General features: G+C 38.6%; 1 annotated feature.

Moving 5' to 3' along the window:
• Positions 1-72089: part of a centromere (Linear centromere model derived predominantly from reads generated in PMID: 17803354. This region does not represent an actual centromere sequence, as long-range ordering of repeats and unmapped WGS contigs is not provided by the model. For details of model production, see http://arxiv.org/abs/1307.0035.) that runs on past both edges of the window.

A 72089-nucleotide genomic window follows, 5' to 3' on the forward strand; every position in this document is an offset into this window, starting at 1 on the left:
TGGAGTAGTTTGGAAACACTCTGTTTGTAATGTCTGCAAGTGGATATTTGGACCTCTTTGAGGCCTTCGTTGGAAACGGGATTTCTTCAAGTAATGTTCGACAGAAGAATTCTCAGTAACTTATTTGTGGTGTGTGTATTCAACTCACAGAGTTGAACCTTCCTTTAGACAGAGCAGATTTGAAACACCCTATTTGTGCAGTTTCCAGTTGGAGATTTCAATCGCTTTGAGACCAAATGTAGAAAAGGAAACATCTTCGTATAAAAACTAGACAGAATCATTCTCCGAAACTACTTTGTGATGTGTGCGTTCAACTCAAGGAGTTTAAGCTTTCTTTTCATAGAGTAGTTTGGAAACACTCTGTCTGTAAAGTCTGCAAGCAGATATTTGGACCTCTTTGGGGCCTTCGTTGGAAACGGGATTTCTTCATAGAACGCTAGAAAGAAGAATACTGAGTAAGTTCTTTGTGTTGCCTCTATTCAACTCACAGAGGTGAACTGTCCTTTAGACAGAGCAGATGTGAAACCCTCTTTTTGTGATATTTGCAGGTGGAGATTTCAAGCGCTTTTAGGCCAAATGTAGAAAAGGAAATATCTTCGTATAAAAACTAGACAGAATCATTCTCAGAAACTACTTTGTGATGTGTGCGTTCAATTCACAGAGTATAACCTTTCTTTTGATGGAGGAGTTTGGAGACACTGTCTTTGTAAAGTCTGCAAGTGGATATTTGGACCTCTTTGAGGCCTTCGTTGGAAACGGGATTTCCTCATATAATGTTACCCAGAAGAATTCTCAGTAACTTATTTGTGGTGTGTGTATTCAACTCACAGAGTTGAACCTTCCTTCAGAAAGAGCAGATTTGAAACACTCTTTTTGTGGAGTTTCCATGTGGAGATTTCAATCGCTTTGAGACCAAAGGTAGAAAAGGAAACATCTTCAGTATAGAAACTAGACAGAATCATTCACAGAAACTACTTTGTGATGTGTGTGTTCAACTCAAGGAGTTTAACCTTTCTTTTGATGGAGCAGTTTGGAAACACTCTGTCTGTAAAGTCTGCAAGCAGATATTTGGACCTCTTTGAGGCCTTCGTTGGAAACGGGATTTCTTCATATAATGTTAGATAGGAGAAGTCTCAGTAACTTCTTTGTGCTGTGTGTATTCAACTCATAGAGTTGAACTTTCCTTTAGAAGAGCAGATGTTAAACACCCTTTTTGTGGAATTTGCAGCTGGAGATTTCAAGCGCTTTGAGGCCTACGGTAGAAAAGGAAACATCTTCTTATAAAATCTAGACAGAATCATTCACAGAAACTTCTTTTTGATGTGTGTGTTCAGCTCACAGAGTTTAACCTTTCTTTTGATGGAGCAGTTTGGAAACACTCTGTTTGTAATGTCTGCAAGTGGATATTTGGACCTCTTTGAAGCCTTCGTTGGAAACGGGATTTCTTCCTGTAATGTTCGACAGAAGAATTCTCAGTAACTTATTTGTGGTGTGTGTATTCAACTCACAGAGTTGAACCTTCCTTTAGACAGAGCAGATTTGAAACAGCCTATTTGTGCAGTTTCCAGTTGGAGATTTCAAGAGCTTTGAGACCAAATGTAGAAAAGGAAACATCTTCGTATAAAAACTAGACAGAATCATTCTCAGTAAACTACTTTGTGATGTGTGCGTTCAACTCAAGGAGTTTAAGCTTTCTTTTCATAGAGTAGTTTGGAAACACTCTGTCTGTAAAGTCTGCAAGCAGATATTTGAACCTCTTTGAGGCCTTCGTTGGAAACGGGATTTCTTCATAGAACGCTAGAAAGAAGAATACTGAGTAAGTTCTTTGTGTTGCCTCTATTCAACTCACAGAGGTGAACTGTCCTTTAGACAGAGCAGATGTGAAACCCTCTTTTTGTGATATTTGCAGGTGGAGATTTCAAGCACTTTTAGGCCAAATGTAGAAAAGGAAATATCTTCGTATAAAAACTAGACAGAATCATTCTCAGAAACTACTTTGTGATGTGTGCGTTCAATTCACAGAGTATAACCTTTCTTTTGATGGAGGAGTTTGGAGACACTGTCTTTGTAAAGTCTGCAAGTGGATATTTGGACCTCTTTGAGGCCTTCGTTGGAAACGGGATTTCCTCATATAATGTTACCCAGAAGAATTCTCAGTAACTTATTTGTGGTGTGTTTATTCAACTCACAGAGGTGAACCTTCCTTCAGAAAGAGCAGATTTGAAACACTCTTTTTGTGGAGTTTCCATGTGGAGATTTCAATCGCTTTGAGACCAAAGGTAGAAAAGGAAACATCTTCGTATAAAAACTAGACAGAATCATTCACAGAAACTACTTTGTGATGTGTGTGTTCAACTCAAGGAGTTTAACCTTTCTTTTGATGGAGCAGTTTGGAAACACTCTGTCTGTAAAGTCTGCAAGTAGATATTTGGACCTCTTTGAGGCCTTCGTTGGAAACGGGATTTCTTCATATAATGTTTGATAGGAGAAGTCTCAGTAACTTCTTTGTGCTGTGTGTATTCAACTCATAGAGTTGAACTTTCCTTTAGAAGAGCAGATGTTAAACACCCTTTTTGTGGAATTTGCAGCTGGAGATTTCAAGCGCTTTGAGGCCTACGGTAGAAAAGGAAACATCTTCTTATAAAATCTAGACAGAATCATTCACAGAAACTTCTTTTTGATGTGTGTGTTCAGCTCACAGAGTTTAACCTTTCTTTTGATGGAGCAGTTTGGAAACACTCTGTTTGTAACGTCTGCAAGTGGATATTTGGACCTCTTTGAGGCCTTCGTTGGAAACGGGATTTCTTCAAGTAATGTTCGACAGAAGAATTCTCAGTAACTTATTTGTGGTGTGTGTATTCAACTCACAGAGTTGAACCTTCCTTTAGACAGAGCAGATTTGAAACACCCTATTTGTGCAGTTTCCAGTTGGAGATTTCAATCGCTTTGAGACCAAATGTAGAAAAGGAAACATCTTTGTATAAAAACTAGACAGAATCATTCTCAGAAACTACTTTGTGATGTGTGCGTTCAACTCAAGGAGTTTAAGCTTTCTTTTCCTAGAGTAGTTTGGAAACACTCTGTCTGTAAAGTCTGCAAGCAGATATTTGGACCTCTTTGAGGCCTTCGTTGGAAACGGGATTTCTTCATAGAACGCTAGAAAGAAGAATAGTGAGTAAGTTCTTGGTGTTGCCTCTATTCAACTCACAGAGGTGAACTGTCCTTTAGACAGAGCAGATGTGAAACCCTCTTTTTGTGATATTTGCAGGTGGAGATTTCAAGCGCTTTTAGGCCAAATGTAGAAAAGGAAATATCTTCGTATAAAAACTAGACAGAATCATTCTCAGAAACTACTTTGTGATGTGTGCGTTCAATTCACAGAGTATAACCTTTCTTTTGATGGAGGAGTTTGGAGACACTGTCTTTGTAAAGTCTGCAAGTGGATATTTGCACCTCTTTGAGGCCTTCGTTGGAAACGGGATTTCCTCATATAATGTTACACAGAAGAATTCTCAGTAACTTATTTGTGGTGTGTGTATTCAACTCACAGAGTTGAACCTTCCTTCAGAAAGAGCAGATTTGAAACACTCTTTTTGTGGAGTTTCCATGTGGAGATTTCAATCGCTTTGAGACCAAAGGTAGAAAAGGAAACATCTTTGTAGAAAAACTAGACAGAATCATTCACAGAAACTACTTTGTGATGTGTGTGTTCAACTCAAGGAGGTTAACCTTTCTTTTGATGGAGCAGTTTGGAAACACTCTGTCTGTAAAGTCTGCAAGCAGATATTTGGACCTCTTTGAGGCCTTCGTTGGAAACGGGATTTCTTCATATAATGTTTGATAGGAGAAGTCTCAGTAACTTCTTTGTGCTGTGTGTATTCAACTCATAGAGTTGAACTTTCCTTTAGAAGAGCAGATGTTAAACACCCTTTTTGTGGAATTTGCAGCTGGAGATTTCAAGCGCTTTGAGGCCTACGGTAGAAAAGGAAACATCTTCTTATAAAATCTAGACAGAATCATTCACAGAAACTTCTTTTCGATGTGTGTGTTCAGCTCACAGAGTTTAACCTTTCTTTTGATGGAGCAGTTTGGAAACACTCTGTTTGTAATGTCTGCAAGTGGATATTTGGACCTCTTTGAGGCCTTCGTTGGAAACGGGATTTCTTCCTGTAATGTTCGACAGAAGAATTCTCAGTAACTTATTTGTGGTGTGTGTATTCAACTCACAGAGTTGAACCTTCCTTTAGACAGAGCAGATTTGAAACACCCTATTTGTGCAGTTTCCAGTTGGAGATTTCAATCGCTTTGAGACCAAATGTAGAAAAGGAAACATCTTCGTATAAAAACTAGACAGAATCATTCTCAGAAACTACTTTGTGATGTGTGCGTTCAACTCAAGGAGTTTAAGCTTTCTTTTCATAGAGTAGTTTGGAAACACTCTGTCTGTAAAGTCTGCAAGCAGATATTTGGACCTCATTGGGGCCTTCGTTGGAAACGGGATTTCTTCATAGAACGCTAGAAAGAAGAATACTGACTAAGTTCTTTGTGTTGCCTCTATTCAACTCACAGAGGTGAACTGTCCTTTAGACAGAGCAGATGTGAAACCCTCTTTTTGTGATATTTGCAGGTGGAGATTTCAAGCGCTTTTAGGCCAAATGTAGAAAAGGAAATATCTTCGTATAAAAACTAGACAGAATCATTCTCAGAAACTACTTTGTGATGTGTGCGTTCAATTCACAGAGTATAACCTTTCTTTTGATGGAGGAGTTTGGAGACACTGTCTTTGTAAAGTCTGCAAGTGGATATTTGGACCTCTTTGAGGCCTTCGTTGGAAACGGGATTTCCTCATATAATGTTACACAGAAGAATTCTCAGTAACTTATTTGTGGTGTGTGTATTCAACTCACAGAGTTGAACCTTCCTTCACAAAGAGCAGATTTGAAACACTCTTTTTGTGGAGTTTCCATGTGGAGATTTCAATCGCTTTGAGACCAAAGGTAGAAAAGGAAACATCTTCGTATAAAAACTAGACAGAATCATTCACAGAAACTACTTTGTGATGTGTGTGTTCAACTCAAGGAGGTTAACCTTTCTTTTGATGGAGCAGTTTGGAAACACTCTGTCTGTAAAGTCTGCAAGCAGATATTTGGACCTCTTTGAGGCCTTCGTTGGAAACGGGATTTCTTCATATAATGTTTGATAGGAGAAGTCTCAGTAACTTCTTTGTGCTGTGTGTATTCAACTCATAGAGTTGAACTTTCCTTTAGAAGAGCAGATGTTAAACACCCTTTTTGTGGAATTTGCAGCTGGAGATTTCAAGCGCTTTGAGGCCTACGGTAGAAAAGGAAACATCTTCTTATAAAATCTAGACAGAATCATTCACAGAAACTTCTTTTTGATGTGTGTGTTCAGCTCACAGAGTTTAACCTTTCTTTTGATGGAGCAGTTGGGAAACACACTGTTTGTAATGTCCGCAAGTGGATATTTGGACCTCTTTGAGGCCTTCGTTGGAAACGGGATTTCTTCCTGTAATGTTCGACAGAAGAATTCTCAGTAACTTATTTGTGGTGTGTGTATTCAACTCACAGAGCTGAACCTTCCTTTAGACAGAGCAGATTTGAAACAGCCTCTTTGTGCAGTTTCCAGTTGGAGATTTCAATCGCTTTGAGACCAAATGTAGAAAAGGAAACATCTTCGTATAAAAACTAGACAGAATCATTCTCAGAAACTACTTTGTGATGTGTGCGTTCAACTCACGGAGTTTAAGCTTTCTTTTCATAGAGTAGTTTGGAAACACTCTGTCTGTAAAGTCTGCAAGCAGATATTTGGACCTCTTTGAGGCCTTCGTTGGAAACGGGATTTCTTCATATAACGCTAGAAAGAAGAATACTGAGTAAGTTCTTTGTGTTGCCTCTATTCAACTCACAGAGGTGAACTGTCCTTTAGACAGAGCAGATGTGAAACCCTCTTTTTGTGATATTTGCAGGTGGAGATTTCAAGCGCTTTTAGGCCAAATGTAGAAAAGGAAATATCTTCGTATAAAAACTAGACAGAATCATTCTCAGAAACTACTTTGTGATGTGTGCGTTCAATTCACAGAGTATAACCTTTCTTTTGATGGAGGAGTTTGGAGACACTGTCTTTGTAAAGTCTGCAAGTGGATATTTGGACCTCTTTGAGGCCTTCGTTGGAAACGGGATTTCCTCATATAATGTTACACAGAAGAATTCTCAGTAACTTATTTGTGGTGTGTGTATTCAACTCACAGAGTTGAACCTTCCTTCAGAAAGAGCAGATTTTAAACACTCTTTTTGTGGAGTTTCCATGTGGAGATTTCAATCGCATTGAGACCAAAGGTAGAAAAGGAAACATCTTCGTATAAAAACTAGAAAGAATCATTCACAGAAACTACTTTGTGATGTGTGTGTTCAACTCAAGGAGTTTAACCTTTCTTTTGATGGAGCAGTTTGGAAACACTCTGTCTGTAAAGTCTGCAAGCAGATATTTGGACCTCTTTGAGGCCTTCGTTGGAAACGGGATTTCTTCATATAATGTTTGATAGGAGAAGTCTCAGTAACTTCTTTGTGCTGTGTGTATTCAACTCATAGAGTTGAACTTTCCTTTAGAAGAGCAGATGTTAAACACCCTTTTTGTGGAATTTGCAGCTGGAGATTTCAAGCGCTTTGAGGCCTACGGTAGAAAAGGAAACATCTTCTTATAAAATCTAGACAGAATCATTCACAGAAACTTCTTTTTGATGTGTGTGTTCAGCTCACAGAGTTTAACCTTTCTTTTGATGGAGCAGTTGGGAAACACACTGTTTGTAATGTCCGCAAGTGGATATTTGGACCTCTTTGAGGCCTTCGTTGGAAACGGGAATTCTTCCTGTAATGTTCGACAGAAGAATTCTCAGTAACTTATTTGTGGTGTGTGTATTCAACTCACAGAGCTGAACCTTCCTTTAGACAGAGCAGATTTGAAACAGCCTATTTGTGCAGTTTCCAGTTGGAGATTTCAATCGCTTTGAGACCAAATGTAGAAAAGGAAACATCTTCGTATAAAAACTAGACAGAATCATTCTCAGAAACTACTTTGTGATGTGTGCGTTCAACTCAAGGAGTTTAAGCTTTCTTTTCATAGAGTAGTTTGGAAACACTCTGTCTGTAAAGTCTGCAAGCAGATATTTGACCTCTTTGAGGCCTTCGTTGGAAACGGGATTTCTTCATAGAACGCTAGAAAGAAGAATACTGAGTAAGTTCTTTGTGTTGCCTCTATTCAACTCACAGAGGTGAACTGTCCTTTAGACAGAGCAGATGTGAAACCCTCTTTTTGTGATATTTGCAGGTGGAGATTTCAAGCGCTTTTAGGCCAAATGTAGAAAAGGAAATATCTTCGTATAAAAACTAGACAGAATCATTCTCAGAAACTACTTTGTGATGTGTGCGTTCAATTCACAGAGTATAACCTTTCTTTTGATGGAGGAGTTTGGAGACACTGTCTTTGTAAAGTCTGCAAGTGGATATTTGGACCTCTTTGAGGCCTTCGTTGGAAACGGGATTTCCTCATATAATGTTACACAGAAGAATTCTCAGTAACTTATTTGTGGTGTGTGTATTCAACTCACAGAGTTGAACCTTCCTTCAGAAAGAGCAGATTTGAAACACTCTTTTTGTGGAGTTTCCATGTGGAGATTTCAATCGCTTTGAGACCAAAGGTAGAAAAGGAAACATCTTCGTATAAAAACTGGACAGAATCATTCACAGAAACTACTTTGTGATGTGTGTGTTCAACTCAAGGAGTTTAACCTTTCTTTTGATGGAGCAGTTTGGAAACACTCTGTCTGTAAAGTCTGCAAGCAGATATTTGGACCTCTTTGAGGCCTTCGTTGGAAACGGGATTTCTTCATATAATGTTTGATAGGAGAAGTCTCAGTAACTTCTTTGTGCTGTGTGTATTCAACTCATAGAGTTGAACTTTCCTTTAGAAGAGCAGATGTTAAACACCCTTTTTGTGGAATTTGCAGCTGGAGATTTCCAGCGCTTTGAGGCCTACGGTAGAAAAGGAAACATCTTATAAAATCTAGACAGAATCATTCACAGAAACTTCTTTTTGATGTGTGTGTTCAGCTCACAGAGTTTAACCTTTCTTTTGATGGAGCAGTTTGGAAACACTCTGTTTGTAATGCCTGCAAGTGGATATTTGGACCTCTTTGAGGCCTTCGTTGGAAACGGGAATTCTTCATGTAATGTTCGACAGAAGAATTCTCAGTAACTTATTTGTGGTGTGTGTATTCAACTCACAGAGTTGAACCTTCCTTTAGACAGAGCAGATTTGAAACACCCTATTTGTGCAGTTTCCAGTTGGAGATTTCAATCGCTCTGAGGCCAATCATAGAAACGGAAATAACCTTGTATAAAAACAAGACAGAATCATTCTCAGAAACTACTTTGTGATGTGTGCGTTCAACTCAAGGAGTTTAAGCTTTCTTTTCATAGAGTAGTTTGGAAACACTCTGTCTGTAAAGTCTGCAAGCAGATATTTGGACCTCTTTGAGGCCTTCGTTGGAAACGGGATTTCTTCATATAACGCTAGAAAGAAGAATACTGAGTAAGTTCTTTGTGTTGCCTCTATTCAACTCACAGAGATGAACTGTCCTTTAGACAGAGCAGATGTGAAACCCTCTTTTTGAGATATTTGCAGGTGGAGATTTCAAGCGCTTTTAGGCCAAATGTAGAAAAGGAAATATCTTCGTATAAAAACTAGACAGAATCATTCTCAGAAACTACTTTGTGATGTGTGCGTTCAATTCACAGAGTATAACCTTTCTTTTGATGGAGGAGTTTGGAGACACTGTCTTTGTAAAGTCTGCAAGTGGATATTTGGACCTCTTTGAGGCCTTCGTTGGAAACGGGATTTCCTCATATAATGTTACACAGAAGAATTCTCAGTAACTTATTTGTGGTGTGTGTATTCAACTCACAGAGTTGAACCTTCCTTCAGAAAGAGCAGATTTGAAACACTCTTTTTGTGGAGTTTCCATGTGGAGATTTCAATCGCATTGAGACCAAAGGTAGAAAAGGAAACATCTTCGTATAAAAACTAGACAGAATCATTCACAGAAACTACTTTGTGATGTGTGTGTTCAACTCAAGGAGTTTAACCTTTCTTTTGATGGAGCAGTTTGGAAAAACTCTGTCTGTAAAGTCTGCAAGCAGATATTTGGACCTCTTTGAGGCCTTCGTTGGAAACGGGATTTCTTCATAGAATGCTAGAAAGAAGAATACTGAGTAAGTTCTTTGTGTTGCCTCTATTCAACTCACAGAGGTGAACTGTCCTTTAGACAGAGCAGATGTGAAACCCTCTTTTTGTGATATTTGCACGTGGAGATTTCAAGCGCTTTTAGGCCAAATGTAGAAAAGGAAATATCTTCGTATAAAAACTAGACAGAATCATTCTCAGAAACTACTTTGTGATGTGTGCGTTCAATTCACAGAGTATAACCTTTCTTTTGATGGAGGAGTTTGGAGACACTGTCTTTGTAAAGTCTGCAAGTGGATATTTGGACCTCTTTGAGGCCTTCGTTGGAAACGGGATTTCCTCATATAATGTTACCCAGAAGAATTCTCAGTAACTTATTTGTGGTGTGTGTATTCAACTCACAGAGTTGAACCTTCCTTCAGAAAGAGCAGATTTGAAACACTCTTTTTGTGGAGTTTCCATGTGGAGATTTCAATCGCTTTGAGACCAAAGGTAGAAAAGGAAACATCTTCGTATAAAAACTAGACAGAATCATTCACAGAAACTACTTTGTGATGTGTGTGTTCAACTCAAGGAGTTTAACCTTTCTTTTGATGGAGGAGTTTGGAGACACTGTCTTTGTAAAGTCTGCAAGCAGATATTTGGACCTCTTTGAGGCCTTCGTTGGAAACGGGATTTCTTCATATAATGTTTGATAGGAGAAGTCTCAGTAACTTCTTTGTGCTGTGTGTATTCAACTCATTGAGTTGAACTTTCCTTTAGAAGAGCAGATGTTAAACACCCTTTTTGTGGAATTTGCAGCTGGAGATTTCAAGCGCTTTGAGGCCTACGGTAGAAAAGGAAACATCTTCTTATAAAATCTAGACAGAATCATTCACAGAAACTTCTTTTTGATGTGTGTGTTCAGCTCACAGAGTTTAACCTTTCTTTTGATGGAGCAGTTTGGAAACACTCTGTTTGTAATGTCTGCAAGTGGATATTTGGACCTCTTTGAGGCCTTCGTTGGAAAAGGGATTTCTTCAAGTAATGTTCGACAGAAGAATTCTCAGTAACTTATTTGTGGTGTGTGTATTCAACTCACAGAGTTGAACCTTCCTTTAGACAGAGCAGATTTGAAACACCCTATTTGTGCAGTTTCCAGTTGGAGATTTCAATCGCTTTGAGACCAAATGTAGAAAAGGAAACATCTTCGTATAAAAACTAGACAGAATCATTCTCAGAAACTACTTTGTGATGTGTGCGTTCAACTCAAGGAGTTTAAGCTTTCTTTTCATAGAGTAGTTTGGAAACACTCTGTCTGTAAAGTCTGCAAGCAGATATTTGGACCTCATTGGGGCCTTCGTTGGAAACGGGATTTCTTCATAGAACGCTAGAAAGAAGAATACTCAGTAAGTTCTTTGTGTTGCCTCTACTCAACTCACAGAGGTGAACTGTCCTTTAGACAGAGCAGATGTGAAACCCTCTTTTTGTGATATTTGCAGGTGGAGATTTCAAGCGCTTTTAGGCCAAATGTAGAAAAGGAAATATCTTCGTATAAAAACTAGACAGAATCATTCTCAGAAACTACTTTGTGATGTGTGCGTTCAATTCACAAAGTATAACCTTTCTTTTGATGGAGGAGTTTGGAGACACTGTCTTTGTAAAGTCTGCAAGTGGATATTTGGACCTCTTTGAGGCCTTCGTTGGAAACGGGATTTCCTCATATAATGTTACACAGAAGAATTCCCAGTAACTTATTTGTGGTGCGTGTATTCAACTCACAGAGTTGAACCTTCCTTCAGAAACAGCAGATTTGAAACACTCTTTTTGTGGAGTTTCCATGTGGAGATTTCAATCGCTTTGAGACCAAAGCTAGAAAAGGAAACATCTTCGTATAAAAACTAGACAGAATCATTCACAGAAACTACTTTGTGATGTGTGTGTTCAACTCAAGGAGTTTAACCTTTCTTTTGATGGAGCAGTTTGGAAAAACTCTGTCTTTAAAGTCTGCAAGCAGATATTTGGACCTCTTTGAGGCCTTCGTTGGAAACGGGATTTCTTCATATAATGTTTGATAGGAGAAGTCTCAGTAACTTCTTTGTGCTGTGTGTATTCAACTCATAGAGTTGAACTTTCCTTTAGAAGAGCAGATGTTAAACACCCTTTTTGTGGAATTTGCAGCTGGAGATTTCAAGCGCTTTGAGGCCTACGGTAGAAAAGGAAACATCTTCTTATAAAATCTAGACAGAATCATTCACAGAAACTTCTTTTTGATGTGTGTGTTCAGCTCACAGAGTTTAACCTTTCTTTTGATGGAGCAGTTGGGAAACACACTGTTTGTAATGTCTGCAAGTGGATATTTGGACCTCTTTGAGGCCTTCGTTGGAAACGGGATTTCTTCCTGTAATGTTCGACAGAAGAATTCTCAGTAACTTATTTGTGGTGTGTGTATTCAACTCACAGAGTTGAACCTTCCTTTAGACAGAGCAGATTTGAAACACCCTATTTGTGCAGTTTCCAGTTGGAGATTTCAATCGCTTTGAGACCAAATGTAGAAAAGGAAACATCTTCGTATAAAAACTAGACAGAATCATTCTCAGAAACTACTTTGTGATGTGTGCGTTCAACTCAAGCAGTTTAAGCTTTCTTTTCATAGAGTAGTTTGGAAACACTCTGTCTGTAAAGTCTGCAAGCAGATATTTGGACCTCTTTGGGGCCTTCGTTGGAAACGGGTTTTCTTCATAGAACGCTAGAAAGAAGAATACTGAGTAAGTTCTTTGTGTTGCCTCTATTCAACTCACAGAGGTGAACTGTCCTTTAGACAGAGCAGATGTGAAACCCTCTTTTTGTGATATTTGCAGGTGGAGATTTCAAGCGCTTTTAGGCCAAATGTAGAAAAGGAAATATCTTCGTATAAAAACTAGACAGAATCATTCTCAGAAACTACTTTGTGATGTGTGCGTTCAATTCACAGAGTATAACCTTTCTTTTGATGGAGGAGTTTGGAGACACTGTCTTTGTAAAGTCTGCAAGTGGATATTTGGACCTCTTTGAGGCCTTCGTTGGAAACGGGATTTCCTCATATAATGTTACACAGAAGAATTCTCAGTAACTTATTTGTGGTGTGTGTATTCAACTCACAGAGTTGAACCTTCCTTCAGAAAGAGCAGATTTGAAACACTCTTTTTGTGGAGTTTCCATGTGGAGATATCAATCGCTTTGTGACCAAAGGTAGAAAAGGAAACATCTTCGTATAAAAACTAGACAGAATCATTCACAGAAACTACTTTGTGATGTGTGTGTTCAACTCAAGGAGTTTAACCTTTCTTTTGATGGAGCAGTTTGGAAACACTCTGTCTGTAAAGTCTGCAAGCAGATATTTGGACCTCTTTGAGGCCTTCGTTGGAAACGGGATTTCTTCATATAATGTTTGATAGGAGAAGTCTCAGTAACTTCTTTGTGCTGTGTGTATTCAACTCATAGAGTTGAACTTTCCTTTAGAAGAGCAGATGTTAAACACCCTTTTTGTGGAATTTGCAGCTGGAGATTTCAAGCGCTTTGAGGCCTACGGTAGAAAAGGAAACATCTTCTTATAAAATCTAGACAGAATCATTCACAGAAACTTCTTTTCGATGTGTGTGTTCAGCTCACAGAGTTTAACCTTTCTTTTGATGGAGCAGTTTGGAAACACTCTGTTTGTAATGTCTGCAAGTGGATATTTGGACCTCTTTGGGGCCTTCGTTGGAAACGGGATTTCTTCAAGTAATGTTCGACAGAAGAATTTTCAGTAACTTATTTGTGGTGTGTGTATTCAACTCACAGAGTTGAGCCTTCCTTTAGACAGAGCAGATTTGAAACACCCTATTTGTGCAGTTTCCAGTTGGAGATTTCAATCGCTTTGAGACCAAATGTAGAAAAGGAAACATCTTCGTATAAAAACTAGACAGAATCATTCTCAGAAACTACTTTGTGATGTGTGCGTTCAACTCAAGGAGTTTAAGCTTTCTTTTCATAGAGTAGTTTGGAAACACTCTGTCTGTAAAGTCTGCAAGCAGATATTTGGACCTCTTTGGGGCCTTCGTTGGAAACGGGATTTCTTCATAGAACGCTAGAAAGAAGAATACTGAGTAAGTTCTTTGTGTTGCCTCTATTCAACTCACAGAGGTGAACTGTCCTTTAGACAGAGCAGATGTGAAACCCTCTTTTTGTGATATTTGCAGGTGGAGATTTCAAGCGCTTTTAGGCCAAATGTAGAAAAGGAAATATCTTCGTATAAAAACTAGACAGAATCATTCTCAGAAACTACTTTGTGATGTGTGCGTTCAATTCACAGAGTATAACCTTCCTTTTGATGGAGGAGTTTGGAGACACTGTCTTTGTAAAGTCTGCAAGTGGATATTTGGACCTCTTTGAGGCCTTCGTTGGAAACGGGATTTCCTCATATAATGTTACACAGAAGAATTCTCAGTAACTTATTTGTGGTGTGTGTATTCAACTCACAGAGTTGAACCTTCCTTCAGAAAGAGCAGATTTGAAACACTCTTTTGGTGGAGTTTCCATGTGGAGATTTCAATCGCTTTGAGACCAAAGGTAGAAAAGGAAACATCTTCGTATAAAAACTAGACAGAATCATTCACAGAAACTACTTTGTGATGTGTGTGTTCAACTCAAGGAGTTTAACCTTTCTTTTGATGGAGCAGTTTGGAAACACTCTGTCTGTAAAGTCTGCAAGCAGATATTTGGACCTCTTTGAGGCCTTCGTTGGAAACGGGATTTCTTCATATAATGTTTGATAGGAGAAGTCTCAGTAACTCCTTTGTGCTGTGTGTATTCAACTCATAGAGTTGAACTTTCCTTTAGAAGAGCAGATGTTAAACACCCTTTTTGTGGAATTTGCAGCTGGAGATTTCAAGCGCTTTGAGGCCTACGGTAGAAAAGGAAACATCTTCTTATAAAATCTAGACAGAATCATTCACAGAAACTTCTTTTTGATGTGTGTGTTCAGCTCACAGAGTTTAACCTTTCTTTTGATGGAGCAGTTTGGAAACACTCTGTTTGTAATGTCTGCAAGTGGATATTTGGACCTCTTTGAGGCCTTCGTTGGAAACGGGATTTCTTCAAGTAATGTTCGACAGAAGAATTCTCAGTAACTTATTTGTGGTGTGTGTATTCAACTCAAAGAGTTGAACCTTCCTTTAGACAGAGCAGATTTGAAACACCCTATTTGTGCAGTTTCCAGTTGGAGATTTCAATCGCTTTGAGACCAAATGTAGAAAAGGAAACATCTTCGTATAAAAACTAGACAGAATCATTCTCAGAAACTACTTTGTGATGTGTGCGTTCAACTCAAGGAGTTTAAGCTTTCTTTTCATAGAGTAGTTTGGAAACACTCTGTCTGTAAAGTCTGCAAGCAGATATTTGGACCTCTTTGAGGCCTTCGTTGGAAACGGGATTTCTTCATAGAACGCTAGAAAGAAGAATACTGAGTAAGTTCTTTGTGTTGCCTCTATTCAACTCACAGAGGTGAACTGTCCTTTAGACAGAGCAGATGTGAAACCCTCTTTTTGTGATATTTGCACGTGGAGATTTCAAGCGCTTTTAGGCCAAATGTAGAAAAGGAAATATCTTCGTATAAAAACTAGACAGAATCATTCTCAGAAACTACTTTGTGATGTGTGCGTTCAATTCACAGAGTATAACCTTTCTTTTGATGGAGGAGTTTGGAGACACTGTCTTTGTAAAGTCTGCAAGTGGATATTTGGACCTCTTTGAGGCCTTCGTTGGAAACGGGATTTCCTCATATAATGTTACACAGAAGAATTCTCAGTAACTTATTTGTGGTGTGTGTATTCAACTCACAGAGATGAACCTTCCTTCAGAAAGAGCAGATTTGAAACACTCTTTTTGTGGAGTTTCCATGTGGAGATTTCAATCGCTTTGAGACCAAAGGTAGAAAAGGAAACATCTTCGTATAACAACTAGACAGAATCATTCACAGAAACTACTTTGTGATGTGTGTGTTCAACTCAAGGAGTTTAACCTTTCTTTTGATGGAGCAGTTTGGAAACACTCTGTCTGTAAAGTCTGCAAGCAGATATTTGGACCTCTTTGAGGCCTTCGTTGGAAACGGGATTTCTTCATATAATGTTTGATAGGAGAAGTCTCAGTAACTTCTTTGTGCTGTGTGCATTCAACTCATAGAGTTGAACTTTCCTTTAGAAGAGCAGATGTTAAACACCCTTTTTGTGGAATTTGCAGCTGGAGATTTCAAGCGCTTTGAGGCCTACGGTAGAAAAGGAAACATCTTCTTATAAAATCTAGACAGAATCATTCACAGAAACTTCTTTTCGATGTGTGTGTTCAGCTCACCGAGTTTAACCTTTCTTTTGATGGAGCAGTTTGGAAACACTCTGTTTGTAATGTCTGCAAGTGGATATTTGGACCTCTTTGAGGCCTTCGTTGGAAACGGGATTTCATCAAGTAATGGTCGACAGAAGAATTCTCAGTAACTTATTTGTGGTGTGTGTATTCAACTCACAGAGTTGAACCTTCCTTTAGACAGAGCAGATTTGAAACACCCTATTTGTGCAGTTTCCAGTTGGAGATTTCAATCGCTTTGAGACCAAATGCAGAAAAGGAAACATCTTCGTATAAAAACTAGACAGAATCATTCTCAGAAACTACTTTGTGATGTGTGCGTTCAACTCAAGGAGTTTAAGCTTTCTTTTCATAGAGTAGTTTGGAAACACTCTGTCTGTAAAGTCTGCAAGCAGATATTTGGACCTCTTTGGGGCCTTCGTTGGAAACGGGATTTCTTCATAGAACGCTAGAAAGAAGAATACTGAGTAAGTTCTTTGTGTTGCCTCTATTCAACTCACAGAGGTGAAATGTCCTTTAGGCAGAGCAGATGTGAAACCCTCTTTTTGTGATATTTGCAGGTGGAGATTTCAAGCGCTTTTAGGCCAAATGTAGAAAAGGAAATATCTTCGTATAAAAACTAGACAGAATCATTCTCAGAAACTACTTTGTGACGTGTGTGTTCAATTCACAGAGTATAACCTTTCTTTTGATGGAGGAGTTTGGAGACACTGTCTTTGTAAAGTCTGCAAGTGGATATTTGGACCTCTTTGAGGCCTTCGTTGGAAACGGGATTTCCTCATATAATGTTACACAGAAGAATTCTCAGTAACTTATTTGTGGTGTGTGTATTCAACTCACAGAGATGAACCTTCCTTCAGAAAGAGCAGATTTGAAACACTCTTTTTGTGGAGTTTCCATGTGGAGATTTCAATCGCTTTGAGACCAAAGGTAGAAAAGGAAACATCTTCGTATAAAAACTAGACAGAATCATTCACAGAAACTACTTTGTGATGTGTGTGTTCAACTCAAGGAGTTTAACCTTTCTTTTGATGGAGCAGTTTGGAAAAACTCTGTCTGTAAAGTCTGCAAGCAGATATTTGGACCTCTTTGAGGCCTTCGTTGGAAACGGGATTTCTTCATATAATGTTTGATAGGAGAAGTCTCAGTAACTTCTTTGTGCTGTGTGTATTCAACTCATAGAGTTGAACTTTCCTTTAGAAGAGCAGATGTTAAACACCCTTTTTGTGGAATTTGCAGCTGGAGATTTCAAGCGCTTTGAGGCCTACGGTAGAAAAGGAAACATCTTCTTAGAAAATCTAGACAGAATCATTCACAGAAACTTCTTTTTGATGTGTGTGTTCAGCTCACAGAGTTTAACCTTTCTTTTGATGGAGCAGTTTGGAAACACTCTGTTTGTAATGTCTGCAAGTGGATATTTGGACCTCTTTGAGGCCTTCGCTGGAAACGGGATTTCTTCCTGTAATGTTCGACAGAAGAATTCTCAGTGACTTATTTGTGGTGTGTGTATTCAACTCACAGAGTTGAACCTTCCTTTAGACAGAGCAGATTTGAAACACCCTATTTGTGCAGTTTCCAGTTGGAGATTTCAATCGCTTTGAGACCAAATGTAGAAAAGGAAACATCTTCGTATAAAAACTAGACAGAATCATTCTCAGAAACTACTTTGTGATGTGTGCGTTCAACTCAAGGAGTTTAAGCTTTCTTTTCATAGAGTAGTTTGGAAACACTCTGTCTGTAAAGTCTGCAAGCAGATATTTGCACCTCTTTGAGGCCTTCGTTGGAAACGGGATTTCAACATATAACGCTAGAAAGAAGAATACTGAGTAAGTTCTTTGTGTTGCCTCTATTCAACTCACAGAGGTGAACTGTCCTTTAGACAGAGCAGATGTGAAACCCTCTTTTTGTGATATTTGCAGGTGGAGATTTCAAGCGCTTTGAGGCCAAATGTAGAAAAGGAAATATCTTCGTATAAAAACTAGACAGAATCATTCTCAGAAACTACTTTGTGATGTGTGCGTTCAATTCACAGAGTATAACCTTTCTTTTGACGGAGGAGTTTGGAGACACTGTCTTTGTAAAGTCTGCAAGCAGATATTTGGACCTCTTTGAGGCCTTCGTTGGAAACGGGATTTCTTCATAGAACGCTAGAAAGAAGAATACTGAGTAAGTTCTTTGTGTTGCCTCTATTCAACTCACAGAGGTGAACTCTCCTTTAGATAGAGCAGATGTGAAACCCTCTTTTTGTGATATTTGCAGGTGGAGATTTCAAGCGCTTTTAGGCCAAATGTAGAAAAGGAAATATCTTCGTATAAAAACTAGACAGAATCATTCTCAGAAACTACTTTGTGATGTGTGCGTTCAATTCACAGAGTATAACCTTTCTTTTGATGGAGGAGTTTGGAGACACTGTCTTTGTAAAGTCTGCAAGTGGATATTTGGACCTCTTTGAGGCCTTCGTTGGAAACGGGATTTCCTCATATAATGTTACACAGAAGAATTCTCAGTAACTTATTTGTGGTGTGTGTATTCAACTCACAGAGTTGAACCTTCCTTCAGAAAGAGCAGATTTGAAACACTCTTTTTGTGGAGTTTCCATGTGGAGATTTCAATCGCATTGAGACCAAAGGTAGAAAAGGAAACATCTTCGTATAAAAACTAGACAGAATCATTCACAGAAACTACTTTGTGATGTGTGTGTTCAACTCAAGGAGGTTAACCTTTCTTTTGATAGAGCAGTTTGGAAACACTCTGTCTGTAAAGTCGGCAAGCAGATATTTGGACCTCTTTGAGGCCTTCGTTGGAAACGGGATTTCTTCATATAATGTTTGATAGGAGAAGTCTCAGTAACTTCTTTGTGCTGTGTGTATTCAACTCATAGAGTTGAACTTTCCTTTAGAAGAGCAGATGTTAAACACCCTTTTTGTGGAATTTGCAGCTGGAGATTTCAAGCGCTTTGAGGCCTACGGTAGAAAAGGAAACATCTTCTTATAAAATCTAGACAGAATCATTCACAGAAACTTCTTTTTGATGTGTGTGTTCAGCTCACAGAGTTTAACCTTTCTTTTGATGGAGCAGTTTGGAAACACTCTCATTGTAATGTGTGCAAGTGGATATTTGGACCTCTTTGAGGCCTTCTTTGGAAATGGGATTTCTTCAAGTAATTTTCGACAGAAGAATTCTCAGTAACTTATTTGTGGTGTGTGTATTCAACTCACAGAGTTGAACCTTCCTTTAGACAGAGCAGATTTGAAACACCCTATTTGTGCAGTTTCCAGTTGGAGATTTCAATCGCTTTGAGACCAAATGTAGAAAAGGAAACATCTTCGTATAAAAACTAGACAGAATCATTCTCAGAAACTACTTTGTGATGTGAGCGTTCAACTCAAGGAGTTTAAGCTTTCTTTTCATAAAGTAGTTTGGAAACACTGTCTGTAAAGTGTGCAAGCAGATATTTGGACCTCTTTGGGGCCTTCGTTGGAAACGGGATTTCTTCATAGAACGCTAGAAAGAAGAATACTGAGTAAGTTCTTTGTGTTGCCTCTATTCAACTCACAGAGGTGAACTGTCCTTTAGAAAGAGCAGATGTGAAACCCTCTTTTTGTGATATTTGCAGGTGGAGATTTCAAGCGCTTTTAGGCCAAATGTAGAAAAGGAAATATCTTCATATAAAAACTAGACAGAATCATTCTCAGAAACTACTTTGTGATGTGTGCGTTCAATTCACAGAGTATAACCTTTCTTTTGATGGAGGAGTTTGGAGACACTGTCTTTGTAAAGTCTGCAAGCAGATATTTGGACCTCTTTGGGGCCTTCGTTGGAAACGGGATTTCTTCATATAATGTTTGATAGGAGAAGTCTCAGTAACTTCTTTGTGCTGTGTGTATTCAACTCATTGAGCTGAACTTTCCTTTAGAAGAGCAGATGTTAAACACCCTTTTTGTGGAATTTGCAGCTGGAGATTTCAAGCGCTTTGAGGCCTACGGTAGAAAAGGAAACATCTTCTTATAAAATCTAGACAGAATCATTCACAGAAACTTCTTTTTGATGTGTGTGTTCAGCTCACAGAGTTTAACCTTTCTTTTGATGGAGCAGTTTGGAAACACTCTGTTTGTAATGTCTGCAAGTGGATATTTGGACCTCTTTGAGGCCTTCTTTGGAAACGGGATTTCTTCAAGTAATGTTCGACAGAAGAATTCTCAGTAACTTATTTGTGGTGTGTGTATTCAACTCACAGAGTTGAACCTTCCTTTAGACAGAGCAGATTTGAAACACCCTATTTGTGCAGTTTCCAGTTGGAGATTTCAATCGCTTTGAGACCAAATGTAGAAAAGGAAACATCTTCGTATAAAAACTAGACAGAATCATTCTCAGAAACTACTTTGTGATGTGTGCGTTCAACTCAAGGAGTTTAAGCTTTCTTTTCATAGAGTAGTTTGGAAACACTCTGTCTGTAAAGTCTGCAAGCAGATATTTGGACCTCTTTGGGGCCTTCGTTGGAAACGGGATTTCTTCATAGAACGCTAGAAAGAAGAATACTGAGTAAGTTCTTTGTGTTGCCTCTATTCAACTCACAGAGGTGAACTGTCCTTTAGACAGAGCAGATGTGAAACCCTCTTTTTGTGATATTTGCAGGTGGAGATTTCAAGCGCTTTTAGGCCAAATGTAGAAAAGGAAATATCTTCGTATAAAAACTAGACAGAATCATTCTCAGAAACTACTTTGTGATGTGTGCGTTCAATTCACAGAGTATAACCTTTCTTTTGATGGAGGAGTTTGGAGACACTGTCTTTGTAAAGTCTGCAAGTGGATATTTGGACCTCTTTGAGGCCTTCGTTGGAAACGGGATTTCCTCATATAATGTTACACAGAAGAATTCTCAGTAACTTATTTGTGGTGTGTGTATTCAACTCACAGAGATGAACCTTCCTTCAGAAAGAGCAGATTTGAAACACTCTTTTTGTGGAGTTTCCATGTGGAGATTTCAATCGCTTTGAGACCAAAGGTAGAAAAGGAAACATCTTCGTATAACAACTAGACAGAATCATTCACAGAAACTACTTTGTGATGTGTGTGTTCAACTCAAGGAGTTTAACCTTTCTTTTGATGGAGCAGTTTGGAAACACTCTGTCTGTAAAGTCTGCAAGCAGATATTTGGACCTCTTTGAGGCCTTCGTTGGAAACGGGATTTCTTCATATAATGTTTGATAGGAGAAGTCTCAGTAACTTCTTTGTGCTGTGTGTATTCAACTCATAGAGTTGAACTATCCTTTAGAAGAGCAGATGTTAAACACCCTTTTTGTGGAATTTGCAGCTGGAGATTTCAAGTGCTTTGAGGCCTACGGTAGAAAAGGAAACATCTTCTTATAAAATCTAGACAGAATCATTCACAGGAAACTTCTTTTTGATGTGTGTGTTCAGCTCACAGAGTTTAACCTTTCTTTTGATGGAGCAGTTTGGAAACACTCTGTTTGTAATGTCTGCAAGTGGATATTGGGACCTCTTTGAGGCCTTCGTTGGAAACGGGATTTCTTCATGTAATATTCGACAGAAGAATTCTCAGTAACTTATTTGTGGTGTGTGTATTCAACTCACAGAGTTGAACCTTCCTTTAGACAGAGCAGATTTGAAACAGCCTATTTGTGCAGTTTCCAGTTGGAGATTTCAAGAGCTTTGAGACCAAATGTAGAAAAGGAAACATCTTCGTATAAAAACTAGACAGAATCATTCTCAGAAACTACTTTGTGATGTGTGCGTTCAACTCAAGGAGTTTAAGCTTTCTTTTCATAGAGTAGTTTGGAAACACTCTGTCTGTAAAGTCTGCAAGCAGATATTTGGACCTCTTTGGGGCCTTCGTTGGAAACGGGATTTCTTCATAGAATGCTAGAAAGAAGAATACTGAGTAAGTTCTTTGTGTTGCCTCTATTCAACTCACAGAGGTGAACTGTCCTTTAGACAGAGCAGATGTGAAACCCTCTTTTTGTGATATTTGCAGGTGGAGATTTCAAGCGCTTTTAGGCCAAATGTAGAAAAGGAAATATCTTCGTATAAAAACTAGACAGAATCATTCTCAGAAACTACTTTGTGATGTGTGCGTTCAATTCACAGAGTATAACCTTTCTTTTGATGGAGGAGTTTGGAGACACTGTCTTTGTAAAGTCTGCAAGTGGATATTTGGATCTCTTTGAGGCCTTCGTTGGAAACGGGATTTCCTCATATAATGTTACACAGAAGAATTCTCAGTAACTTATTTGTGGTGTGTGTATTCAACTCACAGAGTTGAACCTTCCTTCAGAAAGAGCAGATTTGAAACACTCTTTTTGTGGAGTTTCCATGTGGAGATTTCAATCGCATTGAGACCAAAGGTAGAAAAGGAAACATCTTCGTATAAAAACTAGACAGAATCATTCACAGAAACTACTTTGTGATGTGTGTGTTCAACTCAAGGAGTTTAACCTTTCTTTTGATGGAGCAGTTTGGAAACACTCTGTCTGTAAAGTCTGCAAGCAGATATTTGGACCTCTTTGAGGCCTTCGTTGGAAACGGGATTTCTTCATATAATGTTTGATAGGAGAAGTCTCAGTAACTTCTTTGTGCTGTGTGTATTCAACTCATAGAGTTGAACTTTCCTTTAGAAGAGCAGATGTTAAACACCCTTTTTGTGGAATTTGCAGCTATAGATTTCAAGCGCTTTGAGGCCTACGGTAGAAAAGGAAACATCTTCTTAAACAATCTAGACAGAATCATTCACAGAAACTTCTTTTTGATGTGTGTGTTCAGCTCACAGAGTTTAACCTTTCTTTTGATGGAGCAGTTGGGAAACACACTGTTTGTAATGTCTGCAAGTGGATATTTGGACCTCTTTGAGGCCTTCGTTGGAAACGGGATTTCTTCCTGTAATGTTCGACAGAAGAATTCTCAGTAACTTATTTGTGGTGTGTGTATTCAACTCACAGAGCTGAACCTTCCTTTAGACAGAGCAGATTTGAAACAGCCTATTTCTGCAGTTTCCAGTTGGAGATTTCAATCGCTTTGAGACCAAATGTAGAATAGGAAACATCTTCGTATAAAAACTAGACAGAATCATTCTCAGAAACTACTTTGTGATGTGTGCGTTCAACTCAAGGAGTTTAAGCTTTCTTTTCATAGAGTAGTTTGGAAACACTCTGTCTGTAAAGTCTGCAAGCAGATATTTGACCTCTTTGAGGCCTTCGTTGGAAACGGGATTTCTTCATAGAACGCTAGAAAGAAGAATACTGAGTAAGTTCTTTGTGTTGCCTCTATTCAACTCACAGAGGTGAACTGTCCTTTAGACAGAGCAGATGTGAAACCCTCTTTTTGTGATATTTGCAGGTGGAGATTTCAAGCGCTTTTAGGCCAAATGTAGAAAAGGAAATATCTTCGTATAAAAACTAGACAGAATCATTCTCAGAAACTACTTTGTGATGTGTGCGTTCAATTCACAGAGTATAACCTTTCTTTTGATGGAGGAGTTTGGAGACACTGTCTTTGTAAAGTCTGCAAGTGGATATTTGGACCTCTTTGAGGCCTTCGTTGGAAACGGGATTTCCTCATATAATGTTACACAGAAGAATTCTCAGTAACTTATTTGTGGTGTGTGTATTCAACTCACAGAGTTGAACCTTCCTTCAGAAAGAGCAGATTTGAAACACTCTTTTTGTGGAGTTTCCATGTGGAGATTTCAATCGCTTTGAGACCAAAGGTAGAAAAGGAAACATCTTCGTATAAAAACTAGACAGAATCATTCACAGAAACTACTTTGTGACGTGTGTGTTCAACTCAAGGAGTTTAACCTTTCTTTTGATGGAGCAGTTTGGAAAAACTCTGTCTGTAAAGTCTGCAAGCAGATATTTGGACGTCTTTGGGGTCTTCGTTGGAAAGGGGATTTCTTCATAGAACGCTAGAAAGAAGAATACTGAGTAAGTTCTTTGTGTTGCCTCTATTCAACTCACAGAGGTGAACTCTCCTTTAGACAGAGCAGATGTGAAACCCTCTTTTTGTGATATTTGCAGGTGGAGGTTTCAAGCGCTTTTAGGCCAAATGTAGAAAAGGAAATATCTTCGTATAAAAACTAGACAGAATCATTCTCAGAAACTACTTTGTGATGTGTGCGTTCAATTCACAGAGTATAACCTTTCTTTTGATGGAGGAGTTTGGAGACACTGTCTTTGTAAAGTCTGCAAGTGGATATTTGGACCTCTTTGAGGCCTTCGTTGGAAACGGGATTTCCTCATATAATGTTACACAGAAGAATTCTCAGTAACTTATTTGTGGTGTGTGTATTCAACTCACAGAGTTCAACCTTCCTTCAGAAAGAGCAGATTTGAAACACTCTTTTTGTGGAGTTTCCATGTGGAGATTTCAATCGTTTTGAGACCAAAGGTAGAAAAGGAAACATCTTCGTATAAAAACTAGACAGAATCATTCACAGAAACTACTTTGTGATGTGTGTGTTCAACTCAAGGAGTTTAACCTTTCTTTTGATGGAGCAGTTTGGAAACACTCTGTCTGTAAAGTCTGCAAGCAGATATTTGGACCTCTTTGAGGCCTTCGTTGGAAACGGGATTTCTTCATATGATGTTTGATAGGAGAAGTCTCAGTAACTTCTTTGTGCTGTGTGTATTCAACTCATAGAGTTGAACTTTCCTTTAGAAGAGCAGATGTTAAACACCCTTTTTGTGGAATTTGCAGCTGGAGATTTCAAGCGCTTTCAGGCCTACGGTAGAAAAGGAAACATCTTCTTATAAAATCTAGACAGAATCATTCACAGAAACTTCTTTTCGATGTGTGTGTTCTGCTCACAGGGTTTAACCTTTCTTTTGATGGAGCAGTTTGGAAACACTCTGTTTGTAATATCTGCAAGTGGATATTTGGACCTCTTTGAGGCCTTCGTTGGAAACGGGATTTCTTCAAGTTATGTTCGACAGAAGAATTCTCAGTAACTTATTTGTGGTGTGTGTATTCAACTCACAGAGTTGAACCTTCCTTTAGACAGAGGAGATTTGAAACACCCTATTTGTGCAGTTTCCAGTTGGAGATTTCAATCGCTTTGAGACCAAATGTAGAAAAGGAAACATCTTCGTATAAAAACTAGACTGAATCATTCTCAGAAACTACTTTGTGATATGTGCGTTCAATTCAAGGAGTTTAAGCTTTCTTTTCATAGAGTAGTTTGGAAACACTCTGTCTGTAAAGTCTGCAAGCAGATATTTGGACCTCTTTGAGGCCTTCGTTGGAAACGGGATTTCTTCATAGAACGCTAGAAAGAAGAATACTGAGTAAGTTCTTTGTGTTGCCTCTATTCAACTCACAAAGGTGATCTGTCCTTTAGACAGAGCAGATGTGAAACCCTCTTTTTGTGATATTTGCAGGTGGAGACTTCAAGCGCTTTTAGGCCAAATGTAGAAAAGGAAATATCTTCGTATAAAAACTAGACAGAATCATTCTCAGAAACTACTTTGTGATGTGTGCGTTCAATTCACAGAGTATAACCTTTCTTTTGATGGAGGAGTTTGGAGACACTGTCTTTGTAAAGTCTGCAAGCAGATATTTGGACCTCTTTGAGGCCTTCGTTGGAAACGGGATTTCTTCATATAATGTTTGATAGGAGAAGTCTCAGTAACTTCTTTGGGCTGTGTGTATTCAACTCGTTGAGTTGAACTTTCCTTTAGAAGAGCAGATGTTAAACACCCTTTTTGTGGAATTTGCAGCTGGAGATTTCAAGCACTTTGAGGCCTACGGTAGAAAAGGAAACATCTTCTTATAAAATCTAGACAGAATCATTCACAGAAACTTCTTTTTGATGTGTGTGTTCAGCTCACAGAGTTTAACCTTTGTTTTGATGGAGCAGTTTGGAAACACTCTGTTTGTAATGTCTGCAAGTGGATATTTGGACCTCTTTGAGGCCTTCGTTGGAAACGGGATTTCTTCAAGAAATGTTCGACAGAAGAATTCTCAGTAACTTATTTGTGGTGTGTGTATTCAACTCAAAGAGTTGAACCTTCCTTTAGACAGAGCAGATTTGAAACACCCTATTTGTGCAGTTTCCAGTTGGAGATTTCAATCGCTTTGAGACCAAATGTAGAAAAGGAAACATCTTCGTATAAAAACTAGACAGAATCATTCACAGAAACTACTTTGTGATGTGTGTGTTCAACTCAAGGAGTTTAACCTTTCTTTTGATGGAGCAGTTTGGAAACACTCTGTCTGTAAAGTCTGCAAGCAGATATTTGGACCTCTTTGAGGCCTTCGTTGGAAACGGGATTTCTTCATATAATGTTTGATAGGAGAAGTCTCAGTAACTTCTTTGTGCTGTGTGTATTCAACTCATAGAGTTGAACTTTCCTTTAGAAGAGCAGATGTTAAACACCCTTTTTGTGGAATTTGCAGCTGGAGATTTCAAGCGCTTTGAGGCCTACGGTAGAAAAGGAAACATCTTCTTATAAAATCTAGACAGAATCATTCACAGAAACTTCTTTTCGATGTGTGTGTTTAGCTCACAGAGTTTAACCTTTCTTTTGATGGAGCAGTTTGGAAACACTCTGTTTGTAATGTCTGCAAGTGGATATTTGGACCTCTTTGAGGCCTTCGTTGGAAACGGGATTTCTTCAAGTAATGTTCGACAGAAGAATTCTCAGTAACTTATTTGTGGTTTGTGTATTCAACTCACAGAGTTGAACCTTCCTTTAGACAGAGCAGATTTGAAACACCCTATTTGTGCAGTTTCCAGTTGGAGATTTCAATCGCTTTGAGACCAAATGTAGAAAAGGAAACATCTTCGTATAAAAACTAGACAGAATCATTCTCAGAAACTACTTTGTGATGTGTGCGTTCAACTCAAGGAGTTTAAGCTTTCTTTTCATAGAGTAGTTTGGAAACACTCTGTCTGTAAAGTCTGCAAGCAGATATTTGGACCTCTTTGGGGCCTTCGTTGGAAACGGGATTTCTTCATAGAACGCTAGAAAGAAGAATACTGAGTAAGTTCTTTGTGTTGCCTCTATTCAACTCACAGAGGTGAACTGTCCTTTAGACAGAGCAGATGTGAAACCCTCTTTTTGTGATATTTGCAGGTGGAGATTTCAAGCGCTTTTAGGCCAAATGTAGAAAAGGAAATATCTTCGTATAAAAACTAGACAGAATCATTCTCAGAAACTACTTTGTGATGTGTGCGTTCAATTCACAGAGTATAACCTTTCTTTTGATGGAGGAGTTTGGAGACACTGTCTTTGTAAAGTCTGCAAGTGGATATTTGGACCTCTTTGAGGCCTTCGTTGGAAACGGGATTTCCTCATATAATGTTACACAGAAGAATTCTCAGTAACTTATTTGTGGTGTGTGTATTCAACTCACAGAGATGAACGTTCCTTCAGAAAGAGCAGATTTGAAACACTCTTTTTGTGGAGTTTCCATGTGGAGATTTCAATCGCTTTGAGACCAAAGGTAGAAAAGGAAACATCTTCGTATAACAACTAGACAGAATCATTCACAGAAACTACTTTGTGATGTGTGTGTTCAACTCAGGAGGTTAACCTTTCTTTTGATGGAGCAGTTTGGAAACACTCTGTCTGTAAAGTCTGCAAGCAGATATTTGGACCTCTTTGAGGCCTTCGTTGGAAATGGGATTTTTTCATATAATGTTTGATAGGAGAAGTCTCAGTAACTTCTTTATGCTGTGTGTATTCAACTCATAGAGTTGAACTTTCCTTTAGAAGAGCAGATGTTAAACACCCTTTTTGTGGAATTTGCAGCTGGAGATTTCAAGCGCTTTGAGGCCTACGGTAGAAAAGGAAACATCTTCTTATAAAATCTAGACAGAATCATTCACAGAAACTTCTTTTTGATGTGTGTGTTCAGCTCACAGAGTTTAACCTTTCTTTTGATGGAGCAGTTTGGAAACACACTGTTTGTAATGTCTGCAAGTGGATATTTGGACCTCTTTGAGGCCTTCGTTGGAAACGGGATTTCTTCATGTAATGTTCGACAGAAGAATTCTCAGTAACTTATTTGTGGTGTGTGTATTCAACTCACAGAGTTGAACCTTCCTTTAGACAGAGCAGATTTGAAACACCCTATTTGTGCAGTTTCCAGTTGGAGATTTCAATCGCTTTGAGACCAAATGTAGAAAAGGAAACATCTTCGTATAAAAACTAGACAGAATCATTCTCAGAAACTACTTTGTGATGTGTGCGTTCAACTCAAGGAGTTTAAGCTTTCTTTTCATAGAGTAGTTTGGAAACACTCTGTCTGTAAAGTCTGCAAGCAGATATTTGGACCTATTTCAGGCCTTCGTTGGAAAAGGGATTTCTTCATAGAACGCTGGAAAGAAGAATACTGAGTACGTTCTTTGTGTTGCCTCTATTCAACTCACAGAGGTGAACTGTCCTTTAGACAGAGCAGATGTGAAACCCTCTTTTTGTGATATTTGCAGGTGGAGATTTCAAGCGCTTTTAGGCCAAATGTAGAAAAGGAAATATCTTCGTATAAAAACTAGACAGAATCATTCTCAGAAACTACTTTGTGATGTGTGCGTTCAATTCACAGAGTATAACCTTTCTTTTGATGGAGGAGTTTGGAGACACTGTCTTTGTAAAGTCTGCAAGTGGATATTTGGACCTCTTTGAGGCCTTCGTTGGAAACGGGATTTCCTCATATAATGTTACCCAGAAGAATTCTCAGTAACTTATTTGTGGTGTGTGTATTCAACTCACAGAGTTGAACCTTCCTTCAGAAAGAGCAGATTTGAAACACTCTTTTTGTGGAGTTTCCATGTGGAGATTTCAATCGCTTTGAGACCAAAGGTAGAAAAGGAAACATCTTCGTATAAAAACTAGACAGAATCATTCACAGAAACTACTTTGTGATGTGTGTGTTCAACTCAAGGAGTTTAACCTTTCTTTTGATGGAGCAGTTTGGAAACACTCTGTCTGTAAAGTCTGCAAGCAGACATTTGGACCTCTTTGAGGCCTTCGTTGGAAACGGGATTTCTTCATATAATGTTTGATAGGAGAAGTCTCAGTAACTTCTTTGTGCTGTGTGTATTCAACTCATAGAGTTGAACTTTCCTTTAGAAGAGCAGATGTTAAACACCCTTTTTGTGGAATTTGCAGCTGGAGATTTCAAGCGCTTTGAGGCCTACGGTAGAAAAGGAAACATCTTCTTATAAAATCTAGACAGAATCATTCACAGAAACTTCTTTTTGATGTGTGTGTTCAGCTCACAGAGTTTAACCTTTCTTTTGATGGAGCAGTTGGGAAACACACTGTTTGTAATGTCCGCAAGTGGATATTTGGACCTCTTTGAGGCCTTCGTTGGAAACGGGATTTCCTCATATAATGTTACACAGAAGAATTCTCAGTAACTTATTTGTGGTGTGTGTATTCAACTCACAGAGTTGAACCTTCCTTCAGAAAGAGCAGATTTGAAACACTCTTTTTGTGGAGTTTCCATGTGGAGATTTCAATCGCTTTGAGACCAAAGGTAGAAAAGGAAACATCTTCGTATAAAAACTAGACAGAATCATTCACAGAAACTACTTTGTGATGTGTGTGTTCAACTCAAGGAGTTTAACCTTTCTTTTGATGGAGCAGTTTGGAAATACTCTGTCTGTAAAGTCTGCAAGCAGATATTTGGACCTCTTTGAGGCCTTCGTTGGAAACGGGATTTCTTCATATAATGTTTGATAGGAGAAGTCTCAGTAACTTCTTTGTGCTGTGTGTATTCAACGCATAGAGTTGAACTTTCCTTTAGAAGAGCAGATGTTAAACACCCTTTTTGTGGAATTTGCAGCTGGAGATTTCAAGCGCTTTGTGGCCTACGGTAGAAAAGGAAACATCTTCTTATAAAATCTAGACAGAATCATTCACAGAAACTTCTTTTTGATGTGTGTGTTCAGCTCACAGAGTTTAACCTTTCTTTTGATGGAGCAGTTTGGAAACACTCTGTTTGTAATGTCTGCAAGTGGATATTTGGACCTCTTTGAGGCCTTCGTTGGAAACGGGATTTCTTTCAAGTAATGTTCGACAGAAGAATTCTCAGTAACTTATTTGTGGTGTGTGTATTCAACTCACAGAGTTGAACCTTCCTTTAGACAGAGCAGATTTGAAACAACCTATTTGTGCAGTTTCCAGTTGGAGATTTCAATCGTTTTGAGACCAAATGTAGAAAAGGAAACATCTTCGTATAAAAACTAGACAGAATCATTCTCAGAAACTACTTTGTGATGTGTGCGTTCAATTCACAGAGTATAACCTTTCTTTTGATGGAGGAGTTTGGAGACACTGTCTTTGTAAAGTCTGCAAGTGGATATTTGGACCTCTTTGAGGCCTTCGTTGGAAACGGGATTTCCTCATATAATGTTACACAGAAGAATTCTCAGTAACTTATTTGTGGTGTGTGTATTTAACTCACAGAGATGAACCTTCCTTCAGAAAGAGCAGATTTGAAACACTCTTTTTGTGGAGTTTCCATGTGGAGATTTCAATCGCTTTGAGACCAAAGGTAGAAAAGGAAACATCTTCGTATAAAAACTAGACAGAATCATTCACAGAAACTACTTTGTGATGTGTGTGTTCAACTCAAGGAGTTTAACCTTTCTTTTGATGGAGCAGTTTGGAAACACTCTGTCTGTAAAGTCTGCAAGCAGATATTTGGACCTCTTTGAGGCCTTCGTTGGAAACGGGATTTCTTCATATAATGTTAGACAGAAGAAGTCTCAGTAACTTCTTTGTGCTGTGTGTATTCAACTCATAGAGTTGAACTTTCCTTTAGAAGAGCAGATGTTAAACACCCTTTTTGTGGAATTTGCAGCTGGAGATTTCAAGCGCTTTGAGGCCTACGGTAGAAAAGGAAACATCTTCTTATAAAATCTAGACAGAATCATTCACAGAAACTTCTTTTTGATGTGTGTGTTCAGCTCACAGAGTTTAACCTTTCTTTTGATGGAGCAGTTTGGAAACACTCTGTTTGTAATGTCTGCAAGTGGATATTTGGACGTCTTTGAGGCCTTCGTTGGAAACGGGATTTCTTCATGTAATGTTCGACAGAAGAATTCTCAGTAACTTATTTGTGGTGTGTGTATTCAACTCACAGAGTTGAACCTTCCTTTAGACAGAGCAGATTTGAAACACCCTATTTGTGCAGTTTCCAGTTGGAGATTTCAATCGCTTTGAGACCAAATGTAGAAAAGGAAACATGCTTCGTATAAAAACTAGACAGAATCATTCTCAGAAACTACTTTGTGATGTGTGCGTTCAACTCAAGGAGTTTAAGCTTTCTTTTCATAGAGTAGTTTGGAAACACTCTGTAAAGTCTGCAAGCAGATATTTGGACCTCTTTGAGGCCTTCGTTGGAAACGGGATTTCTTCATAGAACGCTAGAAAGAAGAATACTGAGTAAGTTCTTTGTGTTGCCTCTATCCAACTCACAGAGGTGAACTGTCCTTTAGACAGAGCAGATGTGAAACCCTCTTTTTGTGATATTTGCAGGTGGAGATTTCAAGCGCTTTTAGGCCAAATATAAAAAAGGAAATATCTTCGTATAAAAACTAGACAGAATCATTCTCATAAACTACTTTGTGATGTGTGCGTTCAATTCACAGAGTATAACCTTTCTTTTGATGAAGGAGTTTGGAGACACTGTCTTTGTAAAGACTGCAAGTGGATATTTGGACCTCTTTGAGGCCTTCGTTGGAAACGGGATTTCCTCATATAATGTTACACAGAAGAATTGTCAGTAACTTATTTGTGGTGTGTGTATTCAACTCACAGAGTTGAACCTTCCTTCAGAAAGAGCAGATTTGAAACACTCTTTTTGTGGAGTTTCCATGTGGAGATTTCAATCGCTTTGAGACCAAAGGTAGAAAAGGAAACATCTTCGTATAAAAACTAGACAGAATCATTCACAGAAACTACTTTGTGATGTGTGTGATCAACTCAAGGAGTTTAACCTTTCTTTTCATGGAGCAGTTTGGAAACACTCTATCTGTAAAGTCTGCAAACAGATATTTGGACCTGCTTTGAGGCCTTCGTTGGAAACGGGATTTCTTCAAGTAATGTTCGACAGAAGAAGTCTCAGTAACTTCTTTGTGCTGTGTGTATTCAACTCATGGAGTTGAACTTTCCTTTAGAAGAGCAGATGTTAAACACCCTTTTTGTGGAATTTGCAGCTGGAGATTTCAAGCGCTGTGAGGCCTACGGTAGAAAAGGAAACATCTTCTTCTAAAGTCTAGACAGAATCATTCACAGAAACTTCTTTTTGATGTGTGTGTTCAGCTCACAGAGTTTAACCTTTCTTTTGATGGAGCAGTTTGGAAACACTCTGTTTGTAATGTCTGCAAGTGGATATTTGGACCTCTTTGAGGCCTTCGTTGGAAACGGGATCTCTTCATGTAATGTTCGACAGAAGAATTCTCAGTAACTTATTTGTGGTGTGTGTATTCAACTCACAGAGTTGAACCTTCCTTTACACAGAGCAGATTTGAAACACCCTATTTGTGCAGTTTCCAGTTGGAGATTTCAATCGCTTGGAGGCCAATCATAGAAACGGAAATATCTTCGTATAAAAACAAGACAGAATCATTCTCAGAAACTACTTTGTGATGTGTGCGTTCAACTCAAGGAGTTTAAGCTTTCTTTTCATAGAGTACTTTGGAAACACTCTGTCTCTGAAGTCTGCAAGCAGATATTTGGACCTCTTTGAGGCATTCGTTGGAAACGGGATTTCTTCATAGAGCGCTAGAAAGAAGAATACTGAGTAAGTTCTTTGTGTTGCTTCTATTCAACTCACAGAGGTGAACTGTCCTTTAGACAGAGCAGATGTGAAACCCTCTTTTTGTGATATTTGCAGGTGGAGATTTCAAGCGCTTTTAGGCCAAATGTAGAAAAGGAAATATCTTCGTATAAAAACTAGACAGAATCATTCTCAGAAACTACTTTGTGATGTGTGCGTTCAATTCACAGAGTATAACCTTTCTTTTGATGGAGGAGTTTGGAGACACTGTCTTTGTAAGTCTGCAAGTGGATATTTGGACCTCTTTGAGGCCTTCGTTGGAAACGGGATTTCCTCATATAATGTTACACAGAAGAATTCTCAGTAACTTATTTGTGGTGTGTGTATTCAACTCACAGAGATGAACCTTCCTTCAGAAAGAGCAGATTTGAAACACTCTTTTTGTGGAGTTTCCATGTGGAGATTTCAATCGCTTTGAGACCAAAGGTAGAAAAGGAAACATCTTCGTATAAAAACTAGACAGAATCATTCACAGAAACTACTTTGTGATGTGTGTGTTCAACTCAAGGAGTTTAACCTTTCTTTTGATGGAGCAGTTTGGAAAAACTCTGTCTGTAAAGTCTGCAAGCAGATATTTGGACCTCTTTGAGGCCTTCGTTGGAAACGGGATATCTTCATATAATGTTTGATAGGAGAAGTCTCAGTAACTTCTTTGTGCTGTGTGTATTCAACTCATAGAGTTGAACTTCCCTTTAGAAGAGCAGATGTTAAACACCGTTTTTGTGGAATTTGCAGCTGGAGATTTCAAGCGCTTTGAGGCCTACAGTAGAAAAGGAAACATCTTCTTATAAAATCCTAGACAGAATCATTCACAGAAACTTCTTTTTGATGTGTGTGTTCAGCTCACAGAGTTTAACCTTTCTTTTGATGGAGCAGTTTGGAAACACACTGTTTGTAATGTCTGCAAGTGGATATTTGGACCTCTTTGAGGCCTTCGTTGGAAACGGGATTTCTTCATGTAATGTTCGACAGAAGAATTCTCAGTAACTTATTTGTGGTGTGTGCATTCAACTCACAGAGTTGAACCTTCCTTTAGACAGAGCAGATTTGAAACACCCTATTTGTGAATTTTCCAGTTGGAGACTTCAATCGCTTTGAGACCAAATGTAGAAAAGGAAACATCTTCGTATAAAAACTAGACAGAATCATTCTCAGAAACTACTTTGTGATGTGTGCGTTCAACTCAAGGAGTTTAAGCTTTCTTTTCATAGAGTAGTTTGGAAACACTCTGTCTGTAAAGTCTGCAAGCAGATATTTGGACCTCTTTGAGGCCTTCGTTGGAAACGGGATTTCTTCAAGTAATGTTCGACAGAAGAATTCTCAGTAACTTATTTGTGGTGTGTGTATTCAACTCACAGAGTTGAACCTTCTTTAGACAGAGCAGATTTGATACACCCTATTTGTGCAGTTTCCAGGTGGAGATTTCAATCGCTTTGAGACCAAATGTAGAAAAGGAAACATCTTCGTATAAAAACTAGACAGAATCATTCTCAGAAACTACTTTGTGATGTGTGCGTTCAACTCAAGGAGTTTAAGCTTTCTTTTCATAGAGTAGTTTGGAAACACTCTGTCTGTAAAGTCTGCAAGCAGATATTTGGACCTCTTTGGGGCCTTCGTTGGAAACGGGATTTCTTCATAGAACGCTAGAAAGAAGAATACTGAGTAAGTTCTTTGTGTTGCCTCTATTCAACTCACAGAGGTGAACTGTCCTTTAGACAGAGCAGATGTGAAACCCTCTTTTTGTGATATTTGCAGGTGGAGATTTCAAGCCCTTTTAGGCCAAATGTAGAAAAGGAAATATCTTCGTATAAAAACTAGACAGAATCATTCTCAGAAACTACTTTGTGATGTGTGCGTTCAATTCACAGAGTATAACCTTTCATTTTATGGAGGAGCTTGGAGACACTGTCTTTGTAAAGTCTGCAAGTGGATATTTGGACCTCTTTGAGGCCTTCGTTGGAAACGGGATTTCCTCATATAATGTTACACAGAAGAATTCTCAGTAACTTATTTGTGGTGTGTGTATTCAACTCACAGAGTTGAACCTTCCTTCAGAAAGAGCAGATTTGAAACACTCTTTTTGTGGAGTTTCCATGTGGAGATTTCAATCGCTTTGAGACCAAAGGTAGAAAAGGAAACATCTTCGTATAAAAACTAGACAGAATCATTCACAGAAACTACTTTGTGATGTGTGTGTTCAACTCAAGGAGTTTAACCTTTCTTTTGATGGAGCAGTTTGGAAAAACTCTGTCTGTAAAGTCTGCAAGCAGATATTTGGACCTCTTTGAGGCCTTCGTTGGAAACGGGATTTCTTCATATAATGTTTGATAGGAGAAGTCTCAGTAACTTCTTTGTGCTGTGTATATTCAACTCATAGAGTTGAACTTTCCTTTAGAAGACCAGATGTTAAACACCCTTTTTGTGGAATTTGCAGCTGGAGATTTCAAGCGCTTTGAGGCCGACGGTAGAAAAGGAAACATCTTCTTATAAAATCTAGACAGAATCATTCACAGAAACTTCTTTTTGATGTGTGTGTTCAGCTCACAGAGTTTAACCTTTCTTTTGATGGAGCAGTTTGGAAACACTCTGTTTGTAATATCTGCAAGTGGATATTTGGACCTCTTTGAGGCCTTCGTTGGAAACGGGATTTCTTCAAGTAATGGTCGACAGAAGAATTCTCAGTAACTTATTTGTGGTGTGTGTATTCAACTCACAGAGTTGAACCTTCCTTTAGACAGAGCAGATTTGAAACACCCTATTTGTGCAGTTTCCAGTTGGAGATTTCAATCGCTTTGAGACCAAATGTAGAAAAGGAAATATCTTCGTATAAAAACTAGACAGAATCATTCTCAGAAACTACTTTGTGATGTGTGCGTTCAACTCAAGGAGTTTAAGCTTTCTTTTCATAGAGTAGTTTGGAAACACTCTGTCTGTAAAGTCTGCAAGCAGATATTTGGACCTCTTTGAGGCCTTCGTTGGAAACGGGATTTCTTCATAGAACGCTAGAAAGAAGAATACTGAGTAAGTTCTTTGTGTTGCCTCTATTCAACTCACAGAGGTGAACTGTCCTTTAGACAGAGCAGATGTGAAACCCTCTTTTTGTGATATTTGCAGGTGGAGATTTCAAGCGCTTTTAGGCCAAATGTAGAAAAGGAAATATCTTCGTATAAAAACTAGACAGAATCATTCTCAGAAACTACTTTGTGATGTGTGCGTTCAATTCACAGAGTATAACCTTTCTTTTGATGGAGGAGTTTGGAGACACTGTCTTTGTAAAGTCTGCAAGTGGATATTTGGACCTCTTTGAGGCCTTCGTTGGAAACGGGATTTCCTCATATAATGTTACACAGAAGAATTCTCAGTAACTTATTTGTGGTGTGTGTATTCAACTCACAGAGTTGAACCTTCCTTCAGAAAGAGCAGATTTGAAACACTCTTTTTGTGGAGTTTCCATGTGGAGATTTCAATCGCATTGAGACCAAAGGTAGAAAAGGAAACATCTTCGTATAAAAACTAGACAGAATCATTCACAGAAACTACTTTGTGATGTGTGTGTTCAACTCAAGGAGTTTAACCTTTCTTTTGATGGAGCAGTTTGGAAGCGCTCTGTCTGTAAAGTCTGCAAGCAGATATTTGGACCTCTTGGGGCCTTCGTTGGAAACGGGATTTCTTCATATAATGTTTGATAGGAGAAGTCTCAGTAACTTCTTTGTGCTGTGTGTATTCAACTCATAGAGTTGAACTTTCCTTTAGAAGAGCAGATGTTAAACACCCTTTTTGTGGAATTTGCAGCTGGAGATTTCAAGCGCTTTGAGGCCTACGGTAGAAAAGGAAACATCTTCTTATAAAATCTAGACAGAATCATTCACAGAAACTTCTTTTTGATGTGTGTGTTCAGCTCACAGAGTTTAACCTTTCTTTTGATGGAGCAGTTTGGAAACACTCTGTTTGTAATGTCTGCAAGTGGATATTTGGACCTCTTTGAGGCCTTCGTTGGAAACGGGATTTCTTCAAGTAATGTTCGACAGAAGAATTCTCAGTAACTTATTTGTGGTGTGTGTTTTCAACTCACAGAGTTGAACCTTCCTTCAGAGAGAGCAGATTTGAAACACTCTTTTTGTGGAGTTTCCATGTGGAGATTTCAATCGCTTTGAGACCAAAGGTAGAAAAGGAAATATCTTCGTATAAAAATTAGACAGAATCATTCACAGAAACTACTTTCTGATGTGTGTGTTCAACTCAAGGAGTTTAACCTTTCTTTTGATGGAGCAGTTTAAAAACACTCTGTCTGTAAAGTCTGCAAGCAGATATTTGGACCTCTTTGAGGCCTTCGTTGGAAACGGGATTTCTTTATAGAACGCTAGAAAGAAGAATACTGAGTAAGTTCTTTGTGTTGCCTCTATTCAACTCACAGAGGTGAACTGTCCTTTAGACAGAGCAGATGTGAAACCCTCTTTTTGTGATATTTGCAGGTGGAGATTTCAAGCGCTTTTAGGCCAAATGTAGAAAAGGAAATATCTTCGTATAAAAACTAGACAGAATCATTCTCAGAAACTACTTTGTGATGTGTGCGTTCAATTCACAGAGTATAACCTTTCTTTTGATGGAGGAGTTTGGAGACACTGTCTTTGTAAAGTCTGCAAGTGGATATTTGGACCTCTTTGAGGCCTTCGTTGGAAACGGGATTTCCTCATATAATGTTACACAGAAGAATTCTCACTAACTTATTTGTGGTGTGTGTATTCAACTCACAGAGATGAACCTTCCTTCAGAAAGAGCAGATTTGAAACACTCTTTTTGTGGAGTTTCCATGTGGAGATTTCAATCGCTTTGAGACCAAAGGTAGAAAAGGAAACATCTTCGTATAACAACTAGACAGAATCATTCACAGAAACTACTTTGTGATGTGTGTGTTCAACTCAAGGAGTTTAACCTTTCTTTTGATGGAGCAGTTTGGAAACACTCTGTCTGTAAAGTCTGCAAGCAGATATTTGGACCTCTTTGAGGCCTTCGTTGGAAACGGGATTTCTTCATATAATGTTTGATAGGAGAAGTCTCAGTAACTTCTTTGTGCTGTGTGTATTCAACTCATAGAGTTGAACTTTCCTTTAGAAGAGCAGATGTTAAACACCCTTTTTGTGGAATTTGCAGCTGGAGATTTCAAGCGCTTTGAGGCCTACGGTAGAAAAGGAAACATCTTCTTATAAAATCTAGACAGAATCATTCACAGAAACTTCTTTTTGATGTGTGTGTTCAGCTCACAGAGTTTAACCTTTCTTTTGATGGAGCAGTTGGGAAACACACTGTTTGTAATGTCTGCAAGTGGATATTTGGACCTCTTTGAGGCCTTCGTTGGAAACGGGATTTCTTCCTGTAATGTTCGACAGAAGAATTCTCAGTAACTTATTTGTGGTGTGTGTATTCAACTCACAGAGTTGAACCTTCCTTTAGACAGAGCAGATTTGAAACACCCTATTTGTGCAGTTTCCAGTTGGAGATTTCAATCGCTTTGAGACCAAATGTAGAAAAGGAAACATCTTCGTATAAAAACTAGACAGAATCATTCTCAGAAACTACTTTGTGATGTGTGCGTTCAACTCAAGGAGTTTAAGCTTTCTTTTCATAGAGTAGTTTGGAAACACTCTGTCTGTAAAGTCTGCAAGCAGATATTTGGACCTCTTTGGGGCCTTCGTTGGAAACGGGATTTCTTCATAGAACGCTAGAAAGAAGAATACTGAGTAAGTTCTTTGTGTTGCCTCTATTCAACTCACAGAGGTGAACTGTCCTTTAGACAGAGCAGATGTGAAACCCTCTTTTTGTGATATTTGCAGGTGGAGATTTCAAGCGCTTTTAGGCCAAATGTAGAAAAGGAAATATCTTCGTATAAAAACTAGACAGAATCATTCTCAGAAACTACTTTGTGATGTGTGCGTTCAATTCACAGAGTATAACCTTTCTTTTGATGGAGGAGTTTGGAGACACTGTCTTTGTAAAGTCTGCAAGTGGATATTTGGACCTCTTTGAGGCCTTCGTTGGAAACGGGATTTCCTCATATAATGTTACCCAGAAGAATTCTCAGTAACTTATTTGTGGTGTGTGTATTCAACTCACAGAGTTGAACCTTCCTTCAGAAAGAGCAGATTTGAAACACTCTTTTTGTGGAGTTTCCATGTGGAGATTTCAATCGCTTTGAGACCAAAGGTAGAAAAGGAAACATCTTCGTATAAAAACTAGACAGAATCATTCACAGAAACTACTTTGTGATGTGTGTGTTCAACTCAAGGAGTTTAACCTTTCTTTTGATGGAGGAGTTTGGAGACACTGTCTTTGTAAAGTCTGCAAGCAGATATTTGGACCTCTTTGAGGCCTTCGTTGGAAACGGGATTTCTTCATATAATGTTTGATAGGAGAAGTCTCAGTAACTTCTTTCTGCTGTGTGTATTCAACTCATTGAGTTGAACTTTCCTTTAGAAGAGCAGATGTTAAACACCATTTTTGTGGAATTTGCAGCTGGAGATTTCAAGCGCTTTGAGGCCTACGGTAGAAAAGGAAACATCTTCTTATAAAATCTAGACAGAATCATTCACAGAAACTTCTTTTTGATGTGTGTGTTCAGCTCACAGAGTTTAACCTTTCTTTTGATGGAGCAGTTTGGAAACACTCTGTTTGTAATGTCTGCAAGTGGATATTTGGACCTCTTTGAGGCCTTCGTTGGAAACGGGATTTCTTCCTGTAATGTTCGACAGAAGAATTCTCAGTAACTTATTTGTGGTGTGTGTATTCAACTCAAAGAGTTGAACCTTCCTTTAGACAGAGCAGATTTGAAACACCCTATTTGTGCAGTTTCCAGTTGGAGATTTCAATCGCTTTGAGACCAAATGTAGAAAAGGAAACATCTTCGTATAAAAACTAGACAGAATCATTCTCAGAAACTACTTTGTGATGTGTGCATTCAACTCAAGGAGTTTAAGCTTTCTTTTCATAGAGTAGTTTGGAAACACTCTGTCTGTAAAGTCTGCAAGCAGATATTTGGACCTCTTTGGGGCCTTTGTTGGAAACGGGATTTCTTCATAGAACGCTAGAAAGAAGAATACTGAGTAAGTTCTTTGTGTTGCCTCTATTCAACTCACAGAGGTGAACTGTCCTTTAAACAGAGCAGATGTGAAACCCTCTTTTTGTGATATTTGCAGGTGGAGATTTCAAGCGCTTTTAGGCCAAATGTAGAAAAGGAAATATCTTCGTATAAAAACTAGACAGAATCATTCTCAGAAACTACTTTGTGATGTGTGCGTTCAATTCACAGAGTATAACCTTTCTTTTGATGGAGGAGTTTGGAGACACTGTCTTTGTAAAGTCTGCAAGTGGATATTTGGACCTCTTTGAGGCCTTCGTTGGAAACGGGATTTCCTCATATAATGTTACACAGAAGAATTCTCAGTAACTTATTTGTGGTGTGTGTATTCAACTCACAGAGATGAACCTTCCTTCAGAAAGAGCAGATTTGAAACACTCTTTTTGTGGAGTTTCCATGTGGAGATTTCAATCGCTTTGAGACCAAAGGTAGAAAAGGAAACATCTTCGTATAACAACTAGACAGAATCATTCACAGAAACTACTTTGTGATGTGTGTGTTCAACTCAAGGAGTTTAACCTTTCTTTTGATGGAGCAGTTTGGAAACACTCTGTCTGTAAAGTCTGCAAGCAGATATTTGGACCTCTTTGAGGCCTTCGTTGGAAACGGGATTTCTTCATATAATGTTTCACAGGAGAAGTCTCAGTAACTTCTTTGTGCTGTGTGTATTCAACTCATAGAGTTGAACTTTCCTTTAGAAGAGCAGATGTTAAACACCCTTTTTGTGGAATTTGCAGCTGGAGATTTCAAGCGCTTTGAGGCCTACGGTAGAAAAGGAAACATCTTCTTATAAAATCTAGACAGAATCATTCACAGAAACTTCTTTTCGATGTGTGTGTTCAGCTCACAGAGTTTAACCTTTCTTTTGATGGAGCAGTTTGGAAACACTCTGTAATGTCTGCAAGTGGATATTTGGACCTCTTTGATGCCTTCGTTGGAAACTGGATTTCTTCATGTAATGTTCGACAGAAGAATTCTCAGTAACTTATTTGTGGTGTGTGTATTCAACTCACAGAGTTGAACCTTCCTTTAGACAGAGCAGATTTGAAACAACCTATTTGTGCAGCTTGCACTTGGAGATTTCAATCGCTTTGAGACCAAATGTAGAAAAGGAAACATCTTCGTATAAAAACTAGACACAATCATTCTCAGAAACTACTTTGTGATGTGTGCGTTTAACTCAAGGAGTTTAAGCTTTCTTTTCATAGAGTAGTTTGGAAACACTCTGTCTGTAAAGTCTGCAAGCAGATATTTGGACCTCTTTGAGGCCTTCGTTGGAAACGGGATTTCTTCATAGAACGCTAGAAAGAAGAATACTGAGTACGTTCTTTGTGTTGCCTCTATTCAACTCACAGAGGTGAACTGTCCTTTAGACAGAGCAGATGTGAAACCCTCTTTTTGTGATATTTGCAGGTGGAGATTTCAAGCGCTTTTAGGCCAAATGTAGAAAAGGAAATATCTTCGTATAAAAACTAGACAGAATCATTCTCAGAAACTACTTTGTGATGTGTGCGTTCAATTCACAGAGTATAACCTTTCTTTTGATGGAGGAGTTTGGAGACACTGTCTTTGTAAAGTCTGCAAGTGGATATTTGGACCTCTTTGAGGCCTTCGTTGGAAACGGGATTTCCTCATATAATGTTACCCAGAAGAATTCTCAGTAACTTATTTGTGGTGTGTGTATTCAACTCACAGAGATGAACGTTCCTTCAGAAAGAGCAGATTTGAAACACTCTTTTTGTGGAGTTTCCATGTGGAGATTTCAATCGCTTTGAGACCAAAGGTAGAAAAGGAAACATCTTCGTATAACAACTAGACAGAATCATTCACAGAAACTACTTTGTGATGTGTGTGTTCAACTCAAGGAGTTTAACCTTTCTTTTGATGGAGCAGTTTGGAAACACTCTGTCTGTAAAGTCTGCAAGCAGATATTTGGACCTCTTTGAGGCCTTCGTTGGAAACGGGATTTCTTCATATAATGTTAGATAGGAGAAGTCTCAGTAACTTCTTTGTGCTGTGTGTATTCAACTCATAGAGTTGAACTTTCCTTTAGAAGAGCAGATGTTAAACACCCTTTTTGTGGAATTTGCAGCTGGAGATTTCAAGCGCTTTGTGGCCTACGGTAGAAAAGGAAATATGTTCTTATAAAATCTAGACAGAAATCATTCACAGAAACTTCTTTTCGATGTGTGTGTTCAGCTCACAGTAGTTTAACCTTTCTTTTGATGGAGCAGTTTGGAAACACTCTGTTTGTAATGTCTGCAAGTGGATATTTGGACCTCTTTGAGGCCTTCGTTGGAAACGGGATTTCTTCAAGTAATGGTCGACAGAAGAATTCTCAGTAACTTATTTGTGGTGTGTGTATTCAACTCACAGAGTTGAACCTTCCTTTAGACAGAGCAGATTTGAAACACCCTATTTGTGCAGTTTCCAGTTGGAGATTTCAATCGCTTTGAGACCAAATGTAGAAAAGGAAACATCTTCGTATAAAAACTAGACAGAATCATTCTCAGAAACTACTTTGTGATGTGTGCGTTCAACTCAAGGAGTTTAAGCTTTCTTTTCATAGAGTAGTTTGGAAACACTCTGTCTGTAAAGTCTGCAAGCAGATATTTGGACCTCTTTGGGGCCTTTGTTGGAAACGGGATTTCTTCATAGAACGCTAGAAAGAAGAATACTGAGTAAGTTCTTTGTGTTGCCTCTATTCAACTCACAGAGGTGAACTGTCCTTTAGACAGAGCAGATGTGAAACCCTCTTTTTGTGATATTTGCAGGTGGAGATTTCAAGCGCTTTTAGGCCAAATGTAGAAAAGGAAATATCTTCGTATAAAAACTAGACAGAATCATTCTCAGAAACTACTTTGTGATGTGTGCGTTCAATTCACAGAGTATAACCTTTCTTTTGATGGAGGAGTTTGGAGACACTGTCTTTGTAAAGTCTGCAAGTGGATATTTGGACCTCTTTGAGGCCTTCGTTGGAAACGGGATTTCCTCATATAATGTTACCCAGAAGAATTCTCAGTAACTTATTTGTGGTGTGTATATTCAACTCACAGAGATGAACCTTCCTTCAGAAAGAGCAGATTTGAAACACTCTTTTTGTGGAGTTTCCATGTGGAGATTTCAATCGCTTTGAGACCAAAGGTAGAAAAGGAAACATCTTCGTATAACAACTAGACAGAATCATTCACAGAAACTACTTTGTGATGTGTGTGTTCAACTCAAGGAGTTTAACCTTTCTTTTGATGGAGCAGTTTGGAAACACTCTGTCTGTAAAGTCTGCAAGCAGATATTTGGACCTCTTTGAGGCCTTCGTTGGAAACGGGATTTCTTCATATAATGTTTGATAGGAGAAGTCTCAGTAACTTCTTTGTGCTGTGTGTATTCAACTCATAGAGTTGAACTTTCCTTTAGAAGAGCAGATGTTAAACACCCTTTTTGTGGAATTTGCAGCTGGAGATTTCAAGCGCTTTGAGGCCTACGGTAGAAAAGGAAACATCTTCTTATAAAATCTAGATAGAATCATTCACAGAAACTTCTTTTTGGTGTGTGTGTTCAGCTCACAGAGTTTAACCTTTCTTTTGATGGAGCAGTTTGGAAACACTCTGTTTGTAATGTCTGCAAGTGGATATTTGGACCTCTTTGAGGCCTTCGTTGGAAACGGGATTTCTTCAAGTAATGTTCGACAGAAGAATTCTCAGTAACTTATTTGTGGTGTGTGTATTCAACTCACAGAGTTGAACCTTCCTTTAGACAGAGCAGATTTGAAACACCCTATTTGTGCAGTTTCCAGTTGGAGATTTCAATCGCTTTGAGACCAAATGTAGAAAAGGAAACATCTTCGTATAAAAACTAGACAGAATCATTCTCAGAAACTACTTTTTGATGTGTGCATTCAACTCAAGGAGTTTAAGCTTTCTTTTCATAGAGTAGTTTGGAAACACTCTGTCTGTAAAGTCTGCAAGCAGATATTTGGACCTCTTTGGGGCCTTCGTTGGAAACGGGATTTCTTCATAGAACGCTAGAAAGAAGAATACTGAGTAAGTTCTTTGTGTTGCCTCTATTCAACTCACAGAGGTGAACTGTCCTTTAGACAGAGCAGATGTGAAACCCTCTTTTTGAGATATTTGCAGGTGGAGATTTCAAGCGCTTTTAGGCCAAATGTAGAAAAGGAAATATCTTCGTATAAAAACTAGACAGAATCATTCTCAGAAACTACTTTGTGATGTGTGCGTTCAATTCACAGAGTATAACCTTTCTTTTGATGGAGGAGTTTGGAGACACTGTCTTTGTAAAGTCTGCAAGCAGATATTTGGACCTCTTTGAGGCCTTCGTTGGAAACGGGATTTCTTCATATAATGTTTGATAGGAGAAGTCTCAGTAACTTCTTTGTGCTGTGTGTATTCAACTCATAGAGTTGAACTTTCCTTTAGAAGAGCAGATGTTAAACACCCTTTTTGTGGAATTTGCAGCTGGAGATTTCAAGCGCTTTGAGGCCTACGGTAGAAAAGGAAACATCTTCTTATAAAATCTAGACAGAATCATTCACAGAAACTTCTTTTTGATGTGTGTGTTCAGCTCACAGAGTTTAACCTTTCTTTTGATGGAGCAGTTTGGAAACACTCTGTTTGTAATGTCTGCAAGTGGATATTTGGACCTCTTTGAGGCCTTCATTGGAAACGGGATTTCTTCAAGTAATGTTCGACAGAAGAATTCTCAGTAACTTATTTGTGGTGTGTGTATTCAACTCACAGAGTTGAACCTTCCTTTAGACAGAGCAGATTTGAAACACCCTATTTGTGCAGTTTCCAGTTGGAGATTTCAATCGCTTTGAGACCAAATGTAGAAAAGGAAACATCTTCGTATAAAAACTAGACAGAATCATTCTCAGAAACTACTTTGTGATGTGTGCGTTCAACTCAAGGAGTTTAAGCTTTCTTTTCATAGAGTAGTTTGGAAACACTCTGTCTGTAAAGTCTGCAAGCAGATATTTGGACCTCTTTGGGGCCTTCGTTGGAAACGGGATTTCTTCATAGAACGCTAGAAAGAAGAATACTGAGTAAGTTCTTTGTGTTGCCTCTATTCAACTCACAGAGGTGAACTGTCCTTTAGACAGAGCAGATGTGAAACCCTCTTTTAGTGATATTTGCAGGTGGAGATTTCAAGCGCTTTTAGGCCAAATGTAGAAAAGGAAATATCTTCGTATAAAAACTAGACAGAATCATTCTCAGAAACTACTTTGTGATGTGTGCGTTCAATTCACAGAGTATAACCTTTCTTTTGATGGAGGAGTTTGGAGACACTGTCTTTGTAAAGTCTGCAAGTGGATATTTGGACCTCTTTGAGGCCTTCGTTGGAAACGGGATTTCCTCATATAATGTTACACAGAAGAATTCTCAGTAACTTATTTGTGGTGTGTGTATTCAACTCACAGAGTTGAACCTTCCTTCCGAAAGAGCAGATTTGAAACACTCTTTTTGTGGAGTTTCCATGTGGAGATTTCAATCGCTTTGAGACCAAAGGTAGAAAAGGAAACATCTTCGTATAAAAACTAGACAGAATCATTCACAGAAACTACTTTGTGATGTGTGTGTTCAACTCAAGGAGTTTAACCTTTCTTTTGATGGAGCAGTTTGGAAACACTCTGTCTGTAAAGTCTGCAAGCAGATATTTGGACCTCTTTGAGGCCTTCGTTGGAAACGGGATTTCTTCATATAATGTTTGATAGGAGAAGTCTCAGAAACTTCTTTGTGCTGTGTGTATTCAACTCATAGAGTTGAACTTTCCTTTAGAAGAGCAGATGTTAAACACCCTTTTTGTGGAATTTGCAGCTGGAGATTTCAAGCGCTTTGAGGCCTACGGTAGAAAAGGAAACATCTTCTTATAAAATCTAGACAGAATCATTCACAGAAACTTCTTTTTGATGTGTGTGTTCAGCTCACAGAGTTTAACCTTTCCTTTGATGGAGCAGTTTGGAAACACTCTGTCTGTAATGTCTGCAAGTGGATATTTGGACCTCTTTGAGGCCTTCGTTGGAAACGGGATTTCTTCATGTAATGTTCAACAGAAGAATTCTCAGTAACTTATTTGTTGTGTGTGTATTCAACTCACAGAGTTGAACCTTCCTTTAGACAGAGCAGATTTGAAACACCCTATTTGTGCAGTTTCCAGTTGGAGATTTCAATCGCTTTGAGGCCAATCATAGAAACGGAAAGATCTTGGTATAAAAACAAGACAGAATCATTCTCAGAAACTACTTTGTGATGTGTGCGTTCAACTCAAGGAGTTTAAGCTTTCTTTTCATAGAGTAGTTTGGAAACACTCTGTCTGTAAAGTCTGCAAGCAGATATTTGGACCTCTTTGGGGCCTTCGTTGGAAACGGGATTTCTTCATAGAACGCTAGAAAGACGAATACTGAGTAAGTTCTTTGTGTTGCCTCTATTCAACTCACAGAGGTGAACAGTCCTTCAGACAGAGCAGATGTGAAACCCTCTTTTTGTGATATTTGCAGGTGGAGATTTCAAGGGCTTTTAGGCCTAATGTAGAAAAGGAAATATCTTCGTATAAAAAGTAGACAGAATCATTCTCAGAAACTACTTTGTGATGTGTGCGTTCAATTCACAGAGTATAACCTTTCTTTTGATGGAGGAGTTTGGAGACACTGTCTTTGTAAAGTCTGCAAGTGGATATTTGGACCTCTTTGAGGCCTTCGTTGGAAACGGGATTTCCTCATATAATGTTACCCAGAAGAATTCTCAGTAACTTATTTGTGGTGTGTGTATTCAACTCACAGAGATGAACCTTCCTTCAGAAAGAGCAGATTTGAAACACTCTTTTTGTGGAGTTTCCATGTGGAGATTTCAATCGCTTTGAGACCAAAGGTAGAAAAGGAAACATCTTCGTATAAAAACTAGACAGAATCATTCACAGAAACTACTTTGTGATGTGTGTGTTCAACTCAAGGAGTTTAACCTTTCTTTTGATGGAGCAGTTTGGAAACACTCTGTCTGTAATGTCTGCAAGCAGATATTTGGACCTCTTTGAGGCCTTCGTTGGAAACGGGATTTCTTCATATAATGTTTGATAGGAGAAGTCTCAGTAACTTCTTTGTGCTGTGTGTATTCAACTCATAGAGTTGAACTTTCCTTTAGAAGAGCAGATGTTAAACACCCTTTTTGTGGAATTTGCAGCTGGAGATTTCAAGCGCTTTGAGGCCTACGGTAGAAAAGGAAACATCTTCTTATAAAATCTAGACAGAATCACTCACAGAAACTTCTTTTTGATGTGTGTGTTCAGCTCACAGAGTTTAACCTTTCTTTTGATGGAGCAGTTTGGAAACACACTGTTTGTAATGTCTGCAAGTGGATATTTGGACCTCTTTGAGGCCTTCGTTGGAAACGGGATTTCTTCATGTAATGTTCGACAGAAGAATTCTCAGTAACTTATTTGTGGTGTGTGTATTCAACTCACAGAGTTGAACCTTCCTTTAGACAGAGCAGATTTGAAACACCCTATTTGTGCAGTTTCCAGTTGGAGATTTCAATCGCTTTGAGACTAAATGTAGAAAAGGAAACATCTTCGTATAAAAACTAGACAGAATCATTCTCAGAAACTACTTTGTGATGTGTGCGTTCAACTCAAGGAGTTTAAGCTTTCTTTTCATAGAGTAGTTTGGAAACACTCTGTCTGTAAAGTCTGCAAGCAGATATTTGGACCTCTTTGGGGCCTTCGTTGGAAACGGGATTTCTTCATAGAACGCTAGAAAGAAGAATACTGAGTAAGTTCTTTGTGTTGCCTCTATTCAACTCACAGAGGTGAACTGTCCTTTAGACAGAGCAGATGTGAAACCCTCTTTTTGTGATATTTGCAGGTGGAGATTTCAAGCGCTTTTAGGCCAAATGTAGAAAAGGAAATATCTTCGTATAAAAACTAGACAGAATCATTCTCAGAAACTACTTTGTGATGTGTGCGTTCAATTCACAGAGTATAACCTTTCTTTTGATGGAGGAGTTTGGAGACACTGTCTTTGTAAAGTCTGCAAGTGGATATTTGGGACCTCTTTGAGGCCTTCGTTGGAAACGGGATTTCCTCATATAATGTTACACAGAAGAATTCTCAGTAACTTATTTGTGGTGTGTGTATTCAACTCACAGAGTTGAACCTTCCTTCAGTAAGAGCAGATTTGAAACACTCTTTTTGTGGAGTTTCCATGTGGAGATTTCAATCGCATTGAGACCAAAGGTAGAAAAGGAAACATCTTCGTACAAAAACTAGACAGAATCATTCACAGAAACTACTTTGTGATGTGTGTGTTCAACTCAAGGAGTTTAACCTTTCTTTTGATGGAGCAGTTTGGAAACACTCTGTCTGTAAAGTCTGCAAGCAGATATTTGGACCTCTTTGAGGCCTTCGTTGGAAACGGGATTTCTTCATATAATGTTTGATAGGAGAAGTCTCAGTAACTTCTTTGTGCTGTGTGTATTCAACTCATAGAGTTGAACTTTCCTTTAGAAGAGCAGATGTTAAACACCCTTTTTGTGGAATTTGCAGCTGGAGATTTCAAGCGCTTTGAGGCCTACGGTAGAAAAGGAAACATCTTCTTATAAAATCTAGACAGAATCATTCACAGAAACTTCTTTTTGATGTGTGTGTTCAGCTCACAGAGTTTAACCTTTCTTTTGATGGAGCAGTTTGGAAACACTCTGTTTGTAATGTCTGCAAGTGGATATTTGGACCTCTTTGAGGCCTTCGTTGGAAACGGGATTTCTTCAAGTAATGGTCGACAGAAGAATTCTCAGTAACTTATTTGTGGTGTGTGTATTCAACTCACAGAGTTGAACCTTCCTTTAGACAGAGCAGATTTGAAACACCCTATTTGTGCAGTTTCCAGTTGGAGATTTCAATCGCTTTGAGACCAAATGTAGAAAAGGAAACATCTTCGTATAAAAACTAGACAGAATCATTCTCAGAAACTACTTTGTGATGTGTGCGTTCAACTCAAGGAGTTTAAGCTTTCTTTTCATAGAGTAGTTTGGAAACACTCTGTCTGTAAAGTCTGCAAGCAGATATTTGGACCTCTTTGGGGCCTTCGTTGGAAACGGGATTTCTTCATGGAACGCTAGAAAGAAGAATACTGAGTAAGTTCTTTGTGTTGCCTCTATTCAACTCACAAAAGTGAACTATCCTTTAGACAGAGCAGATGTGAAACCCTCTTTTTGTGATATTTGCAGGTGGAGATTTCAAGCGCTTTGAAGCCAAATGTAGAAAAGGAAATATCTTCGTATAAAAACTAGACAGAATCATTCTCAGAAGCTACTTTGTGATGTGTGCGTTCAATTCACAGAGTATAACCTTTCTTTTGATGGAGGAGTTTCGAGACACTGTCTTTTAAAAGTCTGCAAGTGGATATTTGGACCTCTTTGAGGCCTTCGTTGGAAACGGGATTTCCTCATATAATGTTACACAGAAGAATTCTCAGTAACTTATTTGTGGTGTGTGTATTCAACTCACAGAGTTGAACCTTCCTTCAGAAAGAACAGATTTGAAACACTCTTTTTGTGGAGTTTCCATGTGGAGATTTCAATCGCTTTGAGACCAAAGGTAGAAAAGGAAACATCTTCGTATAAAAACTAGACAGAATCATTCACAGAAACTACTTTGTGATGTGTGTGTTCAACTCAAGGAGTTTAACCTTTCTTTTGATGGAGCAGTTTGGAAACACTCTGTCTGTAAAGTCTGCAAGCAGATATTTGGACCTCTTTGAGGCCTTCGTTGGAAACGGGATTTCTTCATATAATGTTTGATAGGAGAAGTCTCAGTAACTTCTTTGTGCTGTGTGTATTCAACTCATAGAGTTGAACTTTCCTTTAGAAGAGCAGATGTTAAACACCCTTTTTGTGGAATTTGCAGCTGGAGATTTCAAGCGCTTTGAGGCCTACGGTAGAAAAGGAAACATCTTCTTATAAAATCTAGACAGAATCATTCACAGAAACTTCTTTTTGATGTGTGTGTTCAGCTCACAGAGTTTAACCTTTCTTTTGATGGAGCAGTTTGGAAACACTCTGTTTGTAATGTCTGCAAGTGGATATTTGGACCTCTTTGAGGCCTTCGTTGGAAACGGGATTTCTTCATGTAATGTTCGACAGAAGAATTCTCAGTAACTTATTTGTGGTGTGTGTATTCAACTCACAGAGTTGAACCTTCCTTTAGACAGAGCAGATTTGAAACACCCTATTTGTGCAGTCTCCAGTTGGAGATTTCAATCGCTTTGAGACCAAATGTAGAAAAGGAAATATCTTCGTATAAAAACTAGACAGAATCATTCTCAGAAACTACTTTGTGATGTGTGCGTTCAACTCAAGGAGTTTAAGCTTTCTTTTCATAGAGTAGTTTGGAAACACTCTGTCTGTAAAGTCTGCAAGCAGATATTTGGACCTCATTGGGGTCTTCGTTGGAAACGGGATTTCTTCATAGAACGCTAGAAAGAAGAATACTGAGTAAGTTCTTTGTGTTGCCTCTATTCAACTCACAGAGGTGAACTGTCCTTTAGACAGAGCAGATGTGAAACCCTCTTTTTGTGATATTTGCAGGTGGAGATTTCAAGCGCTTTTAGGCCAAATGTAGAAAAGGAAATATCTTCGTATAAAAACTAGACAGAATCATTCTCAGAAACTACTTTGTGATGTGTGCGTTCAATTCACAGAGTATAACCTTTCTTTTGATGGAGGAGTTTGGAGACACTGTCTTTGTAAAGTCTGCAAGTGGATATTTGGACCTCTTTGAGGCCTTCGTTGGAAACGTGATTTCCTCATATAATGTTACACAGAAGAATTCTCAGTAACTTATTTGTGGTGTGTGTATTCAACTCACAGAGTTGAACCTTCCTTCAGAAAGAGCAGATTTGAAACACTCTTTTTGTGGAGTTTCCATGTGGAGATTTCAATCGCTTTGAGACCAAAGGTAGAAAAGGAAACATCTTCGTATAAAAACTAGACAGAATCATTCACAGAAACTACTTTGTGATGTGTGTGTTCAACTCAAGGAGTTTAACCTTTCTTTTGATGGAGCAGTTTGGAAAAACTCTGTCTGTAAAGTCTGCAAGCACATATTTGGACCTCTTTGGGGCCTTCGTTGGAAACGGGATTTCTTCATAGAATGCTAGAAAGAAGAATACTGAGTAAGTTCTTTGTGTTGCCTCTATTCAACTCACAGAGGTGAACTGTCCTTTAGACAGAGCAGATGTGAAACCCTCTTTTGGTGATATTTGCAGGTGGAGATTTCAAGCGCTTTTAGGCCAAATGTAGAAAAGGAAATATCTTCGTATAAAAACTAGACAGAATCATTCTCAGAAACTACTTTGTGATGTGTGCGTTCAATTCACAGAGTATAACCTTTCTTTTGATGGAGGAGTTTGGAGACACTGTCTTTGTAAAGTCTGCAAGTGGATATTTGGACCTCTTTGAGGCCTTCGTTGGAAATGGGATTTCCTCATATAATGTTACACAGAAGAATTCTCAGTAACTTATTTGTGGTGTGTGTATTCAACTCACAGAGTTGAACCTTCCTTCAGAAAGAGCAGATTTGAAACACTCTTTTTATGGAGTTTCCCTGTGGAGATTTCAATCGCTTTGAGACCAAAGGTAGAAAAGGAAACATCTTCGTATAAAAACTAGACAGAAATCATTCACAGAAACTACTTTGTGATGTGTGTGTTCAACTCAAGGAGTTTAACCTTTCTTTTGATGGAGGAGTTTGGAAAAACTCTGTCTTTAAAGTCTGCAAGCAGATATTTGGACCTCTTTGAGGCCTTCGTTGGAAACGGGATTTCTTCATATAATGTTTGATAGGAGAAGTCTCAGTAACTTCTTTGTGCTGTGTGTATTCAACTCATAGAGTTGAACTCTCCTTTAGAAGAGCAGATGTTAAACACCCTTCTTCTGGAATTTGCAGTTGGAGAATTCAAGCGCTTTGAGGCCTACAGAAGAAAAGGAAACATCTTCTTATAAAATCTAGACAGAATCATTCACAGAAACATCTTTTTGATGTGTGTGTTCAGCTCACAGGGTTTAACCTTTCTTTTGATGGAGCAGTTTGGAAACACTCTGTTTGTAATGTCTGCAAGTGGATATTTGGACCTCTTTGAGGTCTTCGTTGGAAACGGGATTTCTTCATGTAATGTTCGACAGAAGAATTCTCAGTAACTTATTTGTGGTGTGTGTATTCAACTCAAAGAGTTGAACCTTCCTTTAGACAGAGCAGATTTGAAACACCCTATTTGTGCAGTTTCCAGTTGGAGATTTCAATCGCTTTGAGACCAAATGTAGAAAAGGAAACATCTTCGTATAAAAACTAGACAGAATCATTCTCAGAAACTACTTTGTGATGTGTGCGTTCAACTCAAGGAGTTTAAGCTTTCTTTTCATAGAGTAGTTTGGAAACACTCTGTCTGTAAAGTCTGCAAGCAGATATTTGGACCTCTTTGGGGCCTTCGTTGGAAACGGGATTTCTTCATAGAACGCTAGAAAGAAGAATACTGAGTAAGTTCTTTGTGTTGCCTCTATTCAACTCACAGAGGTGAACTGTCCTTTAGACAGAGCAGATGTGAAACCCTCTTTTTGTGATATTTGCAGGTGGAGATTTCAAGCGCTTTTAGGCCAAATGTAGAAAAGGAAATATCTTCGTATAAAAACTAGACAGAATCATTCTCAGAAACTACTTTGTGATGTGTGCGTTCAATTCACAGAGTATAACCTTTCTTTTGATGGAGGAGTTTGGAGACACTGTCTTTGTAAAGTCTGCAAGTGGATATTTGGACCTCTTTGAGGCCTTCGTTGGAAACGGGATTTCCTCATATAATGTTACACAGAAGAATTCTCAGTAACTTATTTGTGGTGTCTGTATTCAACTCACAGAGTTGAACCTTCCTTCAGAAAGAGCAGATTTGAAACACTCTTTTTGTGGAGTTTCCATGTGGAGATTTCAATCGCTTTGAGACCAAAGGTAGAAAAGGAAACATCTTCGTATAAAAACTAGACAGAATCATTCACAGAAACTACTTTGTGATGTGTGTGTTCAACTCAAGGAGTTTAACCTTTCTTTTGATGGAGCAGTTTGGAAACACTCTGTCTGTAAAGTCTGCAAGCAGATATCTGGACCTCTTTGAGGCCTTCGTTGGAAACGGGATTTCTTCATATAATGTTTGATAGGAGAAGTCTCAGTAACTTCTTTGTGCTGTGTGTATTCAACTCATAGAGTTGAACTTTCCTTTAGAAGAGCAGATGTTAAACACCCTTTTTGTGGAATTTGCAGCTGGAGATTTCAAGCGCTTTGAGGCCTACGGTAGAAAAGGAAACATCTTCTTATAAAATCTAGACAGAATCATTCACAGAAACTTCTTTTTGATGTGTGTGTTCAGCTCACAGAGTTTAACCTTTCTTTTGATGGAGCAGTTTGGAAACACTCTGTTTGTAATGTCTGCAAGTGGATATTTGGACCTCTTTGAGGCCTTCGTTGGAAACGGGATTTCTTCAAGGAATGTTCGACAGAAGAATTCTCAGTAACTTATTTGTGGTGTGTGTATTCAACTCACAGAGTTGAACCTTCCTTTAGACAGAGCAGATTTGAAACACCCTATTTGTGCAGTTTTCAGTTGGAGATTTCAATCGCTTTGAGACCAATTGTAGAAAAGGAAACATCTTCGTATAAAAACTAGACAGAATCATTCTCAGAAACTACTTTGTGATGTGTGCGTTCAACTCAAGGAGTTTAAGCTTTCTTTTCATAGAGTAGTTTGGAAACACTCTGTCTGTAAAGTCTGCAAGCAGATATTTGGACCTCTTTGGGGCCTTCGTTGGAAACGGGATTTCTTCATAGAACGCTAGAAAGAAGAATACTGAGTAAGTTCTTTGTGTTGCCTCTATTCAACTCACAGAGGTGAACTGTCCTTTAGACAGAGCAGATGTGAAACCCTCTTTTTGTGATATTTGCAGGTGGAGATTTCAAGCGCTTTTAGGCCAAATGTAGAAAAGGAAATATCTTCGTATAAAAACTAGACAGAATCATTCTCAGAAACTACTTTGTGATGTGTGCGTTCAATTCACAGAGTATAACCTTTCTTTTGATGGAGGAGTTTGGAGACACTGTCTTTGTAAAGTCTGCAAGTGGATATTTGGACCTCTTTGAGGCCTTCGTTGGAAACGGGATTTCCTCATATAATGTTACACAGAAGAATTCTCAGTAACTTATTTGTGGTGTGTGTATTCAACTCACAGAGTTGAACCTTCCTTCAGAAAGAGCAGATTTGAAACACTCTTTTTGTGGAGTTTCCATGTGGAGATTTCAATCGCTTTGAGACCAAAGGTAGAAAAGGAAACATCTTCGTATAAAAACTAGACAGAATCATTCACAGAAACTACTTTGTGATGTGTGTGTTCAACTCAAGGAGTTTAACCTTTCTTTTGATGGAGCAGTTTGGAAACACTCTGTCTGTAAAGTCTGCAAGCAGATATTTGGACCTCTTTGAGGCCTTCGTTGGAAACGGGATTTCTTCATATAATGTTTGATAGGAGAAGTCTCAGTAACTTCTTTGTGCTGTGTGTATTCAACTCATAGAGTTGAACTTTCCTTTAGAAGAGCAGATGTTAAACACCCTTTTTGTGGAATTTGCAGCTGGAGATTTCAAGCGCTTTGAGGCCTACGGTAGAAAAGGAAACATCTTCTTATAAAATCTAGACAGAATCATTCACAGAAACTTCTTTTTGATGTGTGTGTTCAGCTCACAGAGTTTAACCTTTCTTTTCATGGAGCAGTTTGGAAACACTCTGTTTGTAATGTCTGCAAGTGGATATTTGGACCTCTTTGAGGCCTTCGTTGGAAACGGGATTTCTTCAAGTAATGTTCGACAGAAGAATTCTCAGTAACTTATTTGTGTTGTGTGTATTCAACTCACAGAGTTGAACCTTCCTTTAGACAGAGCAGATTTGAAACACCCTATTTGTGCAGTTTCCAGTTGGAGATTTCAATCGCTTTGAGACGAAATGTAGAAAAGGAAACATCTTCGTATAAAAACTAGACAGAATCATTCTCAGAAACTACTTTGTGATGTGTGCGTTCAACTCAAGGAGTTTAAGCTTTCTTTTCATAGAGTAGTTTGGAAACACTCTGTCTGTAAAGTCTGCAAGCAGATATTTGGACCTCTTTGAGGCCTTCGTTGGAAACGGGATTTCTTCATAGAACGGTAGAAAGAAGAATACTGAGTAAGTTCTTTGTGTTGCCTCTATTCAACTCACAGAGGTGAACTGTCCTTTAGACAGAGCAGATGTGAAACCCTCTTTTTGTGATATTTGCAGGTGGAGATTTCAAGCGCTTTGAGGCCAAATGTAGAAAAGGAAATATCTTCGTATAAAAACTAGACAGAATCATTCTCAGAAACTACTTTGTGATGTGTGCGTTCAATTCACAGAGTATAACCTTTCTTTTGATGGAGGAGTTTGGAGACACTGTCTTTGTAAAGTCTGCAAGCAGATATTTGGACCTCTTTGAGGCCTTCGTTGGAAACGGGATTTCTTCATATAATGTTTGATAGGAGAAGTCTCAGTAACTTCTTTGGGCTGTGTGTATTCAACTCATTGAGTTGAACTTTCCTTTAGAAGAGCAGATGTTAAACACCCTTTTTGTGGAATTTGCAGCTGGAGATTTCAAGCACTTTGAGGCCTACGGTAGAAAAGGAAACATCTTCTTATAAAATCTAGACAGAATCATTCACAGAAACTTCTTTTTGATGTGTGTGTTCAGCTCACAGAGTTTAACCTTTCTTTTGATGGAGCAGTTTGGAAACACTCTGTTTGTAATGTCTGCAAGTGGATATTTGGACCTCTTTGAGGCCTTCGTTGGAAACGGGATTTCTTCAAGTAATGTTCGACAGAAGAATTCTCAGGAACTTATTTGTGGTGTGTGTATTCAACTCAAAGAGTTGAACCTTCCTTTAGACAGAGCAGATTTGAAACACCCTATTTGTGCAGTTTCCAGTTGGAGATTTCAATCGCTTTGAGACCAAATGTAGAAAAGGAAACATCTTCGTATAAAAACTAGACAGAATCATTCTCAGAAACTACTTTGTGATGTGTGCGTTCAACTCAAGGAGTTTAAGATTTCTTTTCATAGAGTAGTTTGGAAACACTCTGTCTGTAAAGTCTGCAAGCAGATATTTGGACCTCTTTGGGGCCTTCGTTGGAAACAGGATTTCTTCATAGAACGCTAGAAAGAAGAATACTGAGTAAGTTCTTTGTGTTGCCTCTATTCAACTCACAGAGGTGAACTGTCCTTTAGAGAGAGCAGATGTGAAACCCTCTTTTTGTGATATTTGCAGGTGGAGATTTCAAGCGCTTTTAGGCCAAATGTAGAAAAGGAAATATCTTCGTATAAAAACTAGACAGAATCATTCTCAGAAACTACTTTGTGATGTGTGCGTTCAATTCACAGAGTATAACCTTTCTTTTGATGGAGGAGTTTGGAGACACTGTCTTTGTAAAGTCTGCAAGTGGATATTTGGATCTCTTTGAGGCCTTCGTTGGAAACGGGATTTCCTCATATAATGTTACACAGAAGAATTCTCAGTAACTTATTTGTGGTGTGTGTATTCAACTCACAGAGTTGAACCTTCCTTCAGAAAGAGCAGATTTGAAACACTCTTTTTGTGGAGTTTCCATGTGGAGATTTCAATCGCATTGAGACCAAAGGTAGAAAAGGAAACATCTTCGTATAAAAACTAGACAGAATCATTCACAGAAACTACTTTGTGATGTGTGTGTTCAACTCAAGGAGTTTAACCTTTCTTTTGATGGAGCAGTTTGGAAACACTCTGTCTGTAAAGTCTGCAAGCAGATATTTGGACCTCTTTGAGGCCTTCGTTGGAAACGGGATTTCTTCATATAATGTTTGATAGGAGAAGTCTCAGCAACTTCTTTGTGCTGTGTGTATTCAACTCATAGAGTTGAACTTTCCTTTAGAAGAGCAGATGTTAAACACCCTTTTTGTGGAATTTGCAGCTGGAGATTTCAAGCGCTTTGAGGCCTACGGTAGAAAAGGAAACATCTTCTTATAAAATCTAGACAGAATCATTCACAGAAACTTCTTTTCGATGTGTGTGTTCAGCTCACAGAGTTTAACCTTTCTTTTGATGGAGCAGTTTGGAAACACTCTGTTTGTAATGTCTGCAAGTGGATATTTGGACCTCTTTGAGGCCTTCGTTGGAAACGGGATTTCTTCAAGTAATGTTCGACAGAAGAATTCTCAGTAACTTATTTGTGGTGTGTGTATTCAACTCACAGAGTTGAACCTTCCTTTAGACAGAGCAGATTTGAAACACCCTATTTGTGCAGTTTCCAGTTGGAGATTTCAATCTCTTTGAGACCAAATGTAGAAAAGGAAACATCTTCGTATAAAAACTAGACAGAATCATTCTCAGAAACTACTTTGTGATGTCTGCGTTCAACTCAAGGAGTTTAAGCTTTCTTTTCATAGAGTAGTTTGGAAACACTCTGTCTGTAAAGTCTGCAAGCAGATATTTGAACCTCTTTGAGGCCTTCGTTGGGAAACGGGATTTCTTCATAGAACGCTAGAAAGAAGAATACTAAGTTCTTTGTGTTGCCTCTATTCAACTCACAGAGGTGAACTGTCCTTTAGACAGAGCAGATGTGAAACCCTCTTTTTGTGATATTTGCAGGTGGAGATTTCAAGCGCTTTTAGGCCAAATGTAGAAAAGGAAATATCTTCGTATAAAAACTAGACAGAATCATTCTCAGAAACTACTTTGTGATGTGTGCGTTCAATTCACAGAGTATAACCTTTCTTTTGATGGAGGAGTTTGGAGACACTGTCTTTGTAAAGTCTGCAAGTGGATATTTGGACCTCTTTGAGGCCTTCGTTGGAAACGGGATTTCCTCATATAATGTTACACAGAAGAATTCTCAGTAACTTATTTGTGGTGTGTGTATTCAACTCACAGAGTTGAACCTTCCTTCAGAAAGAGCAGATTTGAAACACTCTTTTTGTGGAGTTTCCATGTGGAGATTTCAATCGCTTTGAGACCAAAGGTAGAAAAGGAAACATCTTCGTATAAAAACTAGACAGAATCATTCACAGAAACTACTTTGTGATGTGTGTGTTCAACTCAAGGAGTTTAACCTTTCTTTTGATGGAGCAGTTTGGAAACACTCTGTCTGTAAAGTCTGCAAGCAGATATTTGGACCTCTTTGAGGCCTTCGTTGGAAACGGGATTTCTTCATATAATGTTTGATAGGAGAAGTCTCAGTAACTTCTTTGTGTTGTGTGTATTCAACTCATAGAGTTGAACTTTCCTTTAGAAGAGCAGATGTTAAACACCCTTTTTGTGGAATTTGCAGCTGGAGATTTCAAGCGCTTTGAGGCCTACGGTAGAAAAGGAAACATCTTCTTAGAAAATCTAGACAGAATCATTCACAGAAACTTCTTTTTGATGTGTGTGTTCAGCTCACAGAGTTTAACCTTTCTTTTGATGGAGCAGTTTGGAAACACACTATTTGTAATGTCTGCAAGTGGATATTTGGACCTCTTTGAGGCCTTCGTTGGAAACGGAATTTCTTCAAGGAATGTTTGACAGAAGATTTCTCAGTAACTTATTTGTGTTGTGTGTATTCAACTCACAGAGTTGAACCTTCCTTTAGACAGAGCAGATTTGAAACACCCTATTTGTGCACTTTCCAGTTGGAGATTTCAATCGCTTTGAGACCAAATGTAGAAAAGGAAACATCTTCGTATAAAAACTAGACAGAATCATTCACAGAAACTACTTTGTGATGTGTGTGTTCAACTCAAGGAGTTTAACCTTTCTTTTGATGGAGCAGTTTGGAAACACTCTGTCTGTAAAGTCTGCAAGCAGATATTTGGACCTCTGTGAGGCCTTCGTTGGAAACGGGATTTCTTCATATAATGTTTGATAGGAGAAGTCTCAGTAACTTCTTTGTGCTGTGTGTATTCAACGCATAGAGTTGAACTTTCCTTTAGAAGAGCAGATGTTAAACACCCTTTTTGTGGAATTTGCAGCTGGAGATTTCAAGCGCTTTGAGGCCTACAGTAGAAAAGGAAACATCTTCTTATAAAATCTAGACAGAATCATTCACAGAAACTACTTTGTGATGTGTGTGTTCAGCTCACAGAGTTTAACCTTTCTTTTGATGGTGCAGTTTGGAAACACTCTGTTTGACAAGTCTGCAAGTGGATATTTGGACCTCTTTGAGGCCTTCGTTGGAAACGGGATTTCTTCATATAATGTTAGACAGAAGAAGTCTCAGTAACTTCTTAGTGCTGTGTGAATTCAACTCATAGAGTTGAAATCTCCTTTAGAAGAGCAGATGTTAAATACCCTTTTTGTGGAATTTGCAGCTGGAGATTTCAAGCGCTTTGAGGCCTACGGTAGAAAAGGAAACATCTTCTTATAAAATCTAGACAGAATCATTCACAGAAACTTCTTTTTGATGTGTGTGTTCAGCTCACAGAGTTTAACATTACTTTTGATGGAGTTGTTTGGAAACACTCTTTTTGCAATGTCTGCAAGTGGATATTTGGACCTCTTTGAGGCCTTCGTTGGAAACGGGATTTCTTCATGTAATGTTCGACAGAAGAATTCTCAGTAACTTATTTGTGGTGTGTGTATTCAACTCACAGAGTTGAACCTTCCTTTAGACAGAGCAGATTTGAAACACCCTATTTGTGCAGTTTCCAGTTGGAGATTTCAATCGCTTTGAAGCCATAGAAACGGAAATACCTTTGTATAAAAACAAGACAGAATCATTCTCAGAAACTACTTTGTGATGTGTGCGTTCAACTCAAGGAGTTTAAGCTTTCTTTTCATAGAGTAGTTTGGAAACACTCTGTCTGTAAGTCTGCAAGCAGATATTTGGACCTCTTTGAGGCCTTCGTTGGAAACGGGATTTCTTCATAGAACGCTAGAAAGAAGAATACTGAGTAAGTTCTTTGTGTTGCCTCTATTCAACTCACAGAGGTGAACTGTCCTTTAGACAGAGCAGATGTGAAACCCTCTTTTTGTGATATTTGCAGGTGGAGATTTCAAGCGCTTTTAGGCCAAATGTAGAAAAGGAAATATCTTCGTATAAAAACTAGACAGAATCATTCTCAGAAACTATTTTGTGATGTGTGCGTTCAATTCACAGAGTATAACCTTTCTTTTGGTGGAGGAGTTTGGAGACACTGTCTTTGTAAAGTCTGCAAGTGGATATTTGGACCTCTTTGAGGCCTTCGTTGGAAACGGGATTTCCTCATATAATGTTACACAGAAGAATTCTCAGTAACTTATTTGTGGTGTGTGTATTCAACTCACAGAGTTGAACCTTCCTTCAGAAAGAGCAGATTTGAAACACTCTTTTTGTGGAGTTTCCATGTGGAGATTTCAATCGCTTTGAGACCAAAGGTAGAAAAGGAAACATCTTCGTATAAAAACTAGACAGAATCATTCACAGAAACTACTTTGTGATGTGTGTGTTCAACTCAAGGAGGTTAAACTTTCTTTTGATGGAGCAGTTTGGAAACACTCTGTCTGTAAAATCTGCAAGCAGATATTTGGACCTCTTTGAGGCCTTCGTTGGAAACGGGATTTCTTCATATAATGTTTGATAGGAGAAGTCTCAGTAACATCTTTGTGCTGTGTGTATTCAACTCATAGAGTTGAACTTTCCTTTAGAAGAGCAGATGTTAAACACACTTTTTGTGGAATTTGCAGCTGGAGATTTCAAGCGCTTTGAGGCCTACGGTAGAAAAGGAAACATCTTCTTATAAAATCTAGACAGAATCATTCACAGAAACTTCTTTTTGATGTGTGTGTTCAGCTCACAGAGTTTAACCTTTCTTTTGATGGAGCAGTTTGGAAACACTCTGTTTGTAATGTCTGCAAGTGGATATTTGGACCTCTTTGAGGCCTTCTTTGGAAACGGGATTTCTTCAAGTAATGTTCGACAGAAGAATTCTCAGTAACTTATTTGTGGTGTGTGTATTCAACTCACAGAGTTGAACCTTCCTTTAGACAGAGCAGATTTGAAACACCCTATTTGTGCAGTTTCCAGTTGGAGATTTCAATCGCTTTGAGACCAAATGTAGAAAAGGAAACATCTTCGTATAAAAACTAGACAGAATCATTCTCAGAAACTACTTTGTGATGTGTGCGTTCAACTCAAGGAGTTTAAGCTTTCTTTTCATAGAGTAGTTTGGAAACACTCTGTCTGTAAAGTCTGCAAGCAGATATTTGGACCTCTTTGGGGCCTTCGTTGGAAACGGGATTTCTTCATAGAACGCTAGAAAGAAGAATACTGAGTAAGTTCTTTGTGTTGCCTCTATTCAACTCACAGAGGTGAACTGTCCTTTAGACAGAGCAGAAGTGAAACCCTCTTTTTGTGATATTTGCAGGTGGAGATTTCAAGCGCTTTTAGGCCAAATGTAGAAAAGGAAATATCTTCGTATAAAAACTAGACAGAATCATTCTCAGAAACTACTTTGTGATGTGTGCGTTCAATTCACAGAGTATAACCTTTCTTTTGATGGAGGAGTTTGGAGACACTGTCTTTGTAAAGTCTGCAAGTGGATATTTGGACCTCTTTGAAGCCTTCGTTGGAAACGGGATTTCCTCATATAATGTTACACAGAAGAATTCTCAGTAACTTATTTGTGGTGTGTGTATTCAACTCACAGAGATGAACCTTCCTTCAGAAAGAGCAGATTTGAAACACTCTTTTTGTGGAGTTTCCATGTGGAGATTTCAATCGCTTTGAGACCAAAGGTAGAAAAGGAAACATCTTCGTATAACAACTAGACAGAATCATTCACAGAAACTACTTTGTGATGTGTGTGTTCAACTCAAGGAGTTTAAACTTCCTTTTGATGGAGCAGTTTGGAAACACTCTGTCTGTAAAGTCTGCAAGCAGATATTTGGACCTCTTTGAGGCCTTCGTTGGAAACGGGATTTCTTCATATAATGTTTGATAGGAGAAGTCTCAGTAACTTCTTTGTGCTGTGTGTATTCAACGCATAGAGTTGAACTTTCCTTTAGAAGAGCAGATGTTAAACACCCTTTTTGTGGAATTTGCAGCTGGAGATTTCAAGCGCTTTGAGGCCTACGGTAGAAAAGGAAACATCTTCTTATAAAATCCAGACAGAATCATTCACAGAAACTTCTTTTTGATGTGTGTGTTCAGCTCACAGAGTTTAACCTTTCTTTTGATGGAGCAGTTTGGAAACACTCTGTTTGTAATGTCTGCAAGTGGATATTTGGACCTCTTTGAGGCCTTCGTTGGAAACGGGATTTCTTCATGTAATGTTCGACAGAAGAATTCTCAGTAACTTATTTGTGGTGTGTGTATTCAACTCACAGAGTTGAACCTTCCTTTAGACAGAGCAGATTTGAAACACCCTATTTGTGCAGTTTCCAGTTGGAGATTTCAATCGCTTTGAGACCAAATGTAGAAAAGGAAACATCTTCGTATAAAAACTAGACAGAATCATTCTCAGAAACTACTTTGTGATGTGTGCGTTCAACTCAAGGAGTTTAAGCTTTCTTTTCATAGAGTAGTTTGGAAACACTCTGTCTGTAAAGTCTGCAAGCAGATATTTGACCTCTTTGAGGCCTTCGTTGGAAACGGGATTTCTTCATATAATGTTTGATAGGAGAAGTCTCAGTAACTTCTTTGTGCTGTGTGTATTCAACTCATAGAGTTGAACTTTCCTTTAGAAGAGCAGATGTTAAACACCCTTTTTGTGGAATTTGCAGCTGGAGATTTCAAGCGCTTTGAGGCCTACGGTAGAAAAGGAAACATCTTCTTATAAAATCTAGACAGAATCATTCACAGAAACTTCTTTTTGATGTGTGTGTTCAGCTCACAGAGTTTAACCTTTCTTTTGATGGAGCAGTTTGGAAACACTCTGTTTGTAATGTCTGCAAGTGGATATTTGGACCTCTTTGAGGCCTTCGTTGGAAACGGGATTTCTTCAAGTAATGTTCGACAGAAGAATTCTCAGTAACTTATTTGTGGTGTGTGTATTCAACTCACAGAGTTGAACCTTCCTTTAGACAGAGCAGATTTGAAACACCCTATTTGTGCAGTTTCCTGTTGGAGATTTCAATCGCTTTGAGACCAAATGTAGAAAAGGAAACATCTTCGTATAAAAACTAGAAAGAATCATTCTCAGAAACTACTTTGTGATGTGTGCGTTCAACTCAAGGAGTTTAAGCTTTCTTTTCATAGAGTAGTTTGGAAACACTCTGTCTGTAAAGTCTGCAAGCAGATATTTGGACCTCTTTGAGGCCTTCGTTGGAAACGGGATTTCTTCATAGAACGCTAGAAAGAAGAATACTGAGTAAGTTCTTTGTGTTGCCTCTATTCAACTCACAGAGGTGAACTGTCCTTTAGACAGAGCAGATGTGAAACCCTCTTTTTGTGATATTTGCAGGTGGAGATTTCAAGCACTTTTAGGCCAAATGTAGAAAAGGAAATATCTTCGTATAAAAACTAGACAGAATCATTCTCAGAAACTACTTTGTGATGTGTGCGTTCAATTCACAGAGTATAACCTTTCTTTTGATGGAGGAGTTTGGAGACACTGTCTTTGTAAAGTCTGCAAGTGGATATTTGGGACCTCTTTGAGGCCTTCGTTGGAAACGGGATTTCCTCATATAATGTTACACAGAAGAATTCTCAGTAACTTATTTGTGGTGTGTGTATTCAACTCACAGAGTTGAACCTTCCTTCAGTAAGAGCAGATTTGAAACACTCTTTTTGTGGAGTTTCCATGTGGAGATTTCAATCGCATTGAGACCAAAGGTAGAAAAGGAAACATCTTCGTACAAAAACTAGACAGAATCATTCACAGAAACTACTTTGTGATGTGTGTGTTCAACTCAAGGAGTTTAACCTTTCTTTTGATGGAGCAGTTTGGAAACACTCTGTCTGTAAAGTCTGCAAGCAGATATTTGGACCTCTTTGAGGCCTTCGTTGGAAACGGGATTTCTTCATATAATGTTTGATAGGAGAAGTCTCAGTAACTCCTTTGTGCTGTGTGTATTCAACTCATAGAGTTGAACTTTCCTTTAGAAGAGCAGATGTTAAACACCCTTTTTGTGGAATTTGCAGCTGGAGATTTCAAGCGCTTTGAGGCCTACGGTAGAAAAGGAAACATCTTCTTATAAAATCTAGACAGAATCATTCACAGAAACTTCTTTTTGATGTGTGTGTTCAGCTCACAGAGTTTAACCTTTCTTTTGATGGAGCAGTTTGGAAACACTCTGTTTGTAATGTCTGCAAGTGGATATTTGGACCTCTTTGAGGCCTTCTTTGGAAACGGGATTTCTTCAAGTAATGTTCGACAGAAGAATTCTCAGTAACTTATTTGTGGTGTGTGTATTCAACTCACAGAGTTGAACCTTCCTTTAGACAGAGCAGATTTGAAACAGCCTATTTGTGCAGTTTCCAGTTGGAGATTTCAATCGCTTTGAGACCAAATGTAGAAAAGGAAACATCTTCGTATAAAAACTAGACAGAATCATTCTCAGAAACTACTTTGTGATGTGTGCGTTCAACTCAAGGAGTTTAAGCTTTCTTTTCATAGAGTAGTTTGGAAACACTCTGTCTGTAAAGTCTGCAAGCAGATATTTGGACCTCTTTGGGGCCTTCGTTGGAAACGGGATTTCTTCATAGAACGCTAGAAAGAAGAATACTGAGTAAGTTCTTTGTGTTGCCTCTATTCAACTCACAGAGGTGAACTGTCCTTTAGACAGAGCAGATGTGAAACCCTCTTTTTGTGATATTTGCAGGTGGAGATTTCAAGCACTTTTAGGCCAAATGTAGAAAAGGAAATATCTTCGTATAAAAACTAGACAGAATCATTCTCAGAAACTACTTTGTGATGTGTGCGTTCAACTCAAGGAGTTTAAGCTTTCTTTTCATAGAGTAGTTTGGAAACACTCTGTCTGTAAAGTCTGCAAGCAGATATTTGACCTCTTTGAGGCCTTCGTTGGAAACGGGATTTCTTCATAGATCGCTAGAAAGAAGAATACTGAGTAAGTTCTTTGTGTTGCCTCTATTCAACTCACAGAGGTGAACTGTCCTTTAGACAGAGCAGATGTGAAACCCTCTTTTTGTTATATTTGCAGGTGGAGATTTCAAGCGTTTTCAGGCCAAATGTAGAAAAGGAAATATTCTTCGTATAAAAACTAGACAGAATCATTCTCAGAAACTACTTTGTGATGTGTGCGTTCAATTCACACAGTATAACCTTTCTTTTGATGGAGGAGCTTGGAGACACTGTCTTTGTAAAGTCTGCAAGTGGATATTTGGACCTCTTTGAGGCCTTCGTTGGAAACGGGATTTCCTCATATAATGTTACACAGAAGAATTCTCAGTAACTTATTTGTGGTGTGTGTATTCAACTCACAAGAGTTGAACCTTCCTTCAGAAAGAGCAGATTTGAAACACTCTTTTTGTGGAGTTTCCATGTGGAGATTTCAATCGCTTTGAGACCAAAGGTAGAAAAGGAAACATCTTCGTATAAAAACTAGACAGAATCATTCACAGAAACTACTTTGTGATGTGTGTGTTCAACTCAAGGAGTTTAACCTTTCTTTTGATGGAGTAGTTTAAAAACACTCTGTCTGTAAAGTCTGCAAGCAGATATTTGGACCTCTTTGAGGCCTTCGTTGGAAACGGGATTTCTTCATATAATGTTTGATAGGAGAAGTCTCAGTAACTTCTTTCTGCTGTGTGTATTCAACGCATAGAGTTGAACTTTCCTTTAGAAGAGCAGATGTTAAACACCCTTTTTGTGGAATTTGCAGCTGGAGATTTCAAGCGCTTTGAGGCCTACGGTAGAAAAGGAAACATCTTCTTAGAAAATCTAGACAGAATCATTCACAGAAACTTCTTTTTGATGTGTGTGTTCAGCTCACAGAGTTTAACCTTTCTTTTGATGGAGCAGTTTGGAAACACTCTGTTTGTAATGTCTGCAAGTGGATATTTGGACCTCTTTGAGGCCTTCGTTGGAAACGGGATTTCTTCATGTAATGTTCGACAGAAGAATTCTCAGTAACTTATTTGTGGTGTGTGTATTCAACTCACAGAGTTGAACCTTCCTTTAGACAGAGCAGATTTGAAACACCCTATTTGTGCAGTTTCCAGTTGGAGATTTCAATCGCTTTGAGACGAAATGTAGAAAAGGAAACATCTTCGTATAAAAACTAGACAGAATCATTCTCAGAAACTACTTTGTGATGTGTGCGTTCAACTCAAGGAGTTTAAGCTTTCTTTTCATAGAGTAGTTTGGAAACACTCTGTAAAGTCTGCAAGCAGATATTTGGACCTCTTTGAGGCCTTCGTTGGAAACGGGATTTCTTCATAGAACGCTAGAAAGAAGAATACTGAGTAAGTTCTTTGTGTTGCCTCTATTCAACTCACAGAGGTGAACTGTCCTTTAGACAGAGCAGATGTGAAACCCTCTTTTTGTGATATTTGCAGGTGGAGATTTCAAGCGCTTTTAGGCCAAATGTAGAAAAGGAAATATCTTCGTATAAAAACTAGACAGAATCATTCTCAGAAACTACTTTGTGATGTGTGCGTTCAATTCACAGAGTATAACCTTTCTTTTGGTGGAGGAGTTTGGAGACACTGTCTTTGTAAAGTCTGCAAGTGGATATTTGGACCTCTTTGAGGCCTCCGTTGGAAACGGGATTTCCTCATATAATGTTACACAGAAGAATTCTCAGTAACTTATTTGTGGTGTGTGTATTCAACTCACAGAGATGAACCTTCCTTCAGAAAGAGCAGATTTGAAACACTCTTTTTGTGGAGTTTCCATGTGGAGATTTCAATCGCTTTGAGACCAAAGGTAGAAAAGGAAACATCTTCGTATAACAACTAGACAGAATCATTCACAGAAACTACTTTGTGATGTGTGTGTTCAACTCAAGGAGTTTAACCTTTCTTTTGATGGAGCAGTTTGGAAACACTCTGTCTGTAAAGTCTGCAAGCAGATATTTGGACCTCTTTGAGGCCTTCGTTGGAAACGGGATTTCTTCATATAATGTTTGATAGGAGAAGTCTCAGTAACCTCTTTGTGCGGTGTGTATTCAACTCATAGAGTTGAACTTTCCTTTAGAAGAGCAGATGTTAAACACCCTTTTTGTGGAATTTGCAGCTGGAGATTTCAAGCGCTTTGAGGCCTACGGTAGAAAAGGAAACATCTTCTTATAAAATCTAGACAGAATCATTCACAGAAACTTCTTTTTGATGTGTGTGTTCAGCTCACAGAGTTTAACCTTTCTTTTGATGGAGCAGTTTGGAAACACTCTGTTTGTAATGTCTGCAAGTGGATATTTGGACCTCTTTGAGGCCTTCGTTGGAAACGGGATTTCTTCAAGTAATGTTCGACAGAAGAATTCTCAGTAACTTATTTGTGGTGTGTGTATTCAACTCACAGAGTTGAACCTTCCTTTAGACAGAGCAGATTTGAAAAAGCCTATTTGTGCAGTTTCCAGTTGGAGATTTCAATCGCTTTGAGACCAAATGTAGAAAAAGAAACATCTTCGTATAAAAACTAGACAGAATCATTCTCAGAAACTACTTTGTGATGTGTGCGTTCAACTCAAGGAGTTTAAGCTTTCTTTTCATAGAGTAGTTTGGAAACACTCTGTCTGTAAAGTCTGCAAGCAGATATTTGGACCTCTTTGGGGCCTTCGTTGGAAACGGGATTTCTTCATAGAACGCTAGAAAGAAGAATACTGAGTAAGTTCTTTGTGTTGCTTCTATTCAACTCACAGAGGTGAACTGTCCTTTAGACAGAGCAGATGTGAAACCCTCTTTTTGTGATATTTGCAGGTGGAGATTTCAAGCGCTTTTAGGCCAAATGTAGAAAAGGAAATATCTTCGTATAAAAACTAGACAGAATCATTCTCAGAAACTACTTTGTGATGTGTGCGTTCAATTCACAGAGTATAACCTTTCTTTTGATGGAGGAGTTTGGAGACACTGTCTTTGTAAAGTCTGCAAGTGGATATTTGGACCTCTTTGAGGCCTTCGTTGGAAACGGGATTTCTTCATATAATGTTTGATAGGAGAAGTCTCAGTAACTTCTTTGTGCTGTGTGTATTCAACTCATAGAGTTGAACTTTCCTTTAGAAGAGCAGATGTTAAACACCCTTTTTGTGGAATTTGCAGCTGGAGATTTCAAGCGCTTTGAGGCCTATGGTAGAAAAGGAAACATCTTCCTATAAAATCTAGACAGAATCATTCACAGAAACTTCTTTTTGATGTGTGTGTTCAGCTCACAGAGTTTAACCATTCTTTTGATGGAGCAGTTTGGAAACACTCTGTTTGTAATGTCTGCAAGTGGATAATTGCACCTCTTTGAGGCCTTCGTTGGAAACGGGATTTCTTCATGTAATGTTCGACAGAAGAATTCTCAGTAACTTATTTGTGGTGTGTGTGTTCAACTCACAGAGTTGTACCTTCCTTTAGACAGAGCAGATTGGAAACACCCTATTTGTGCAGCTTCCAGTTGGAGATTTCAATGGCTTTGAGGCCAATCATAGAAACGGAAATATCTTCGTATAAAAACAAGACAGAATCATTCTCAGAAACTACTTTGCAATGGGTGCGTTCAACTCAAGGAGTTTAAGCTTTCTTTTCATAGAGTACTTTGGAAACACTCTGTCTGTAAAGTCTGCAAGCAGATATTTGGACCTCTTTGAGGCCTTCGTTTGAAACGGGATTTCTTCATATAACGCTAGAAAGAAGAATACTGAGTAAGTTCTTTGTGTTGCCTCTATTCAACTCACAGAGGGGAACTGTCCTTTAGACTGAGCAGATGTGAAACCCTCTTTTTGTGATATTTGCAGTTGGAGATTTCAAGCGCTTTTAGGCCAATCATAGAAACGGAAATATCTTCGTATAAAAACAAGACAGAATCATTCTCAGAAACTACTTTGTGATGTTTGCGTTCAACTCAAGGAGTTTAAGCTTTCTTTTCCTAGAGTAGTTTGGAAAAACTCTGTCTGTAAAGTCTGCAAGCAGATATTTGGACCTCTTTGAGGCCTTCGTTGGAAACGGGATTTCTTCATATAACGCTACAAAGAAGAATACTCAGTAACTGCTTTGTGTTGCCTCTATTCAACTCACAGAGGTGAACTGTCCTTTAGACACAGCAGATGTGAAACCCTCTTTTTGTGATATTTGCAGGTGGACATTTCAAGCGCTTTTAGGCCAAATGTAGAAAAGGAAATATCTTCGTATAAAAACTAGACAGAATCATTCTCAGAAACTACTTTGTGATGTGTGCGTTCAATTCACAGAGTATAACCTTTCTTTTGATGGAGGAGTTTGGAGACACTGTCTTTGTAAAGTCTGCAAGTGGATATTTGGACCTCTTTGAGGTCTTCGTTGGAAACGGGATTTCCTCATATAATGTTACACAGAAGCATTCTCAGTAACTTACTTGTGCTGTGTGTATTCAACTCACAGATTTGAACCTTCCTTCAGAAAGAGCAGATTTGAAACACTCTTTTTGTGGAGTTTCCATGTGGAGATTTCAATCGCTTTGAGACCAAAGGTAGAAAAGGAAACATCTTCGTATAAAAACTAGACAGAATCATTCACAGAAACTACTTTGTGATGTGTGTGTTCAACTCAAGGAGTTTAACCTTTCTTTTGATGGAGCAGTTTGGAAACACTCTGTCTGTAAAGTCTGCAAGCAGATATTTGGACCTCTTTGAGGCCTTCGTTGAAAACGGGATTTCTTCATATAATGTTTGATAGGAGAAGTCTCAGTAACTTCTTTGTGCTGTGTGTATTCAACTCATAGAGTTGAACTTTCCTTTAGAAGAGCAGATGTTAAACACCCTTTTTGTGGAATTTGCAGCTGGAGATTTCAAGCGCTTTGAGGCCTACGGTAGAAAAGGAAACATCTTCTTATAAAATCTAGACAGAATCATTCACAGAAACTTCTTTTTGATGTGTGTGTTCAGCTCACAGAGTTTAACCTTTCTTTTGATGGAGCAGTTTGGAAACACTCTGTTTGTAATGTCTGCAAGTGGATATTTGGACCTCTTTGAGGCCTTCGTTGGAAACGGGATTTCTTCAAGTAATGTTCGACAGAAGAATTCTCAGTAACTTATTTGTGGTGTGTGTATTCAACTCACAGAGTTGAACCTTCCTTTAGACAGAGCAGATTTGAAACACCCTATTTGTGCAGTTTCCAGTTGGAGATTTCAATCGCTTTGAGACCAAATGTAGAAAAGGAAACATCTTCGTATAAAAACTAGACAGAATCATTCTCAGAAACTACTTTGTGTTATGTGCGTTCAATTCAAGGAGTTTAAGCTTTCTTTTCATAGAGTAGTTTGGAAACACTCTGTCTGTAAAGTCAGCAAGCAGATATTTGGACCTCATTGGGGTCCTTCGTTGGAAACGGGATTTCTTCATAGAACGCTAGAAAGAAGAATACTGAATAAGTTCTTTGTGTTGCCTCTATTCAACTCACAGAGGTGAACTGTCCTTTAGACAGAGCAGATGTGAAACCCTCTTTTTGTGATATTTGCAGGTGGAGATTTCAAGCGCTTTTAGGCCAAATGTAGAAAAGGAAATATCTTCGTATAAAAACTAGACAGAATCATTCTCAGAAACTACTTTGTGATGTGTGCGTTCAATTCACAGAGTATAACCTTTCTTTTGATGGAGGAGTTTGGAGACACTGTCTTTGTAAAGTCTGCAAGTGGATATTTGGACCTCTTTGAGGCCTTCGTTGGAAACGGGATTTCCTCATATAATGTTACACAGAAGAATTCTCAGTAACTTATTTGTGGTGTGTGTATTCAACTCACAGAGATGAACCTTCCTTCAGAAAGAGCAGATTTGAAACACTCTTTTTGTGGAGTTTCCATGTGGAGATTTCAATCGCTTTGAGACCAAAGGTAGAAAAGGAAACATCTTCGTATAAAAACTAGACAGAATCATTCACAGAAACTACTTTGTGATGTGTGTGTTCAACTCAAGGAGGTTAACCTTTCTTTTGATGGAGCAGTTTGGAAACACTCTGTCTGTAAAGTCTGCAAGCAGATATTTGGACCTCTTTGAGGCCTTCGTTGGAAACGGGATTTCTTCATATAATGTTTGATAGGAGAAGTCTCAGTAACTTCTTTGTGCTGTGTGTATTCAACTCATAGAGTTGAACTTTCCTTTAGAAGAGCAGATGTTAAACACCCTTTTTGTGGAATTTGCAGCTGGAGATTTCAAGCGCTTTGAGGCCTACGGTAGAAAAGGAAACATCTTCTTATAAAATCTAGACAGAATCATTCACAGAAACTTCTTTTTGATGTGTGTGTTCAGCTCACAGAGTTTAACCTTTCTTTTGATGGAGCAGTTTGGAAACACTCTGTTTGTAATGTCTGCAAGTGGATATTTGGACCTCTTTGAGGCCTTCGTTGGAAACGGGATTTCTTCCTGTAATGTTCGACAGAAGAATTCTCAGTAACTTATTTGTGGTGTGTGTATTCAACTCACAGAGTTGAACCTTCCTTTAGACAGAGCAGATTTGAAACACCCTATTTGTGCAGTTTCCAGTTGGAGATTTCAATCGCTTTGAGACCAAATGTAGAAAAGGAAACATCTTCGTATAAAAACTAGACAGAATCATTCTCAGAAACTACTTTGTGATGTGTGCGTTCAACTCAAGGAGTTTAAGCTTTCTTTTCATAGAGTAGTTTGGAAACACTCTGTCTGTAAAGTGTGCAAGCAGATATTTGGACCTCTTTGAGGCCTTCGTTGGAAACGGGATTTCTTCATAGAACGCTAGAAAGAAGAATACTGAGTAAGTTCTTTGTGTTGCCTCTATTCAACTCACAGAGGTGAACTGTCCTTTAGACAGAGCAGATGTGAAACCCTCTTTTTGTGATATTTGCAGGTGGAGATTTCAAGCGCTTTTAGGCCAAATGTAGAAAAGGAAATATCTTCGTATGAAAATTAGACAGAATCATTCTCAGAAACTACTTTGTGATGTGTGCGTTCAATTCACAGAGTATAACCTTTCTTTTGATGGAGGAGTTTGGAGACACTGTCTTTGTAAAGTCTGCAAGTGGATATTTGGATCTCTTTGAGGCCTTCGTTGGAAACGGGATTTCCTCATATAATGTTACACAGAAGAATTCTCAGTAACTTATTTGTGGTGTGTGTATTCAACTCACAGAGTTGAACCTTCCTTCAGAAAGAGCAGATTTGAAACACTCTTTTTGTGGAGTTTCCATGTGGAGATTTCAATCGCATTGAGACCAAAGGTAGAAAAGGAAACATCTTCGTATAAAAACTAGACAGAATCATTCACAGAAACTACTTTGTGATGTGTGTGTTCAACTCAAGGAGTTTAACCTTTCTTTTGATGGAGCAGTTTGGAAACACTCTGTCTGTAAAGTCTGCAAGCAGATATTTGGACCTCTTTGAGGCCTTCGTTGGAAACGGGA

This window comes from Homo sapiens, chromosome 12 (assembly GCF_000001405.40).
Source record: "Homo sapiens chromosome 12, GRCh38.p14 Primary Assembly".
Lineage (NCBI taxonomy): Eukaryota > Metazoa > Chordata > Mammalia > Primates > Hominidae > Homo > Homo sapiens.